Below are 60,948 nucleotides of genomic sequence, written 5' to 3'. Positions count from 1 at the left end.
GGAAGCTACACTCGATTCGAGAAAATTAGAACCCGTGAATAATTTCAAATTTTTGAGCTCTGGCCCGATTCGCGAAAATTTGAGCTTGCGAAAATTAAGTCGTTTACAGTATATATATATATATTGTGGGGATTCCTCTGGTCTCCCTTCCTCGACGGCTGTGATAACGGCCGCGGGTCGGAGCGCTCGGCCTTCTTCGCCGTGAGCTCCGACCTGTTCGTGAGGCGGAGGGCCGCCTGGCTTGGGGGGCTCTCCTGTCACTCTGCGAACAACACCTCCTAGATGCGAATCACTGCCGACAGGCGAGGAGGTTTCACCTCTTGTTTTCCCGCTTTCGGGAAAGGGACTGGTCCGGCTGACCGCGAAAGAGATAGGATGTGTCGGCGACTTCTCCGACGCTTCCCCGGTCTTGGCTCTCCGGAACCCCGCGTCTGACCAGGTAAGGACCTTTTCTTACCTTGCCGGCGCGGGGGGCATTTTGGATGGGGACGCTTCTCACGCGCTCAAAGTCTTTCTGAAAATGACTGATTTAGTGGTTTTCGATGACGTTGGCAAGTTTCTAATTGAAACCATGTGTCTATTTTTATTAACTAAAAAGTTAATTAACAAATTTTAATTAATTAGCCGACTGATCGTTACGATTAGCCCCCTATAATATGTCCGCCTGGCCGTATAACTCCCCTCCACAAGCGGCATACGTGTAGCTTTCACGGCTTTTTTTAAACAAATCTGTTAAGCTTAAAAAAACACCCTGTTTGTATATATACATATACCGTATTTACTCGCACAATGAACTCACTCGCGTAATGAACGCACCCCCCAAGTCAGCTCCCAAAATTTCGACATTTTTTTTCACTCGCGTAATAAACGCACCCCCAACTCGGATGTCAAAATTTTGACCCCCTCCCCCCACGCGCGCGAAGTGAACGCCCTTTTTTTATCCTGGTGCAGCGAGGTCGCGAATGCATGGGCAGCGTGGGCGAACAAAACGCCTTGCAAAAGGCGTTAAAAAATTCTGAATGATCCAACGGAAGCAAGAAAAAAAAAAACACGGAGAGGAGCTTTTTTTTTTTTTTTTTTTTTTTTGCACAGCGCAGTCTGGATTTTGGTTTCGCGCGCCGCCGCGCGCAAGGAGGTAAGAAAAAGAAGCGAACCAAACAGCTTGCGAAAGGCGGCAAAAAAAACAAACAAACACGGAATTAAGAAAAAAACAAAAAGTAGCTTTTTTTTTTCTTTCTTTTTTTTTTTTTCACAGCGCAGTTTGGTTACGGGGGGTGCCGCGCGCAAGGAAGTAAGAAAAAGGAGCGGAGAAGCCCTCTAAGCAAACGAAACAACTTGCGAAAAGCGGCAAAAAACAAACAAACATAGAACTAAAAAAAAAAAAAAAAGCTTTTTTTTTTTGCACAGCGCAGTTTGGTTACGGGGTGGGGGGGGGGGGGGGGGGGTCGTGCGTCACGCGCCGCGCGCAAGGAGATAAGAAAGATAAGCGGAGAGCCCTCGCCTAAGCAAACAAAACAGCTTGCGAAAGGCGGCAAAAAAAAAAAAAAAAAAGCCCAAGGAACTAAGAAAAAAATAAAAGGAGTTTTTTTTGTGCAGCTTAGTTGGTTACGGAGTCGGGCGCCGCGCGCAAGGAGGTAAGAAGTTACTTAGATTTTTCAGGATAAAAGGTCCGTTCATTATGCGAGTAAATACGGACGCAAATTTTTACTTCGCGTTATGAACGCCTCCCCCCCCCCCCCCTAACTTAGCATCGATTTTTAGGGGAAAAAAAGTGCGTTCATTCTGCGAGTAAATACGGTATATATATATATATATTTTTTTTTTGTGAGTGCATTAGCATTTTAAAACACTCCCCGAAACATATTTCTGGCTACGCCCCTAATAGGTTGTACAGAAGTGATTTTAGATTATACCTATCTGCAAGTTCTTGAGGCCCACACCTGTTTGTTTTGTTATCTTCAGAACTTGTAGGTATATTGTTCAAGTCAATATTAAAGCAACCCAGTTTCATGATACATGTGCATTTACTCTTCTCTCAATACAGAACAACAATGTTTTGCAATTAATGAACAGAATAGAAAAACATGAAACAAACAGCATCAATTGATAATAGAAGAAAGCTCAAGCTCTGTCATGTACCACAAGTGTAAAGTATGAATACATTTGCAAATATCTTCCTATTTCAATGTACAAAAAGTGACAATTGCAATGTATTCAGGAGTTACAAGAAAGATATGGAAAACATGGTATGGTATGTGAAAAGAGGTTAAGAAGGTCTTCATATGACATTACCTGGCCCAGTTTTATGTGTTAAAATTTGTCTTGAGAAAGCAGCGAGAGTAACGGCACGAAAAGCAAAACGTCCTATAGTCTGTTGTAAGTTAAAAATAGCAGGATATAATTCGCCATTAACTCCTTCACTCTTTTCACTTGAGCAGAGCGAACGCTGAAGAGGAGAGAACAGTGAATCGTGGCGAGCAGCCAGCTTCATGGAAGGGGCTTATCCTGCTATTTTAAACCTGCAACGGCCTATAGCTAGGGCAATAGGTGAAAGCTTTGCATGAACACATCTCCAGACCACAGCGTGTGCAATAGTGCATCTACTATGCACTATTGCACATGCATAGTCATACACTATTTTGTCTACATAGTCAAAATAGTAGCTGTCAAAAGTTGTGGTGGCTGAATATCTTTATCCAAAAACTTACAGCAGCTCTTCCTTTTTCCTTGCTGTTGCCACCTTCTCAGACACACTTAATTTTCTGCCTGACAGCCGTCAAGGGCATCCAGAACCCAGAACATATTGCCATAGGGGCTTCTTGCTTCCAAAGTTGAAGCAACCAGCCCTCGATGCTCTTAAACATCACAAACTTTTTGAGGAACGGTTGCTTGAGGCTCCCTTGAATTGTAAAATCTGACTTTGAACCGAATGAAAATAAGCACACACGCAAAGAGGCGAGCATGAGGACCCTCAAGTAACATCAACAGGCTCCTGACGGACAGAGCTTTGCCTGTGGCCTCACAGGATGTTTACACCAACTCGGGCGAACTTGAGTGATAGATGTCTGCCGCCCCCATCAGCCATCTGGGGTTGTAAAAGGCGGACCGGGAAAGAAACGGAATCTGAAACGTCGGCGGGAGGACGAGAAGGAAAATGATCACAGGACAGGGTCTCAGAAAGAGATAGAAAAAAAACGCAACGAAGGACGCCATGCAAAATGACTCTTTTCTGTTTAACGAAGCTTGAGTTGTAGGTTTAAAGTAATAAACATTTCATATTGAGTTAAACCTTGCGGTTGTCATTTAACAACAACTTTCTGGTGCCGAAGCCCGGGAATAAACGCCAACGAAGACCCCAAACGAAGAAATGACAACTCAAGCTGCAATTGACCGACTGAGATGGAGAAGAGCAGTGGTCCGAACATCAACAACAAAACTCCCAAAACCTCGCCACCGAAGACACGTTTCTGGGTGAGCTCCAAGAAAAGTTTGAATTTCTGGTGTCCAAACAATCAACGTTAAAGGAACTGGACCGTGAGATGGAAGCAGTCGTGGACTGCGAATCGATAGAAGAGGAGATGACAGCCACAGAAGCTTACCATGAAAGAATCAGCGTAACGAAGATGCGATTGCAAAACAAGCTGACAGAACGTGAACAAGCTGCTGCCCGGTTATCTTTGATGCAGAACATGGCCTTTAAGACTGTCACAAATCAAGGACCGATGACTATGACGGTGAAGCTCCCGAACTTGAGATAATGAGATTCCAAGGGGACATACGAGCATTGCAAGGATTTAGGAGCCAATTTGACTGCACCATTCACCAAAACGGAACTGTCTTGGAGATCGACAAGTTCAAGTAACTCAAAAGCTACCCGACCAGCAAAGCTGCTGCAGCAATTGAGGGACTTGCCGTAACTGCCGAACTACAGACTTGCAATCGACCTCATGACAGAAAGATTTGGTAAACAGGAGCTGATCATCACAAGCCATCTGTCACGACTGCTGGCGATCAAACCAGTCCATGACTCCAGGAATGTAAATGCACCCAGAGCGTTATGCATTGAAGTGGAGACGGGCGTCTGAAGTCTTGACGCCCTGGGGGTTCAATCTAATACCTATGGATTGATGCTCCTTACCATTCCTCGAAAGGTCGTGCCGGCCAATATGAGCTTGGAGCACAACCAGGGGTCCGCCTCAGGAACAGCGACAAAGCACAACAGGCTGAGAGACTTTCTGGACTTCCTGAAAATCAAGATAGAAAGCCAAGAAATAAGTTTATATGGGTCAGGACGTTCCATGCCATGAACCGAGGATCAAAGAAGCTTTCGTGCAAGCAAAGATCGGCAGAGTAGTTATCCTCCTTCTGCATCTGTACCAACAGCGGCAGCAGGCCTGGAAGAAAAGAACTGCATGTTCTGCAGATCAGGTGCTCATCTGACTGTGGACTCCCACGTGAAAATCAGTCCGCTTCCAGCTGGATTATGGAACTGGAAATGAGGCAGTCCAGCTGGATTTCAGCTGGACCCAGCTGGAATCCAGCTGGACTGCCTCATTTCCAGTTCATAATCCAGCCGGAAATGGACTGATTTTAGCCTGGGCTGCACATCCTCAATGAACAAAGACGAATGCAAGCATGCACTGAAGGCTGAAAACCGATGTTATCGTTGCACCAAGAAAAACCATTGAGCAAAGGATTGCAGAAGTGCAAAGTGGCTGAAGTCTGCGCAGTGTGCAGGGAGACACGCAAGTGCCATGTGCAACCCAAACTCCAAACCTCAGCATAAGACTACGGTGAAAGAAATGGCGACTACCGGTAAAACATCAACTTTGAAAGGAACAACGCTCCAGTTAACGATCAAGATCACAAACAAGGATAGGAACAGTGGAAAGCGTGTACTTCTGCAGACAGCTCAAGCCTGGGTAGAAGGTGAAAGGAAGCGCTGCCAGAATAGGCTTCTCATCGACGACGGAAGCCAGCGGACTTTTATTCGCCAAACTGTTTCCAAGAGGCTTCATCTGAAGAAACTGGGTGAGGAGGACTTGACCATTTTCACGTTTAAACGCAGCAACGAAAACGAAATGCAAGCGAGTGAAACTATGACTCTGCAACCAATACGACAGAAGATCTGTTAGAATAGAAGCCCTCCAGGTTCCTCGCATCTGCTCAGATGTCATGAACAACCCCTCCAAGGAACTGCCGGGTCTGCCTGATGGAATGAACCTCACAGATGTGTAGCTCTGGGGCAATCCATGCGAGGAAATCGGCCTTCTCATCGGAGCCGATCACTTCTGGGACATTGTGAACAGTGGCATCAAGTGCTTAGATGGGAAGCTCATGGCAGTTGACACCATCCTCGGGTGGACACTTCAGGGTCCCGTTACCTCTACTTCTGCAACAATCTACAGTAAAACCTCGTTATAACAAAATGGGATATAACAAACTAATGGATATAACAAAGCAATCATAATTCCCCTTGCTTGCTAATAGTGGGGAGAAATGGACATTGGCTATAACAAACTAATGGTTATAACGAAATAATTACGACCGCTCCTTCAACTTTGTTATAACGAGGTTTTACTGTACTGGTCAACAACTGGAATGATGAGGGTGACTGTGTCCAAAACAAACGACGCAGAAATTTCGCCTCAGCTCCGATCATCCTGGGAACTTGAGCACATGGGAACACCTGACAATGTGATCAAGTCTTCAGAGATGGAGCTGCTCAGCGAATTCAAGAAAGCCGTAAAATTTGAGAACGAACGGTACCAAGTTTTACTGCCATGGGACGAGAAGGTTGACACAAAGAAGTCGTGCCAGAAAGGCTTCGGTCCCTAACGGCACGCCTCAACAAGAACGACACACTCATGCAAGAGTATGACAAGGCGATTTGGGAATACCTAAGAAATGGGTTCGCTGAAAGCGTAAAAGAGAATGGAATGACCAAGAACCCGGTGTACTACATGCCACATCAAGCGGTGATACGACAGGACAGTCAAACAACAAAACTCAGAGTGGTGTTTGATATGTCATAGAACCGTGAAGGATGTTCATCGTTAAACGACACCTTGTGTAGTGGACCAAACTTGAACCCCAACCTGACTGACTTGCTGATCAAGTTCCGCACCCACAACGTCGCCATCGTAGTGGACATTAAGGAAAGCTTTTTTGCAAGTTGCATTGCCCAAAAAAGATTGAGACATGCTCCGTTTTCTCTGGTATGAGATAACGCCACAGCCATGGCCAGCCACTTCTACCAGTTTTAACGTGGAGAATGACTTGGGTCCCCTTCGGAGCAACATCCAGACCATTTCTGTTAGCCGCAACGCTGAGACACCATTTTGAATAAGTCTTGAAAAATGATTACCCCACCGCCTCAAATATTTTGAGTGAGCACAAGTACGTCGACAATCTTGTGACAGGTGCCTGCAACCTAGAGGAGGCAAAGGTTCTCGCCACTGAAGCAACGTAAATACTAAGTAAAACAGGAATGCGACTTCGAAAGTGGAGGACCAACGAGCCAGGGCTGCTGAAAGATTTAGAAGAAGAGAACCACACTCACAAGGATGTGTTTGAGCTCGGTGAAACAACAAAGGTACTAGGCATTGGATGGGAGCCCAAGAATGACGAATTCAGGTTTGACATGAACTCTCTAATGAGCTTCCTGGGAACAAGGAAGGACAGCAAACAATTTGTGCTGCAAGAGTCTTCAAGGATATTTGACCCTTTGGGTTTTCTGGCACCCGCAGTAACAAGCGTGAAGATCCTGTTCCAGAGGTTGTGAGAATGAGGCTCAACTGGGATGATAAAATGCCCGTGGATATCTCCGAGGAGTGGGACAAGTGATGTAAAGAACTCCCCTGTTTAAAGAGTATCTAGATTCCGAGACGAATGGTTATCGACTCCAACAACGAACGACTGAAGGTGTTACACATCTTCTGCGACGCAAGTCCAAAAGCTACCGCGTAGTGGCGTATATCACCACAGAAAAGGGTGTGGAAAAGTGACCATAAACTTAGTCATGGCCAAATCTAGGGTAGCTCCTCTCAAGCACCTCTTGCTCACGCGCCTTGAGCTGATATGGCAGCCCTGATCGGTGTGCGACTGTTGCAGTACTTGACCAAGGTGTTACGGCTGGAGAACGCTTCTACACTCCTCTTAATTGACTCTACCGTGGCCATGTATTGGATAAGGGGATCGGCAAACCGGTGGAAGCCCTTCGTAGCGAACCGGGTGACTGAAATACAGCAGCTGATGAATTCGAAGAATTGGGGAAACTGCCCCGAAACTAAAATCCCGCAGACGAATGGACCCAGGTGGTTGAACGGACACAAGTCATGCTGGCCGACTATGAAGAATCAAAGTACACCAATATCAGAGTGTTACCTGGAGGAGAAGAAAGTGTCAGCAATGCCAGTAGTCTCAACAGCACCCCTGCAATCATGAATATAGAGGACTACAACTCTTACACCAGGGTTGTCTGGGCGATCACGAGGATTCACACTTTGCATATAATTGTAGAAACAAAAAAAAATGGAATGAACCGCTTACTGCCAAAGAGACTATCAACACTGAGACGTATTGGTTCACCACCGTCCAAAAAACAGCCTTTGGTGACGACATCAAGACCTTGACCAGCCGAATGCCCCTTGCAAGGGAGTCGTCCATTACGTCGTATTACGTTGTTCAACCCGCATATCGACGAGAAGGGCCTCGTACGAGTTGGCGGACATTTACAGTCCAGTAGTAATCAAGAATGTACCAAACATCCCACCGTGCTTCTAGGTGACCATCTGCTTATCTCCCCGCTCGTACGAAACGAACATGTTCGCCTGCTGCACGCTGGAGTTCGGGAAGCTCTGGCTCAACTAAGGGAATCATGCTGGATCATCAGAGGGCAGCAGATCGTAAAGAAAATCCTCAAGCGATGCGTCACTCGCAGGAAACAGAGTTGTGACCCCGCCTCTGAGCCCGCAGCACCACTTCCAGCTGATCGAGTGACCAGAAGCGATCTCTTCGACGTCATGGGAGTGGACTTCGCGGTCCCCTTGATTACCGATATCAGGGGGAGTCTCGCAAGTACTACATCGCTCTCTTCACCTGTGCGGCGACCCGTGGGGTTCATCTCGAACTCGTAAGCAGCCTGTCGGCCACCGCCTTCCTGTTGACCTTTAAACGCCTCATGGCCTGACGAGGGATTTGCACAACGGTGTACTCAAACAATGTACTCACGTTCAAGCGAGCATCAAAGGATCTCCAAAGTATGTTCCGTGCAGTGCAAGACGAGGAAGTGCAGTGCTACTTTACTAGCCATCAAATCCGGTGGAAATATATCGTAGAGAGGGCGGCTTGGTGGGGTGGATTTTGGGAACTCTTGGTCAGAACTATGAAAGTGTCACTACAAAAAGTGTTGGGAAGGAGCAGTTTAAACTTCAAAGAACTTGCAACAGTTCTCTGTGAGGTAGAGGCCGTGATTAATTCGCGCCCCCTTACATTTTTGTACCACAACACTCATGAGCCGGAAACGCTGCCGCCGGCTCATTTTCTCGTTGGGCGTAGACCTCCCACCCCACCGCCTACCGGTGGAAAAGTCAAACAGGGTGGCAGAGCTGTCGCGCCACTGGAAGTAGTGTAGCAAAACCGTGGATAACTTTTAGCAAAGGTGGCGCCGGGAATACTTATTAGAATTGAGATCGGCCTACCTCAGCACACCGGCATCGTCACGGAGCCTCCAAAAGGACAAACCTTGACGGTTGTCCTTAAGCAACACCTTGTTTGTACTGTTAAGAATGGAACCTTCGGCGACCTTCTTCCGAGTTTCAATGCTGCGGAAACGAGTCAAGACGTGTCCGGGACCGTCGCCTGCTTGTCGGGGTCTGCGGAAACAAGTCTCAACGCGTCCGTGACGTCAACGGGACGTGTGTGCGTGCGTGGGGGTTGGTGCGCTCAGGAAAGGGAGAGAGGCATGGCCTAACTGCGGACAACTTTGGCTACGTCGCACTGGGCGGCGGACGTTGCTGCATCGCACTTGACGGCGGGTTGCTGCATTGCACTGGCTGCCCTGGCGGGCAGTGAGGGAGAAAACGGACCCTATATAAGGCAGAGCGTGGGGCTGCACCGTTGTTCTCTCTGAATTGACGACTGTATCGCAACCATGTAATTAAATCGTTCGTTACGTTACCAATTTTCCCACCACCACTGAACCCCTGGGTTCTTCACTTCGGGGAATGGACGTCGGCGCGAGACAGGAGGCCTCTGGACGTGCGGCCTAAGCCCCGCCTCTAACAGTACTCGTTTTGAAAAGTCAGCCATGTCTCAGGGTAATATGCCTGTGTTGACTCAATGCCTTCTAGGCACAATGTGGCACAATGTGCACTTTGTATGCTTTGCAAATGAGTACACTATGTACCCACAAGGTAATACAGTGGAATCTTGGTAAACGGAAGCCTCTTAAATGAAACAACACCCTTGAAAACTGTTTGGTTTAGTATTTACGCAAGGCAAAAAGGTTCCCGTTAATCAGAAACAAAATTTTCATACTTCTGAATAAACAAAACTAAAAACAAAAACTTTTTTTTTTTGTTTTTTTTTTTTACATTTTCAAAAAACATTGCCGTGTGCATCACTGTTTGTCTCCCTCTGGCAACGTTGGCCCATCGGTTTGAGATGTTTCGGCATTTTGGGGGCTAGGCTAGGCTTAGCAACAGCATCTTCAATGGCAGAACAAAAGCGGGCACACTGTTCCCTCACATTGGAAAAGAAACTTGAAATCATTAAAAATTTCGATAGTGGTTGCTCCACAAAACACTGTGTTCGCAATGAAGTATGGCATTCTAAAAAGTAGCCCAACAAGGATTCTTCATAACAAAGAAAAGCTGTGGAGTGCTTTCGCCAGTTTGCAGTTTGGACCACAAAGGAAGAGACTGCAACTGCCTGACCATGAAGAGCTTGAAAAATGCTTGGTACTGTGGATAAGAAGGGCCCGCAGCCAAAACCTGCCCCTCAACGGACTAATCATTTGTGCAAAAGCCAAAAAGTTTGTCTTGCAACTCAAGATCAAGTACTTTTCTTGCAGCGAAGGATGGTTAAGCAGATTTAAGAAACATAAAGGTCTCGTCTTTCATGCAGTGTCAGGGGAAAGTGCGACTGCCGATGCCACTGCTTGTTTCAACCAGATATCGACAATGTAGATAAAACCCTCTTTTTTAAACTTTTACCAACGAAGACTCCTGTGAGGCGTTTGACACCGGCAGAGCGGGAGTTCAAACGGACCGTCTTACAACTCCACCGGGAAGTAGGGGAGGCAATGGTTCTCCCAATGGTTTGGGTACCCCCGAACACTGCGTTCGGAAAGACCCCAACGGAGAGTGATTTGTTGCTGCTTCAAGTGCCACGCCGGCCATCGGCAAAGGCAACAGACGTGGCCGACTCTTCTTCAGGCGGGACACCCCAGACCGGAAGCCATGGACAACTACGCCGAAGCTACAACCCGCCCTTTGCCGGCGTGGGTTTGTGTTGTGTGTGTTTGACACTAGCTCGTTGAGCGTCCTTGGACGAGAAATGTGAGCTCTACGGCAATAGAACGCCTGGGGGTGCTGCAGCGCCTTAGGCTGCGTGCGCCCTCCATGACATGTGAAACGTGCAGCTGCGAACTTTATGGCCAGGAGAGAGTGTGGTGAGACGGACCTGCAGCGTGATGGACGAATGAGGGGACAGCACTGAAGGAAAGGAGGGCAGCGAGGATTCCTAAGGAATTTTTTTAACCGACGGTGAAAAAAGGGAGACAGGGAGAGACAGACTTCGGAGCTGGACTCGTTTTTTGGTTGCACTGGTAATACCTAAGACTGCTGATTAAACCAACGTACTAAACAACACGTTGTTATGTCGCTGACGGAGAGTGGAGTCGGGAGCTACCATCAGGCCATCTGTGATTTGAGCACCTGGCTGGAGGAACCTATCTACTCTCTCCTTCAAACGTGAGCAGTGCACCGGCAGAAAACTTAGCAAGAAAAGACTGAGCATTCTTGTTGGTGCTAACATGACTGGGAGCGACAAGCCTTTAGTGATTGGCAAGTCAAAGTGTCCTCGTTTTTTCAAGAACGTTGCAATTAACCCTGCCCGTTTTGTATGAATCCAACACCAAAGCATGGATGATGCAAACGATCTTCAGCAAGTGGATTCGTGACGAGGGCGCTAGATTTTGCAGGGAGAAAACGAAGATTATTTTCCTCACTGACAAGTGCCCTGGACATGGAGTTGTGCCGGGGCTGAAATTCATACAGTTGGAATTCCTGCCTGCCAACACCACAGCACTGCTGCAGTTCATGGATCAGGGAGTAATTCAAGCTTTCAAGTTGCACTTCTGCAAGAACCTCCTGCAAAGGATTCTTCTTTGTATGGATCGAGAGAGGGACTACAAAGTGGACATTTTTTGTGCTGTGTACTCTCTTCACCAAGCTTGGAGGCAGGTTAAGGCCAGCACAATTGCCAACTGCTTCAGACATGCAGGATTTGCCACAACAATAAGTGACCTAGACATGAACAATTTGCCTCAGGTGGAACATAAAGATCCCATTAAGGAGCAGTACCTATTAGAAAAGTTTACAACGAGAGGAGTCTCATTTGACTTCAATGAATATGTACAGATTGACAGCGATGTTACGACTTGTTCCGAGAACACTGTGGGAAGAAAGTATTGTGGCCGAATTTTGTTATAAGGAGAGCGAAAAGGAAGCACAAAGACCTGACGACAAGGCAGCAGAACAATTAGTAACACTTCAACAGGCCGACTTGGCACTGAATACACTTAAGATATTCTTTCCACGAGAGCAGGGCTAAGAACTCTTTCTGCGTAACCTTTCGGCCATGGAAGACATAATTTAAAAGAAGCGGTTGCGAGAGCTAAAACAAACGAAGATCAACTCTTTTTCCCAGCCCAATGAGAAGTTATGTTGTTAATTAAAGGGACTGTCTGGTCGAGACTGGAAGTACTTAAGTTTATGCGCTCGTTACGCCGAGGGAGCCTTAATATAAACCAGTGGTTCGCAAATGGAGGTCGGCGAAGGCATTCTAGGGGTCTGCGAAGCCCTACCTCATCAGTCTAGCCCAGCAATAAAAGTGTCTTTTTTCAAATTGAGAAGACATTCCAATTTTTGGGCAAGTCTTCGGGTGTTTGTCAATGAGAGAAGTCTACTCCACACTAGCCCTTAGTTATATTCACTTAATAAATCATCATCATAATTAACCTATACCTTTCCTTTCCCTCACCACGAGCAGGGTACCCCATTATCTATGCTGATCCACAAGGGGTCCGCAAATTATGAAAGGTTGAGAACCACTGATATAGACAAATATAATTTTTATTTTGATATACGATGGCCCAATATTAATTAAACCTTTCATGAGCGTGCATAAGAAACTGCACCCCGAATTTTGCCAGTGTCAATGGCTGACATCCGTAACTGCTGCGTGACGTTGCATAACGCAAAGTATCGTCGGATGGTTGGGATAACAGGTGTTGGTCGAGGGACGTCTTGTATTTTGTTTAGAATTATATAGCCTCCTAGGTTGTACCCTGGTGAAATACATTTCTTGTAATGCAGTTCCCATGCGTGTGCAAAAAAATTGCGCCTCTTAGCAGGATATTGCTTGAAAACAGTCGTTTAGCTTCGAGCAAACGCATGCCGTTCCACACATACACAACTGCGAAGGCAACCGATCGGACAAGGAGCACTTGCAAAGAGATGGATGCAGATTTTGCCTCTGAAGCAGCACCTGGGTCCACGAAGCCGCATCAGGGTCCACATATCGGTGGATCCACTGGATTAGTGATGCAGCTGCAGGTCATTCCCTCAGAGACAATGCCCACAGATCAAAGGTAAACTGCAGATCGTTCAAAATGCATGTAACATTCCTAGATCGTCACTTGACCCAGAAGAGCCTGGTGAATGGTAGCCAAGCTCCATTTTTCATATGCGGATCAAACGCATGTGTGCTAAATACTATAACTTTTGGCATCATTTCAAGATGGCTTAGCTGATGGTTTTGCTGCATAATCAAACAGATTGATCTGATTTAGGCGAGGAGTGGGTGGACGTGCATAGTCAAACAGATTGATCCGATCTGGGCGAGGAGTGGGTGGACATAGTTGAATACTGTTGGCATTGCATCACCCCTCAGCTTACGAGCCTTCTGTCCGCTTTGAGCTCAGCTCGTAGCTCTCTTCTGCAAAATGATTGCTGCATAAGCGGGATCTCAATCTTGATAGGAGCCCAGTGCTACCTACACACGGTGACAATCCACTTCGCTCATCGCTGCACGTTTCGCGGAGAAGTATGGAACATCACGTCTTGGCTCGCAGGTGCTGCTCGGTGGTTGTCGCACCCAATCGAGCAACAAAAATCTCACCCATCCACGAAACCAGTCGAGTACAAGAACAAAAATTAAGCATGCTGCGACATTCACTCGCAGGCAAACAACAAGACCGAAATGCTCGCTTTGCGTTACATGACGTCGGAGCTTTAATGCTACCAACAAAAGCACCGTTTACGCCAGGATGCGATTGGAGCAGTTTAAAATTCAATTACTCATGCAGAGAGGCATATAAAATTCAGATATTGCACGGATGATGCGTTTCGAGGCCATAACAATGATATTCAATTGTTTTCTCAAACACAAAATTTGACCGAACAATCCCTTTAAAGCAGAAATTTGTGCTTCGTTCTTATTTCTCAATTTCTTGTGAACTGCTTTTTGCACATTAACTAAGTAGCATTCCAAGTTGACCCAAGACAGCCTTTAAAGGGAAGATGGGGCACTTCTAGATTTGAGAAAAAACGCTTGAATTGCATTCATTTGGCTTTTAGAATAACAGATATCAAAATTATATTTCAATGCGACGCGCCGGAGATCCATAAGAGCAATTTGAAAATAGGGCTGAAGCCCCGCCTCCCTAGCCTTGGCAAGCCAAAAGATCCGTCCATGACGTCACATACAGCGACTCTCTTTCGCGTTTTTCTCCCGTTTAACAATACTTACGCGGCAAATGGTTTTGGTATTCGGGTTCACGAGGTAAAAATACACTAGAATTCACTTCTAACTCATTTTTTTCAAGAAGCTCCGTAGCTTCCCTTTAACATTCCTAGTACATCATACAGCACATATTTCAGTAAACGGAACTCCCAATAAATGGAACAGATTTCCCTGATCCCTTTAAGTTTCATTTAAAGATTCTACTGTAAATGACACAGTCTTCTCTTGATAGCACATAGTAACTGTGGCGCGACTTGCTGGCTAGTTCTAGTCCTGCTGCACCATCGCGTATTTGGGCAAGCTTTGTTCCTATTTGCTTTAGAACCTTGTAATGAGCTTGACGCATGTTCGTTTTTCTCTTTTATAGCTTCCTCCATGGTGGTAAAGGACGCGCATTCACTCTCCTGTGACACTCCCACGGATACAAGCTTCAAAAGGGATCTAAAGACTGAGAAGTCGATAGATATGGCTGTAGCTGACGATTGTGGGGTGATCTTCTTCCCCACCAAAGGGCTGGATCATGCCAAAGAATCACTGCTGAAGAATAAACTTGGTTACCAACACTTGCATAGCGTACCACCGCAGTTTCTAATCACCTCCACTGGGTCTTGGTTCAGTTTCCCTGTGATGACGTCCATGGTCACTTGCGATGCAGACATGCGTGTGCGCCTGGTCCTGTGGTATTGCTCGGTGACATTCACCGACTCGAGAAACTCTGCGGTTGTCTGCAAGGAGTAAGAAGGTGGCACATATACGAGCTGTTTTACCTAGGTTATGGTAAAACCAAAGGCAAACTAGTGCATTCCACGTGCGTCAAACCAATGCAGTATAGTTCACAGTCCTAGTGAGCAAGTCAAGATATACAGTAGAATCTCAATGATACGAATCTTGAGGAATCGTGGAAAATATTCGTACCATCCGAAATTCGTATAAACAAATCAAAATAAGTACATGAAAGCAAAGGGGGGGACGGGGGCCACTTGCAATTTATTGGTCATACTCCCGGCCCAGACCTGTCACCCTAACAGTGCTGAAAACAATACAGAGGATGCCAAAAAACACTACAATTGCACGAAAAAATATGAAAACAGTTTTATACTTCAAAACTTGGTTTATGCAAGAAAAATGCCTCAACTAAAGCACAAATACATCATACATTGCACCAAATGTCTTATTCTTTAGAAGTAGAAGGTTGGGTCAACACTGAGGAAGTTGCAGCTTTTGCTTTTCTTAGGATGTCCTTGTCGAACACTTTTTCGTAAAACTTCCCGGTCTGGCTGCATCTCACAACTAACAACTGTTCAAGAGTCTTTTTTGACATGGAGGAGTGGAACTGCGTGTGTGCCTTCTTCACTTTGCTGAAGACTCTCAAACTCTGCATTGCTATGCGAGACTGCCGGGATTCCCAACATCACTTTTGAAAGCTTAGCATACTTAAAAGTGCCATTTATGTCTTGAAGATCAGAGACTGCACTCCACTGTTCATCAATCCGCTTCTGCATAGTTACTTCAGCAGAAAGATCTTTCACTAGTAGGCGGCTCAACTGAGCCTAAACATCATCCAGGGCAAACTCCATACTTTGCTCTTCTCCAACACTACGAGCACCCTGGAGCGACAAAAACTAGAAAACTACTTTGGAACCAGCATATAGATGACATAGCAAATAAGGCCAGGGAAAAATTGCATACACATCGATGCACCTTAAAATTGGTGGATAGCGAAACAAAAAAGACTGCTTACCAATCACTAGTACGTCCTGTACTGGAATATGCTCACACAGGTTGGTACCCGCACACAGCAGATGGGATTAATAAACTTGAATGCATGCAAAATCTGGCTGGGAGATTCATATCTAATGATTTAAGATATACTGTGTCTGCACCATGTTTACTGGAACAAGCCAATATCCAGCCATTGGAGGTTAGAGTGAAAATAAACAGATATAGAAATCTATATTTTTTTATTAATGAAATCTTTAATGTCAATAGTGATACTAGATACATCAAATTTTCAACAAGAGGTTTGGCTAGACTAAATCATACTAAAACTTCTAAACAATATAAAATTAAGCATGATGTCTTCAAATATTCCTTTTTCCCTCGGGTAATAAACGAATGGAATTTTTTGTCTCATGAAATGGTAACCCTCCCATCACTTGATATTTTTGTTGAGGCAGTCGCTTCTGCCATGGGAAAGTGATCGTAAGCATAACACACCAAGGCAATATGTAACCACCCCTGCTATGGCTTACAGATGTGAGCCGCAGTATTCTTTAAATAAATAAACTGTCAAGAGGACTGGGAAGCGGTCGACGAAGAACTTGACATCAGCAAACCTGGCTTATTTAATGGTGGAACGTCTGGCCACCTATGCACTTTCCAAAATCTCCGACTTCAGACCAAATTTGACGATGACATAATCACTTGCCTTTACAAAGAGCCTTCTAATTCGTGCAAAAACCTCTTGCCTGGCTTCCTTCTTGAAGTTTTGCAAGCTCCACGCTGCCTGGCTGCTGACTACGATGTCTTCATCATGTTTTTAAGGCGAAAGCCTTACATGTCTCATTATTCAGTCGACCTTCGAAGTCTTTAAGTGAAAACATGTCGGCAACATGAAAAGTATAAAAACACGTCGGCGACACGAATGGTACCAAAATCCACAGTTCGTCACTAGACCACAAGATGGCATTACTTGTGCCAGAACCGGCGAAGGCGCGCGCGTGCGGCGCAAGCCCAGCGGGAGAAGACACTTTTGCTTGGGCAGCGGTGAAGAGCGGGCGTGCGACATGCTGCGAGATTAAACACGCCAAAAGTGTGGTCAGAAAGAGCGCTGTCTTCGGAGGTTTGCTACCACCGGGATCGGCGCTTGTGCTTTCGCCTTCAAGTTGTCTTTGGGATAACATAAGAGACCCTGTGAATTTTATTGGTCGCCAGAAGACTTGTTGTCAATGTCTGTCAGCACATCCGTTTCTTTGATCACTGACCGCTTGACAAAGTGCAACATCAGGTCCCTAAGCAGGTTGTGAAGGATCCCCTGGAGCAGATGTATTTGGGGGGCCCAGACTGCAGAAGCACGTTTACATTTTCAAACTCTGAAATGACGGACAGCAAGAAGTCGCAATATATCCTGTTGACATCTGACGAAAGGAGCTTGAACACTCTTTTTCCCTGTTCAAGACCTTGCCATCTTGTTGCTTCTGCATTCCCGGAGAGGGAGCTGTATTCGTCGCAGAAACACCAGTGTCAATTTTCGGTCTCTTGCTTTGATGAGCACTCTCTCCTTTCTTTGCAGCTTTCTTAGAGCCAGCCTTGAGTTCACTTGGCTTACTTGGTAGCTTCAAGGCCAGGATGGGCGACCTTACCTCACTATGGGAGAAGCTAAGCAGTGGTTGCCACTGCTCCCCAAGCCGTTTCAGGCTTTTGCCAAGAGACAGCCACCTAGTACGGTGTGAAGATGATGGTGGTAAATGGAGAGGACACGGAACTCCGAAAACAGTGTATGTGAAACAAGCGCAACATGACTCAGAAAAAGAACACTATACACTCCGTGCGACGCGACTGGCGCGCCGCCGCACGGCCGGTACCGAAGGTAGGCAGTGAGAACCCCAGAGAAAACGAAACCGAAACCACGCCGGCGTACGTTGGTACGCATTGAAGTCGGAGTAGTGCGGTTGCGCTGGGTTCACAGCATGAAGTGCTGCCTAGCTGTGCTGCGTCATTAAGTGCTTCGATAGTTATGCGTCGTATCTCGTGGAGACAAAGTTTCACAGTTTTTCACCTCGCCGATGTTTTGTGGGACAGCGACAACGATGGAGCCGTGCCGTACGACGCGAGAAATTTGGTCTCCCGATCATGTCGGCCACTGTGTCGGCTCGGCACGGCTGACATATTCTACACTGCCGCTTTGCGCTCTGCGTTTGTTTTCGTACCAGTAACGCCTACATGTGTCAGCGCCAATGGGACGAACTGAAATGCCATCCCACACTCGCGGGTATACAGTGCCAATTTCGTTGGAGGAATGCCCTCCAAAGAAGTTTCGTCCCCATCGTACGTGTCGATGATATTTCCGGACAAGTATGGCATGCAATCTGTATTTCATGAAGATAGAAGATTCGAACAGTAAAAAAAGTGACAAATATAAATCTAAAGGAAACAACAATGAAACTCGGAATCACTGGAGAATCGACGTTTGAGTATGGAAGTTTATGTGGTGTGCTTTCTTTCTTGATCAGCCTCCTTTTGGATGTGGAAATGCTGACACCCCGAGTTCTGTAGACAACAAATTTTTTTCTCGGCTTTAGAGCCACCTATCGCGAAGTGGTTCAAACTGGAAGTACCGTCCACTGGTCCTTTCCTACCCGTAAAGTGTGCACCTCCCACGATGAGTGGTATTATCTGACAGCCTTTGACGGTCAAAGGCAGCTCCCATTTAGTTACGCCGCCCAAACTAAATTTCCACCTGGTTTCGCTATGCCAACTCTTTTTGTTATAAAAAGTGTTGTGCCAAGTGACGGTCATGTCAAAGTACCTGTGCGCCGAAAATCAGCACCTCGCACAACAGGTTATTACACAACAGCTGACCGCAAAAGCCCTTGGCGGCCAAACAGTGTGTTGGCCGACAACTTTGTTTTCTCGGCTTTGGAACCACCTTTCTTAAAGTTGTTTCAAATGTAAGTACAGTCCACTAGTACCTCCTACCTCTAAAGTATCTACCTCTCCTGACCAGTGGTATTCTCTTGACAGCCTTTTCATGGTCAAAACCGGTTCCCATTGAGTTACGCCGCCCAAACCAAATTTTCACCCGGTTTCCGTGAGCAACCTTTTTTTTTTTTTTGTATAATAAGTGCTGTGTCATGTTAGCGTCAAGTCCAAGCACCTGTGTGCCCAAATCTGCACTTTCCACAGCTCGCTATAACACAACATTTTGGGTCCAATATTGGATATCCTGTACAGCTTTATTTCTTTATTCGTTAGAAACATAACTTTCACACCTGCTGTCTTAAAGAGACTTGGCACTCTTCGTGCACGAACTTAGTGAACATCTCACTCGCCTCCAAATATCATCGTTCCAGCAGTCCTAGGTTTACAGCGACGAGCGAAATAAATTTCCCACTCAGAGCAATTATGGAGCCGGCCGTCTTGTTTTTCGGAAAAGTGCTCCAACTCCTTTTTCGGCTGCAACTAGAGAAATTGCCCCTAATAACGACTCAAACTCGGTATATAAGTGGAGAACAGCTAAATACCCTTCTGCCCCAGCACTCATGCAACGTCACCCTCAACTTATCGGCTCAAAAAGCAGAAGTTTCGTCCGTGCGCGCTTCCGCCGCCACAGCTCAGCATGCGAAAAGGCGCCGCAGGCTGCTGAACGCGCCTCGCAGTCGAACGCCAGCTCCTCCGCTAGCGGCGCTGCGCGCGTTTTTCAAAGCGCCCCCTATAGTTCCCGCACGAAGTGTATACAGATATTTACAACTTTTCGGGCGCACCCATCATGTCCATGCTTTTAGTGGTGTCCCGCTTGTACCGACGGTGATCTTGACCTGCGTGGGCGTCGTCCCCACAGGTTTTTACATCTGTCAGGAATCGCGCCTCAGCAGGCCGATCCGCTGGTGTCATTGCATCCTGCCCATCTCCCGCCTTCACTCCCGCACCTTCTTTCTTTCTTCCTTTCCACTTCGCGGTCGCTTCCCAAAATCCACATCATCACAATTACCCCCCACTCAAAACAACTGTTACGATTTCAAAACCTGTCACACAAAAACACATTATAATCTTAAAACAAAATCATACCAATTGTCCACATATTACCTTACTAATGAATGATCCAACGTTATCTGATAGATTGAATCCTGCTCTCTACGTGCCACAATTTCTTCCCCTATTTATAAACTAAGCTATTCTAATCCAACGTTTCAAATTAAATTCTTCCAGTTACAGTAGAACCACGATTACCCGGTTCATACATTCATGAGTGAGGGCAGGGGAAATGTCCCATTGAGTTGCACTGTATTTTTTCTGGTCCGTAGGTTCCAGGAAAGTATGCTCAACATTCTACCAAATATTGATCGGATTGTACGTCTCTTGGCAATCAACATTGCACTCGCATATTTCGAGCTCCAAACATCCGGTCTCGACGAATGAACACTGAGCAGCCGTCCTCGGGGGCATACGACATGGCACGTGCGTGCGGAGCAGTCTGCTTGTTGATAACACCGCTGGTGCGTCTATTGTTTTCCACAACTTCCGAGCTATCCAGGTGCACAAGAGCGTTTTGGTTGGAACTACAGAACACACAGCGTGGTTTTACTGTTTTGACTCATTATTCAATTAGTCAAATAATCTCTCCCAAATAATAACAAAGGATTCCAATTACATAGCTTTCGCATCTTGAGTGCAGCTCCGGCGGCTTGGGCCAGAACCTCGGTACTTTTCACCGGCGTTCTCGGCTGTTGGCAGTTAGCGTCTGCACCGCTTCGTTGTCGTACTGACCGCTCGTAACAACAGCGCGTCCACCTGATGCTCTCATTCATTTTCCTCTTCAAGTGCTACTGCCGGCAAAAGTGGCTCGAATGCTGTCGTAACGATCAACAAAACCTGCAGCGTAAAAATCTAAACCCAAAAACGGCTGTATACCAATCGAGCTTCGCCCGTGCGAGCGCATGTTCACTTCAGTTGTCAACGCCAGAGCAGAACGCTCGCTTATGGCTTTTCAAGCGTTTGCAAAGTAAACACATGATTATAGGTCCTTCTTGGGTAACTCCAGCAAGAACTTTAAGGCATTGTTCGGAGGCTTGAGAGCACCGATTGCAAGAGTGTGCAAGAGTACCTCTAGACTAGGGCATACAATAGAGTAGCAGCAGTAGTAGTAAATGAATGAATGTGGCATTTCTTTGTTTCTTTCTTGGCATTGGTTCAGCTCCGGTTGCTTCATCAAGTTTCGCCAACGCTTTGGCAGCTTTGGATTCGCGTTCCGCCCCAAGCCCGCGTCATCCCATTTCGCCATCGTTCCTGTGCCGTGTAGGCTCATTTCAACCTTAATGGCGTCACGAAAGCGAAAGCCGTTATCCCTCCAGGAAAAGTTTAACATTCTTGCTGCCGTCGACTGGGACCCGAAACAAAAACGGATCGACATCGCCAAAGAGCTCAGACTGCCTGCCTCGGCGGTGAACACGTGGATCAACACTAGGTTTTTTCCCTCCATGTTGTTTCACACCTCCTCCGCTTTGGTAATGGCATCTACCCTGTACTTTCCTGGCTGGGCCTCTCCTCGTACCCTTTGGTCCTCTTTCACATTGCCTGGCACTCCCACGTTATTTTCCCGTTGCATTTTACTTGTGCATTAACCAGCACTAGCTCAAGGGCATCACAGAAACCTTCTAACAACTTTCCGGTTGTATCTGTGAATCCGTCAAACTCTTCTAAGCGGGCATTCATTTCTCTTATGATAATTATTTCCCGATTAAAGGGCCACTAATAAGAAAAAAAGAAATACTTTTTTTTAAACAGTCTGGTTGGGACACGCGTGTCAAAAAATAAAGTTTACGTGAAAGAAAAATTTGTTTAGAGCAATTATGGCACGAGATATATCTTAAAATTCAGCGCACAAAGTTCATGACGTCACGGAATGGTCGTACACTCTTTCCACTTCAACAAGATGGTCATAGACTCTCTCCACCTCAACGTGATGGCCAAGCCGATCCACCTCTCCTCCATGCATCCAAAATATTGAGAGAAAACAAGTGGAAAGGTGACTACAGACTAAATCGCGTCGTCAATATTGCTGTAAAAAATTTTTTTTCTTTTCGCGTAGAATTCATTTTTTGACACGCGTGTCCCAACCAGACTGTTAAAAAAAAAACATTTTTTTTCTTTTCAGTGGTTCTTCAAGGCCAATTTCTCTGATGTCCCTCGATTTACATGTAACCTGTTCTGTATTTCCCACCCCTTTTAAGTCATTTCCTGTTTTCAGGTAAGCAAACCCCAGAAGAGTGTTCAGACTTCTACCCTACCTTTCAGCCATAAAAGTTCTCAGCAGCTTTCCTTCCCTCTTTCCCAGTCTTGTCCATTAACTAACATGCCTTTGTGTTCACCTCCCATCCAGGAGTAGCCTGGTACGTTGCCAACACCGAATTGTAAACTGGCGAGATGCCAGCTTGAGCAAAAACAATTTACTAAATATTATTTATTTTTATTTCTATACGAGATTATGAAAATTATTCAATTATTGTTATCAATACAATAACCATAAGAAAGCACTGGAAACCGGCCACTCTACGATAAAATCGTAAAACTTGGCAGGTCTGTTGGCCAAAAAAGTCAGTAATGGTCTTCCGAGTCTTCTTTTTTCCGATGTCACCCAGAAGACACTTTCGGAACGCATAAAAACATGCGAATGTGTCGTCGCTGACGTTGATAGAGCTCACTATGCTGCTGCAGCGCGTCGAGGGCATGCAGTGTTTCAGCTGTCGGCAACGGCTGCTCGTCGTTAGTTACTTCACCGTCATCATCTCCGCTATCTGACTCTCCTTGCAGTGCACAGAGTTCAACAGACGTGCGTGTGCAAACAAAGACAGTTCTGCGGATGCTTCCTCGTTGATGACCACATGATCAACACTGATTCCGAATGTCATTTCTTATGTTCACTCGTGTGGTTGAGAGTTACTAAACCCCGATTATCGCATGACAACAAAAAAAAAAAGCAGCAACCCAGGAGTTGGTAAATGCGAGTTACTCCAACAAGTCAATATCAAATCACATGACAACACAGAGACTGCAGCAACACTGGACGTGGGTATGTTTTCAAAATTTTAATGCAGCCACGGCTATCGTGATTGCTTGGCCCGTATGTAGAAAGAATGGCGAAAAAAAATGATACAAAAACTCCTGCTACGGTTGGAGCCGAGTGATGCTGCCCTAAACAATGCATAAACATTGTGGATCATCATTCGTATGACCCACTGCGGCTCTGGAAAGCATTCAGACTTTCCAAAATGTAACACAATAAACTTAAAAGGCCCCTGAAAAGAAAAAAATAGGTCTGATTGGGAAGTGCATGCCAAAAAATTAATTTTACGCGAAAGAAAAATAACATTATTTTTGCAATATTGACGGCGCATTATTTATTTTAAATTCTGCGTGCAAAGTCCACGACGTCACAATATGGTCTTACACTCTTTCCACCTCAAGGAGATGGTCATACACTCTCTCCACTTCAATGTGATGGCTAAGCCAATCCACTTCTTTGTCACGTGCCTGAAATTTTGAGAGAGAAAACAAGTGGAAAGGAGGTGACTATCAACTATATCCCGTCTCGCGCCGTCAATATTGCTCTAAAAATTTTTTTTTTCGTGCAGTTCATTTTTTTTTATTTTCAGGGTCTCTTGGGGTAATTTACCCAGGGAATTCAAAAAATTTGTATCATCCCAGAATTTGGATAAACCACAATTACTGCACTATTTATGAATAAGGCCTTTGCATCTACTTTCCCACAGAACACATATACAGCCAATCATTGTGTTGCGCATAAATAACAGCGAATAACCAGATTGAGAACACAATTCTCCATATCAAAGTTCTCAGCAATCTTCACAAATGGTATCTTCGCACAAAGACATTAACTCTGTCCTGTGAAGAGCTGGAATCATGCTGTTGATCGCAGTGATTGGCAATCTGCTTGCTCCGCGAAAAAGCAAACTTTCGGGTTTTCTTCACAAATAATGTGGCTGTTACTCGAGCAAATATGGCATATCATAGAGATTCTACTACCGTAAAATACCGGGCAAGCGCCCACTCAAAATTTTGAGATAATCATGAAAAAATGGGGGATGGGTGCTTGTCCGGTCATCAATTCTGCATGTCAATGTACTGTGCATATTTTCTCAGATTTTACAAATTTGGGAATGGGCGCTTAATGTGGTATGGGTGGATACACGGTATTCTACGGTATAGGTTGTGTTATGTCAAAAATGGCTAATTAATGCAGATTATTCAGCAAACCTTTTAAATATTATTTATGTGCACAAACCACCCAATGCGAAAATTGTAGAATGTTTTGAGAAAAACACCACTGTGTCATTTCTATCAAGATAGCCTCCATGTGTCTAATTTTTTTTAAACGTTTGAAGAATGTGCACGAGATTTAACAAATATTCCATGTGACTGAACATTGCGGTTCGCTAGAGGGTGGTCATGTGGTATTTGTTTTTTAAATCTCACTCGATTTCTTTAGAGATAAAAAAATTAGAAACACAAAGGCTACATTGATGTCAACAACACAATGGTTTATTTCTCGACAAGCTCTGGAACTTTTGTACTGGAGGTTCGGTGCACAAATGAGTACCGTATTTACTCAAGTAATAGCCGTACCAAATATGAAGAAAACCTGAGGGTTGGATTTCTCGAGGAGCACGCAGATTACCAATCACTGCGATCGACAGCATGATTCCAGCTGTTTACGGGAGAAAGATAACGTCTTCATGCGAAGATACCATCTGTGAAGATTGCATTTATATGGAGAATTGTGTTCTCTATCCGGTTACTCGCTATGTCATTTTTGCGTAACGCAATGATTGGCTGTATATGTGTTCTGTGGGAAAGGAGATGCAAGGACCTTGTTCATAAATAGTATGGCTATTACTCTAGTAAATACGGGATCTAAAAAAATAACTAAATAACCTGCGCTAACAAGCAAGTTTGGCACATTGCAAAATTCATCTCAACTTGCTCAATAAGACTGCTGTAAACAATATTGTGTTGGATCGACATGCGCAGCAAGCACCACCTTTTTTAAGTCTTGTTACAAATTAGCTGAAACATCTCATATTAAATAACAAATATACTGCTTGTATTCCACACCAGTTAATTCTAGCTGAACATAGCTACATTCTAAATGCCACATCTATAGCAAGTAAAACGCTTTTAAGAAACCGGCTTACAGTCATCTCTGAGCCTTCTTTTACACTGCGTGCATAGGATGTTCAGCACTTATGGCGTTGAAGAGGTCGTTCACAAGGACAGCGAAGCGTTTCGTTCCAGCACAGTCCTCGAGGCCAGGATGTTTGAGACGGGAGTGCATGCTCAGGCCTGGAGCAGTGGTCTGACTGAAGGGTTGAGCACAAAATAAGAATGAGATTAAACTTCAATGAATCTTGTACATGACTGTTTGCTTAATACTACATGAACTTTTTTTTTTCTTGAGTGAGTGAGTGCAGGTTTAATTTTTATGGCTAATACCCCTGTCCGAGGGGCACATCAAAGGAATTCAGAATATACTCATTTAAAGAGAATCGACAAATCAGCTTGCGATCTCGAGCCTATCGACATGCGCTGATTTGCCGACCCTTTCAGGAGTTTGTTCTGAAGGCCTTGTGCCCGTTTGACACGGGTATGACTCCTGCCCTGGAACAACCAACTGAAGGTGTGACAGAATTAGAGCTAACTGCATGTTCTGCTCAAGCATAACTTTCAGACATACTTAAGGTACACAAACATTCTAGGAGAGTAAGAGCCTTCAAATCACAGCTACAGATACAACCGGATGGAAGCTTTCCCTCAACGTTTTGTGCCTGCCCCCCTACTTTCCACTGCAGTGCCAAAAATGCACACCCAAAAGGCTGTATTGCGCCGCAAGTTTATTTTGCTTCCTCAACACTGAAACTAATACCTCAGGCTCCACCGCACTGCCAGATCCTTACAGTTGGCTCGGGAGGATTTTCAACGTTTAGGTTGTCGTTTAGGATACTGCAGTGTTATTTGATTTTTGTATAAAGTACTAACAATAATACTAACAATAATCGCTGGTTGTGGTATATTTGGGCAGGTTATATGGCTTCTTTAAGTGAGCTTCTCATCGCGCACTGTAAAGAAGCGACACCCACGATGTAAAAATTGTGATTTTGCGTCTCTTGCTTTGCCATAGTGTAGCTGTGTGCTAAGGGGAAGCGCACCTCTCCAGAGGGACATGGTGCGCAAGCACGTATCAAGTAATTAAAATGAAAAGAGTCTGAGCAATACTCATTGGAAAACTTGCGTTCCACTTAAATTTTCAAAATGAAAACGCTGCAAGCTTATATGATTTGAACAAATATCTGCTGTGCTGTTAGGCATTATGCAAGGGGTTAGGTACATGGATTGTGTACGCATAATGAACATATTCAAAATTCATGCACACACATAAAAATAAAAACAATGCAGAATACATTTCTATACTTCAATCCAACCCTTATCTCATATAAAAAAACATAATCAGAAACCGAGATTAGCTGTTCTGAAAGTGAATGCCACACCCTAAAAATTTTAACTGACTGCAGTATGCAGACAAGTTGAGAGTATCACTGGTCGTGACCGTCTTTCAAACTGAAGATTCAGGAAATTGGTATCACAACAGGATTATTAAATAATGTTGATGAGGTGTACCTGGGTGGCACCATAGCTCTGTCGCTTTTCGCTTTTCCATAGCTCCATCGCTTTTCCTAAACGTTTAGCTGGTATTCAAGTAAGCTTTCATTTTGTTTTGTCAAATCCCACGTTTAGTTCCCACCTTTATGTAAGCTATGAACTGTTTGAAGGTGTAGTCAATAAAGCATAAATAGAAACTAAACTAGCTTTAACAGTGGACGAACAAAGGTATTTCGAATAACCTCTACGGGTTCGGCCAGACTTAAAAATAATTCATTTTTACATTATTCAAGCATCACAGCTTGGTTTGCCTTTGATTCCACATCTAAACAAACCAATCACAGATGTTCATGCCCCGTACTTCAGCAATTAGCACACATTTTAAAAGCAACTGCTGCGACGGAGCTTGTTCAACCAAAAGGGTAACTCTTGTCATAATATTCCGGTTGGCATGTCGGGCGTCTTTAAGCCCATTAAACAGCGATGGTTGCAGACCGAGTGAGAAAGCCAGGGAGGAGCATCAGTTGCCCAGCCTCCGGTTCAAGCTTTCTACATTCGGTGTCTTGTATGACTGGAGCATGCACGTGCGGCCAAAACACGCCAGAAAGCGGTGCGTGCGTGTAGGAGGCCGGGTGTTTGAAAAAGACGTCCTGCCGTTCTCTCCCTCTCAGTGACTGTAGCAGTGAAGTGCTTGAATGCTAAGCAAAGACACTGTCCTTCAGCTACACAAGCTGCCAATAAATCTTAACATGTTATTCACATAACAAAAATGAATGAAAATTAAATACATATTTGTGCTCCGAAAGTTACTTTTACTAACCCAAAATGAAGTTTCAGCTGCTCCACGGAGTGCCCTAAAATGGCTCCGACCAATCGCGCCACCATACCTTGCATTAGAGCTGCTATCCAACACAATTACCTGAACTGCCAGCCCGATGTTCATTTTCCTCGAGTTGTTGGGGTCCATGTGCTCCTTGGAAAGCTTGGGCACGGCTTGTACTCGGTGCCTGCCGTCGGCCTCGTAATGGAGCTTGTAGTGCTTGAAGTCCATTTCGTACCTGCACATTCTAAAATATGGCAAATCATCTTTCAGTAATGCAGCTGTATAAAGCGAGGAGGTTATAAAACCTTGCTTACCATGCTGCACTCGTGACGGTGAAGATGATTTCGAATGTACTATATATAGTGGGGAATGTCACACAAAAGGTACAAGGCGGGACAACGGTCACATGTATGAGGGACTTTGCGAAATGGGCCGTCGTTTTTTTTATATCCCACACTTCGATCACATTGCTTTGTTCATTGTGGCACCGCCACTGATAATGGTAACGACTGCAGCATTCTAATTTTCAAGTTTCAGCATGGCCGGCAAAACAACAAGTTGCACAAGAACAGCTCCAGGTGTAGCATTCCGCGTTGCAAAGCACGCTGTGGGCTGAACCCTGTCGTGAAACAAACACGGCTACTGGTGCACTGTCTGTAGCACTAGCCTGTTTGCTTGATCCGTCCCCGCCTGCAGCACTGCCTCGTCCGCTCAATCTGTCTGCGTAGTCCACGAAACTGTCCAGTTTGTAAGTGCAACAGTTTAAGGAAACTGCCTTTTAAACCTTTACTTCGTCCAGGATTAAGGTTCTATAATGCAAAATTCCTTTCTCATCAGCAAGTTAAGCCCCTATGCTTGTAAGGGCTACTCGGTTGAACCCAAATTCACGTGGAGCTCTCTTGATGAATGACTAGAGTCGTTCGGCAGATGGAAGCAGGAGGAGGTTCATCTGTGTTATCTGCTTATGCATGTCGACTCGTGATCTCCAGGGGCAGGCATGTCACGATCCACTATGTGTCGCATCACATTCATCTTGCAGATTTCTTGATTGTGTCCAGCGCAGTTCGGAAAGCCAGCTGCTGAGTGCGGAAGCTGTTTCATGGCATCATAAATTTTTTTCTTGAGGCATTGACAATAGCTGACACTTGAGGTTTTGAACCTCCTCTTTCAGTCTCTCACAAACTTCGGTTACCCTAAGCACTTTTCTTCTCAGAGATCGGACATCTGAGCGAGACTGAATCTCTGCTTGTGTGTTTGGCTGGGCAGACTTTCTTTTTTCTCGTTGGCGAAGCAGCTTTTGGAGCTTGGTGCATTCTTCACACTGCTGACTTTCCGAGAGAACCATGCAGTTCTTTCGATACCAGACATCGCCTTGTCTCACTGCTGTCACTGAGGTTTCGATGCTTGGGCATTGTGAAGCGTGACAACCTTTGCAAACCTCGAGGCTGTTCACATACCTCAGGAATGACCTGACTTCGTTCATATTCCTCAATGTTAGTGCAGTCTGTTCACTTCTGGTTTCAAAACTACTGTAGGTAGCTTCAGGAACAAGTCTTCCCTTTGAACTCACAGTTACTGTTAAGTCCTCTCTGAGCACCACGGCCCTTTCAACACTGACAGATTCGTCACTGTCCCTTGCTAACTTGGCAAAAATGATGCGTTCCTCCACAGATGTGTCAACCAACCAGTTGTCAAGCCATTTGCTTGCTTCAATTTGGCTCAGCAACAAGTGAAAGGTAGCAGAGTTGTCACCCCCACCTTCTTCGGCCTCTGATTTTTGATATTCGCTTGCTTCCATTTCACTCGGCAGCAAGTGAAAGGTAGCAGAGTTGTCACACTCCCCTTCTTCAGTCTTTATTGTTATTGTTTGGAATCCTGGTGCCTGTAGAGAGGGAGGCTCTGCTTGGGAACAGGAAGATGTCTCAGAAGTCTCATCGTCCCTTTCTGCAAATGCTGTTCCTCCCTTTGCAGCACTTTGCTCCGTCCGTATGGAAAAAGGCCCGCCGAAACCCGGGCAGGGTGTTGCATTCTTCTTCAGGAGCCACTTGCCACCACTATCTTCCTTGGTCTCCGATGTTTGGAATTCTGATGCCTGCAGAGAGGAAGGCTCCACTTGGGAACAGGAAGATGTCCCTGAGGTCTCATCTGCCCTTTTTGCGAATGCTTTTCCTCCCTTTGCAGCACTCTGCGCTGCCCGCTTCGAAAAAGGACCGCTGACAGCAAGGCAGGGTATTGCATTCTTTTTTAAAAGCCACTTGCCTCTTGGTATGAGCACTGTCTGACCTCCAATCTGATGCTCATAGTGTGTGCTAATCTGACTGCTATCAAAGTGCAAATCGCATACCGTGCTTTTCTCCGTCAGGCGGAAATCAGCTCGGCGTAGTGCATTTTCCCAGGCTTGGAGATCTTCTCGTGGTGGCTTGAAGAAATGCCGGCCCCCCTTTGGCTGTGAGGCGTACCCGCTGCTGCATCCGGGCGCGCAACAAACCGGCATACTGATCTTCAAACTTCCACAAGAGTAGGCAAGCGCAAAACTTAAATTTGAAAAACCAGCGAGCGAAAGACCGTGGTGGTATCGCGTTTGGCCGGCGACGCGGTGCTGAGGTGCAGTTTTCCAAAGTCACCTATGCGGCGGGCTTCCACACCCTTAGCAAGATGCACTTCAAGAGGCTCGGCGGCCAACTTAACGAGGCAAAGAAGACGATTCTGGGACTGCCCAGGCACATGAAACTGGAGGGGCTATGTGAGAGCGTCTTTTTACCAGAGTTCGAGGAGGTCCTGCGTCCCTAGAGAGGGGCCCACCACGCCACGCTACAGCACACGGCGGAGGGAAGGGCGACCGCAAAATCTTCGTGCGTCTCGGTCCTGGAATGGAACACCGTCCCGAAAGAACGACCCCCGTGGGAAACGATCAACCTGACCCCGAACGGGAAACCCCTACAGCGGGATATGAACACCTGCAGAAACAAGACGCGCGAACACCAGGGTAGGGCTTTACAGCGAGGAAGTGGAGGGGCTGCTGAGAGACGAACGGAACGTGGCGGCGTACACTGGAGCAGCGGCGGACTCGTACGCCGGCACCTGGGACCTGGGTCTGCGCGACCGTGGTCTACGGAAGTCCGCGATGATCCCCGACGACGAAACTGAACGTGCACTGCCCAAGCGGCCCAAGTAGGGAGGCTCAAGTGAGGGTGGGTGCAACTGCTAGATCGGCGATCACGGGACATGGACGCCATTTAATTGCTAAATTTTGCTGGGAGTCTATGGGGCAAAGGGTCGTTTTCTTTCCTAACTCGGTTCATAAAAGCCCATTAAGGTGCTTGAATAATTTACGCAAGGTATAAATGATTACTTTTCCATAGCCACCAGTTTTGTTGCGATAGGTTAAGTATTTTTTTAACGCGAAAAATGGTAAATTTCGCCATCTTGGACGTTGCTGCTTGTCTGGCAACTTTGCTTTCTCCGCTCGACGTTTGCAATTCTCGGAGCGAGAAGGAAGCGAGAGAGGCTGCGCCAAGGCGCTCGTTGCTTGCAATGGGAGGCGAGAGGAGGAAAGGCGCATGGAGCAACAGAGTTGCAACAGAGCGGGCGCCTGCTCTCGTGCAGGCATGGAGAATAGAAGGGTAGGAGAGGGCATGACGTCGGCCGCGTAGCCTCCACAAGCCATGCTCCCTTGATGCCTCGCCTCTTTCTCATTTTCCTCCTTACTCTCCTCACGTACCATGCCAACGTGACCACATCACGTGACCGTAGCTAGCCTTCGTCTTGCTATGGGGTACTAGAATACACCACGGTCTAGCCTTCGATATGATAAAACCTACCGGACGGAGCGCGCGCAAGCCTGCAAGGAGTCCTTCTACAATCAACCATCCATCTCACACGTGACATGTCACGCGCACCAATCGCCAGAGAGATCTTCGGTCACGCTGGGCACAAAATCGTTTAAACTTTTTATGACTAGGCTTCACCAATATTGCAGCGTGCCCCCTCCTAGTACTTCTAACCTCCTTGCGTGCAGGCAACATTGGGGCATATCCTTTCTCGAATCCTCTCCCTCAGGCGCCGCCATTAAGAGGGCGCGGTACCTCTATTTATTCGTCCGTTTCAGCCACCAGATGGCGCGCGGCTCGAAACGTGGTTGGATATCAAGGGTGCTGGATATCAAGGGTGCCTATGACAATGTGAACCAAAGAAACCTGTGGGACATAATGGAGAGCTTAAACCTAGATGAAGGACTAACAGCACTATTAAGGAACATTTACAAAGATAACAAGGTGATTATAACATGGGAAGGAATGGCGACAGGGAAAATAGAGATAAGACGAGGCCTTAGGCAGGGGTGCCCGTTATCGCCTTTGCTGTTTATGTTGTATCTGAGAGGATTGGAGGATAGACTAGAGAAGAGTGGGCTTGGGTTCAACCTTTCTTACAGTAAGCTAGGCCAAAAAATTCAGCAATCCTTACCGGGATTGATGTATGCGGATGATATTGTACTAATGGCTAACAACAGGACAGAGTTGCAGGAATTAATGAGCATCTGTGGTAGGGAAGGAGAGGAATTAGGTTTAGAATTCAGTAGCGAAAAATCGGCAGTCATGATTTTTAACGAGGATGAAGTTGAGAGGCTGAAGATACAGAATTTTACAGTTGAGAGAGCTAGTAAATACAAGTATCTAGGAGTATGGATATGTGATGGTGCAGAATATCTCAGAGACCATGAAAAGTATATAATAGGTAAGGGCAACAGAAATGCAGCTGTAATGAAAAATAGAGCACTTTGGAATTACAACAGGTATGAGGTGGTGAGAGAGATTTGGAAAGGGGTCATGGTGCCTGGCTTGACTTTTGGAAACGCAGTGCTATGCATGAAATCCGAAGTGCATGCGAAACTAGAAATAAAACAGCGCGGAGTAGGTAGACTGGCTTTGGGGGCGCATTGCAAAACGCCAAACCAGGGAGTACAAGGAGACATGGGATGGGCATCATTTGAGAGCAGGGAAGCGGTGAGCAAGGTAGAATTTGAGGATAGGTTGAGGCTAATGGATGGGGAGCAATGGGCACGAAAGGTTTTCAGCTATTTATACATGAGGAGTGTAGACACAAAGTGGAGACAGCGCACTAGGAAATTAAGAGGAAGGTTTTTGGGCTATAGCGAAGATACGGAAGAGCAAGTCTCAGTTAAGAAGAAAGTTAAGGCCACAGAAAGAGATCGGTGGCTAGAGGGAATGCAGACAAAGACTGCTCTGGAAAGCTATAGATTAAACAAAAGAGTTATTGCCAAAGAAAGCATTTATGACAATTCTAGGGGAAGCTCATTGCTGTTTGAGGCAAGAACGGGTGTTCTGCGAACCAGAACATACAGAGTGAAGTACCAGGAAATTGATACAGTGTGCACTGCTTGTGGAGAGGAGGACGAGACGGCTGAGCACTTGATACTCTACTGTAAAGGGCTTCACCCTATGCCTACCGAAGACAACATAGATTTAATAAAGTCATTGGGTTTTAGAGACAGCGAAGGGAGAGTGGATTTCAAGACTGTAGAGATTACCAAGCAAAGATTAAGTGAATGGTGGCAGAAATCGAGAGAAAACTAGGTATTTTCTTAATCACTGATGGCAAGGGGGTTTCATAGCCTCACTTTCTTTGCACTGCGGAGTGAATATAGATTTCACATTTAAATATTCTAAGCTTAAATGGTAACACAAAATGGCTAGGTGGCGTAAGCTACCGCCCGATCCAAAGGGCTCAGCCGTATTCATCCATCCATCCATCCATCCGGTTGAACGCGCAACTTCTAGATGGCGCCAGTATCGAGGTGTGAAAAGGCCCGCGTTATCCGCTGCGTGAAATAGATCCCGAAATGTGCCGTGTTCTCCCGGCGGAGGAAGTTTCTCCCTCCCTCGCGCGCGCTTGGTATGTACGCGCGGTGGCCGAGTCCGGCCTCTGCGCTGTGTGATGCAGTGGGTGGCGCTCGTTTCTGTTCGGAGGTAGGAATAAAAATGCCGGTCCTCTTTTTTACGACACTCGTTTCTATAGCTTGTATTTTTTTTTTTCTTTTTTTCTATCTCAAGTGATCTACAGTACCGCCTGTTCGAAATCGTCCTTTGCTGTGAGCGATTGAGAGTCAGGTTAGCATTTTATTTGGGTCAGCACTACACGTTCAATGGAGACCTCGGGCGGCGATGTAAATATGCATTGCTCCCCAAAGTGTGTCCAAGGTGCGCAATGACAATTGGAAAGGGTATTGAAGGCGCGCGACCGTCGGTTGGTAAAATACGTGCGTTAGATTCACTTATTCAGTCTAATCATTTCTGCCAACGTCTTTTATCTGTTTCGACAAATGACATGGTCGAGTCTATTGATAACCTTAGCTAGATTGGACGTACGGAGTGTCCGGGCTTTAAATAAATTTGCTTCGTTTATGTGAATGAATAACTGTTTTCTCTTTTCCGTGCTCGGTGCTATGCAAAAATCGCTGAGACGTTATGGTAACTCAGTGTGGCGGCGTTTTGCACGCTGACTCGCTATTGCATTCGCTGTGCACAATATGTGTTCAGATGGAATGTGCCAAATCGTATTTCCGATCGATATGATAGATTTACTTTGCTACAGTGTTAATTATATTTTCCTGATTTAAACTGGTTCGTCCCTGATCTGAGCCTAAGTTCAAATTCGAAGGGCAGACAGACTTAGCGTCGTAACAGCCGTAATGCGCAGAAAGAAATTAGTACCATGAAAGAAAAACAAAAGGATACGAGGTGGCTCGGTGTTATAGAAGTAATGAGTGTGCAAAGGATGCCATCGTACGTGTTTTTTTTTTTTTTTTTTTTTTTTTAACTTTCCGCATTGCTGGGAAACGCTCAAGGTACCAGCAAAGACAGCGAGCTGGCGTGAAATTTCCATCGAGCGGAAAACGAGTGTCATTTTTATTTCATCATGCGCTTTCATTTTGATATGGCTCAATATGGGCGCGAAATAGTAACAGGTAAGGCAACAAAATTTAGATGTTAGGTCTGGAGCACCGCCATACGCGTCGAACTGTACGTGAGAGTTATCCATTTCAGCGAAACCTTGATTTCGCAAAACTATTGTGGCTCGAGTCCTGGCTTCCAGTACTTGGAAGCCACGAGCGAGAAATAAATGACAGTTGATTTTGAAGGACAATCGCGACGTGGAAACCCATAAAAGAGAGTCCCGATAAGACGAGAGCTTCCCCTTCTCTTCAAGTGCGTGGGTTACGCTCTCAATCCTGCACCTGTGGTAACACTGCAGGCTCCTAAAATCGCTTTGAAAACGTTCCTGATCGCAACAACATTTTTTTTTTTTTTTTTGTCGAGGCGCTATTTTTTTATTTTTTTTATTTTTGTCTACCTTGATACCCCATCAGCGCAAAAACTACCATAAACTAAAAAAAAAAAAAAAAAAATAGTGGGCATACAACGACAACGCACCCACTGGGACCCGAGTCAAGGCAAGAACAACTAACTACTAAAAGGGAAAAAAATCATGTTCGCATACACAGACAGAACGCCTCCATCGAAAGAAATGAATCATGCGCTTGTTCTGCCAGTCTCGTTGTGCGTCTGTCAAAAGCCACAAAGGAGGAAGATTATCAGCGCTTCACCACTCCCCCCCCCCCCCTCCCCCTCCCCCTAAAGAGAAGAAAAGAAAGCTTTCTTGGGCGCACGCGGTCGCCCAAGCGATGACCTTGGAAGGGTATGCGATTGTAGCACGTTTGTCCCCCGGTTGTGCCCCTGTCTCAAATGCCACGGTCCGTTTCTCCCAAGTGCCCGTCTTACCTTCCCGAGTATCAACTCCGCAGTGATTCTGAATCATTCCGATGCTTTCCAACGTTGCAAAACTGTTAGACGAATATTTGCACAGAAGTATACACTGTTCGCAGAACTATCTACGGCGCTAAAATTCAAAAGCGCCGTGTTGGATTCGGGAACTCGTGTAGGTTTAGCTCATTGTTGGAACATTCTTATTCGCTCGATGAACTCCACAAAACGTGTAAATATTATAATGAACTTTCCAGAAAACGATAGTTGTTGTCGGGGTTCCAGGCGACCGGACAGGTCGCAATTATTGACTGATTAAAAATTTTATTTCATAATCACAATCGTATCATCAAGGGCACCATTTCCTCATCACTTCTTCTACGAAAAGAGTTGCTGTATTCGTAGCACACACAGACGGAAACGATTGAGACTGTGCCCAAATAATATCTTCTTTTGGCAGGTACTGCGCAGCGATTACACACAATGCCTCTAACATAAACATGCTGCTCCACATGTCTATTCACAAGATGCAATACATCGTTCTCCCAACTTTGTTGAAATGGGCATGAAAGCGCGTAACCGTCACTTTTTTGAAGTTCTACTTAGAGGTGAAGTGTTTACCGTAAAAAGTCGTTAATTATTTATTTTTTTCCGTTCCACTACAAAGCTCGATTCACTTAAATTTTTGTTTTTATATCGTCTCTACAGCACTTTTACGTCGGTACTTTCGTGTTAGAGGACATCACATAATGTGCAAAAAAAAACAACAAAAAAACGGTAGGATCGATGCTGCATAGCCTTTTTTTTTTTGTGGACATCAAGAAAAAAAAAAAAAAGATAGTAGTTGTCTTCACTTCGCACTGCATGTTTTAGCACGGAAGTTCCTATAATATATTTGGTTATGATGTTTTTATTTTCTTAAAAATTGTATACAGTAATTTAAATTACCGAATTACAAAAACGTCGAAATTGTATAATTGCTTTTCGTTGGGACGCCATGACGACAGCGACACTCGTGTTCCCTCGTGGTTTTCGCCAGCATTTCTACGATGAATTGCCAGGATCGCGAGATGCAGCAGCGTGACACTCCGTCTTCTGTGACGTCATTTGTTGCACTTCGGGACCAGTTTTGATGTATGGCCAGCATAGGACGCTAAACACACCAGTAGGAGACGCGCTGCAGGCGCCATAGTACTGCTCCTAAAAGTAGCTGTCACGTGCTTTGCTCCGCGACTGTGATTCCCTCACAGCAGCTCTGACTGAGGGTTGCCAAATTACGGTGAAACGGAGTATAGACAAAACAGACCGGAAACGAGCTGCCAGCATACGATAGTCAAACTCCAACAAAAAGGATTAGTTTCTTCCCAAGCTGGACGACATTTACCAGGCATCTTTAGAGCTGCGAAGCTCAAAATCACGCGTGCTCATAAGATTTTTTTTTCTCGCGTGTTTGTGATTTTTATGATGTCCTGCAAGCAAGAAAAAAATATATATATGGTGAAGTCACTCCGAGGGGGTACCGATAACTGCGAGCCACGAACATGAAGGATTCGCTAACATCCATCAAGAGTGTGAACGGTAAATCGTCACGCAAACATATTCTCATAAGCTGCAAATATTTATTTGGCTTAGCAAGTAGAATACTAGTATACTAACGACATGTGATTATTGTAAACACGATACCATTTCTCGGTTCTTCAAAACCATTTCCCTAGTCTGAACGGTCGCGCTACGGGCCGCGGCTAGCCGTGCCCTCGATAGACTACGGAGCTGCGTTGTGTCGTCTGCTACTGTACCGCCAACAGGGGAGCGATAGCTCTGTGTGCTCCACAGATGCGTGTTGCGGTGTGACTCTGTACGTCTGTCCTATACACCTTTTCCGCGTAGTCGTCGCCATCTTGCGTGTTGCAGCGACCGCCACGCCGTCTGGCGTACGGTTGTTGTGCGCCCATTTTGGTATGCGGAGAGCAGCGTTGTTGCTAGCTCCCGCGTTGTCCCCATTGACCCCGTGCATCGTATCTTCATTGTTTTCCCTTTAGTGAGTTCTTCATTTGTTTGTTATTGAAAGTGTGAATTATTCTTGTGTTCTGGCGTGTTCATTCGCCTTCATGGCGCCCGTTGTTGCGCCAACAGCGCCGAGAGGTTCGTCGCCAGCGTCGCCGGTAATCAAAATCGGAGGCATGTTCACTTGTCCTGAGGACGTTTACCAGTGTTTACTCTTCGCGTGTTGTTGTTTGTGAAGAATGACAGCCTTCTGGGGCGAATGACTAACGGAGGGTTTCTATGCGCGAGCGAGGGCGACCCTGGGCATAGAAGTATCATCGTTTAATCGTAGAAATACTCACAATGGGAGTTGGCAACGCGGGCCGAACGGTTTATTGTTATGGTGCACCGTCGAGGTACGATCGCTAGTTACCGGGACATTTCTACTTCGTATGACGCCCAGATGCGTCGGACCTATTCAGGAGATGGGGGTGAAAGGGGAGGGAGGGGGGGAGGACGACGACGATTTTGCGCCCTCTTTTCGTATTGTTTCCATTAACGTATTTTAACGGGCGTCGCTACCGAGCAACACACAAAATTATAGTGCACATCCTCGTAGGAATGAACGGAATGAAAAACAAAACTTGAGTAGCCAATAACAATCATTACACCCAGGGTCTTACACTTGCACCACAAGCTGCAAAATTTGTTCTACATTTGACTTGTCGAGGCCTATTACTGCACTTGTAGATGACCGTTTCTACACTGCCTATTTGCTTTTTTTATGCGCTAGTAGAGAGTTTTAGTAGAACGTATTCCGATACCTCCGATAGCCCCGATAACCATACTATGCCTGCGCAAGGGAGGCGGTGGCAGAGCATCAGGCATCGTTATCGGAGTCATGGGAACGATCTACTAAAACTCTCTAATATTGCATCGCTTCCCCGCTGATATCAGCGGGGAAGCGATGCAAAGTGTATACGTTACAGCCGCATCCGCTTTGCGACTTCTTGTGTTCGGTGCACAATTTGTCGCGCGCTATCTTCCGTTTTCGGAAATTGCTGCTGCAGCCAACGACCGCGCAGTGGCAGCCCGATGACCAAATATGCGCGGACGTGATACATCGACGTATTAACCCACCTTAATACAACTCACTTCGCTGTCAAGGGCTTCAGAACCCATTTAACGCGCACCACTTCAGCACCTTGTCAGCCGGCTAGGCCTGCTCCCGCATACCGGAAGTGTTAGAACCGGAAGAACTATTCCCGCTGTGCGCCGAATCGAGGCTACGCACGTTACGCGCTGGGTCGAGGTTAGACGGAAAAGGTGTATAGGAAGACAAAAAGATAAGCTCTGTGACCCCCTCCTAAGCTAACAAAAACAAACAGAAGTATACTCGTTTGGACTGAAAGGTTTACAAAATAGTGACCAGACATTGGAAAAGCATATGTCACAGAACTTGGTTTATGAAATGGCATCATTGTTTCGAGCAAGAAATCACCTGCTCACCACTGGGACGATGAAATCGTCACTATTTATTGCGTCAGGTATATTTGCGCTCATGAAGAAAAATCTGAACACATCCTTCTCCCAAAGTCCTATGTCGAATAATAAACACTTTTTCAAACATCTATGCACAAATAACTCATTTTTTTCTACACTTGTATAGACCATTCCATTTAGCGCTCTCTGGGCGGCACCATATTGTTCGCCCGCAGCGCCCTTTCCACACATCCGGGAAGTTCAGCGGGTTCGGCGGTTCGGCGGGGTAAAACGAGAGAGAGGGCACGCCGCCGACTCCGCTAGCAGACGACAAACCGGGAGGTTGCCGTTCTCCATCTTTGGGCTGTATCGGCGGGCTCTACCGAACACCGAACTCTCGCTCGTGGCTGCCGTTGTGAAGTGGTTCGCGTTCTTAGAATAGTTGTGGCTACTCCAAAATCAGCCTATAGTCTCGGTTCTATTTTGCTAAATGATAAACTAGCATATCTTTTTTCCGTTACTTAAATAGCAGTTGAGTCGGCCGGCAGTACTACCCTCAACTACTGCGTGTATTGCGGCAGGAGAGCACGTTTTTATTTATTATTTCAGACTTCCACTCATGGTCGCTAAAGGCCTACACCAGTAAGAACTTTTGTATAGTAAAAAAGCTACAGCAACCGGATTTTCTTTTCTCCAAAGAGACCGGCCAATCTGACAGTTTTCCCTATTTTTTTTTTTATTTGCACGCAGGTAATAGTGCAATTGGACCCTGTGAGTCTCTTTATCTAGCATAGTATTACACGATAACTGGCATACCAAAGTCTGCGCATCTGCGCTTGAAAGTTCCAAAATGACGCGATTTTAAACAGAGTTTGCACGCCAGCCGGACGCTAGCTACAGCCCACTCGGCGGAGCGGACGGCTTGCGGGGGAGAGGGGGAGTGCATTTTTTTTCTCTTTTACCCTCTCTGCTATGACCCTAATGGAACGGTCTATATACACGTTAATTAAACGAAGTCAAACCGAATTTTTGATTAGATCTTGATGTCTACACCAACATATTTTTAGGGCTCTATTGAACGATAACTTCAACAATAGTTAGTGGAACACGATGGCTCGATCTCACCAAAAACCTCAACGTGCGAAGCTTCCACAGACGGTCGCTTGCGAGTATTCTCAATGTGAGACTTCAGAAGCTTTCGCTTGCCATAGGGAGCTTGCTTTCGACTACAGCACTGCACGGGCCCGGAAAGCGCGGAGCGCGCTGCTGTGAGGAGAGGTTGACTTACAAGATAACGTGTTACGTGGTCACGTAAGATGGCGTCATTTCGTGCAGCGTGATCACGTAAGATGACGTCATTTCGTATAACGAGATCATGTAAGATGACGTGTTTTTGTTACGTGATCACGTAAGATGACGTCAGTTCGTATGAACTGACGTCATCTTACGACAACGCCAACAACATTAGTGCTGTCCGGAACCATTGACCTTAGAAACGCGCCTCTTCGCTTGAAGAGCTGATATGCATGATTGTTATTTGTTTCTTTTGCCTACTACAGACCATTCAAAAACTCGCCTTCTGGGTGCCACCAACTTCGTCTACTGGGCTGTGAAGCGCGTTCGAGCGTGCGCAATACCTCTCTAGGCCGAAAGATTGTACACTGAGTATGCGTTCACAGCTCAATGACTTAGGCATTTTTCGTCAGGATAGATGCTTTCACGAGAAGAGCGTAATGGATATGTGAATAGAATTGGAAATTTGAAATGTTCTTGTCCAATCGCATTTTTCTTTGGTTATCAACGCTTTTTAGCGTCATCACAAGACGTTCAACCCATAATACACTGGTGATTAAAAAATAAGCACCGAAAAACATCCACCGATTTTCGCTCAAAAATAAACACCGGAAAAAACATACCGTAATCATTACCCATGTCACCTTTTTGGGTGATATGTGAATTTCCAGAAGAACAGCGAGTTATCACCCTCCCCTAGGAATACCCTGACTACAGAGCAGGCGACCCGTTTTTCCCCGCGTTAGATTGCGGTGACCACGAACCGTACGGAGGTCACAGGACATCCGTGAAAAATGAAAACGAGGCAAACAACGATCTACTCTGTGCACGCTTCATCCCCGATTTCCACGACCCCAAGGCCGAAGGACGTTTGTGTGAAGGATAACAATAAAATAAAACTTTGTGTAAAAAAAAAAAAAACCCGTTTTTAAAAGAAAAAAAAATAGAAACAAGCACAACGCGTTGACGGACCGCGAGGTTGTGGAACACCTCGCAGTCCGCTTGCCACAGGACGGTTGTCTTCGACCCATAGCTCCAACCCAGACAACACCAAACGTCCCTCGGACGTCCTAAAAACGTGCGAACGTCCCACGTCCCATTGCTGACGTCCAGCGGACGTCCCACGGATGTCCGGGGCGGCATAATCCGGAACACGTCCCAGCGCGACTGTAACCAGGACACGCGTTTTTTTTTTTTTTTTTTTTTTTTTTTTTAACGATTACAGCAGCGGCTTTACGCACTGTCACCGCACAAGATCGTGGCTCGTATTGCAATCGTCGCTTTTGGTTCAGCCGTTAAAAAAATCAGTTTCGAGTTATTTTGGGTTTTGATCATCCGCGCTTACCGTACAGTCGGCGACATCAATTGGTACTCGATTTCGAGTACAAATTGCACCGCTCTTTCTCCGCAATAAATGTGCCGGCGTGCAACCACGGCGAACGGAGGGAGCCAAAAACAGAAAAAGCGACCTATCGTATTTCTTGAGTCTTGTCGTCAACAGAATCACTCCCGTTGCTTCGCAGACACACCAAGAGCAAGAGCGATAGTAAAAAGCCCTAAAGGTAGCTGTTTTAAATTCTCAGGTGCACAAGAACAAAAATTATGTTAAAAAATTAACCGCTTTAAATACATTCGGAAGCGAAACTATAGCGAAACCGAAACGGACCTAAAACTCGGTTAGTTTCTATTTTTAGTTTCACATTAAGCATTTTTATACCATATATTTATATATTTTTACAAATTATTTTTTTAATAAAACATAGATTATTATATTAGTGAAATTAAGTAATTCACTCAGAGCTTTCAATCGCCACCGCTGTGCAATCATCATCATCATTAATAGCGTGCGCGCGGGAAAGCCGGGAAAGCTGCAGCAGCCCTACAGCCGACTACAGTAAGGAGTGCTGCCGTGCTGCCGTGCTACTGCGGTAACCTGAGAACTCACTTGCCACCATGGCTGGAGGAAGTAAGTATGATTTAACGTTTGTTTGGAGCTAAGGGTGACAGTCGGGATTTTTACCAAACCGGTCCCCTGATCCGTCACCGCGGCATTGAGCCTCGCGCTCCCCCTTTGAAGCAGCGCGCGGCCAGAGGGCTACCGCGCTCGCAATAGCCAACAGTAACGCTTTGCTAATACTCCATATTAAGTGACATGACTTTAGGCCGAATAATGAAAGTGTTACAACATTTCCATCGTTCGCAGAGCTTGGCTGTTGCAAGACAAGGCGAGCCACTCGAAGATCGTAGACATGGACAATATGGCTGCTCTACCCAGAACAACAGCTTATCGGCGCGTTCGTCGCGCGGCGGAAAGCGATCTCAAACTTATACTGTCAGTTAGTAGAGAAAATGCAATGTGCTCAGCTGAAGCTTTGGATGAGGCTTCTGTAGAAAGGCCCGCTGGGTCGCCGGAACTAGTTGCAGGAGCGCCGCAAAAACACGCGGGATCGCCGGAACTAATTGCAGAACCATCACGTCTCTCGTATCAGCAAGATGTTCTGACAACGTGCTGTTTTTCTGAGACTGTGCCTGATACTCCGGAACCGGTCTTCAGTGCAAGCGCCATTCACTCGAGACGAAGCGTCCCTGTAGATTCGGAAGGCTTGCCTTACAGACGTGAACACCACTTAGAAAGAGACATTCGAAGGAATGTCGAGTTGGATGAATTGTCTGAATCAGAGGAATCTGACGTTTCACCTTTCAAGGAAAAGCTGCGGCGATGGAGCGTAGAGGGGGCTGTTCCTCATGATACCGTTACAAAGCTCCTGAAGATACTGCACTCGCATTCTTGTTTCTCAGACCTCCCAACATGTGCCAGGGCACTTTTGTCTACACCAAGAGTCACTGATAATGTGAGGCCCATGGATACCGGCCATTACTGCCATTTAGGCTTGAGTGAGGGGCTCCGGGCAGCGCTGCAACCTGTGCGCAATATACCGGATCCAATAATCCTTCATGTGAATGTAGATGGATTACCATTGACGAGAAGCACGCGGGATCAGTTCTGGCCCATTCTCTGCCAAGCTGCTAACTGTGCAGGCAGTGACCCATTTCCAGTTGGTGTCTATCATGGCCAGTGTAAGGCTCTTCAGTCAAATGTCTTCCTTAGTCCGTTTGTGTCTGACCTAAAAGTTGTTCTCTCTGAAGGTGTTGCTATTGGCAACAGGGTCTTCCGAGTACAAGTTGGAGCAATAATCTGCGACGCGCCTGCCAAATCATACATTCTTGGCACCAAAGGGCACAGCGGCTACTTCAGTTGCTCAAAGTGCACGACTGAAGGAGAATTTGTGCGGGGACGAATGTGCTTCCCTGATCTTGATGCTCCATTACGAACAAATGCTAGCTTTAGGCGTGCAGAGCAAGAGGACCACCACATCATGGAAACTATCTTAAAAGAACTTCCCATAGATATTGTTGACCAGGTGCCACTTGACTATATGCACCTCATCTGTCTGGGTGTTGTGCGCAAGCTTGTACTCCTTTGGCTGAAAGGTGATAAAACCTACCGCATTGGAAGTGCATCAAGAGATTCTGCGTCGGGAGCTAACATTGAAATGAGGCACTATGTACCATCAGATATGTCTCGGAAGCCACGCAGCTTGTCCGACATTGATAAGTGGAAAGCGTCAGAATTTCGCTTGCTTGTACTTTACACGGGGCCAGCGGTGCTGAGGTCAAGGATCCCCAAGCCTCTGATGGACAACTTCATGACACTTCACTGTGCAGTCACCATACTTTGCAGCCCATTACTTTGTAGAGAGCACTTAGGGTATGCAGAAAGGCTCTTAAGGCATTTTGTTGAGACCTACATAACACTATATGGTAGACATGCAGTCTCTCACAATGTTCATGGCTTGATTCATGTGGCAAGCGACGTAAGAGTTCATGGACCTCTTCACAACTATAGTGCTTTCCCATTCGAAAATTACATGCGTAAACTCAAAAGCTATGTACGCAAACCAGAAAGGCCCTTGCAGCAAGTCTACAATCGAATCGTAGAAGAACGATTTTTGGTTGCATGTTCTGCTGTCAACACTGAAGAGTCAGCAGCGTCGACTCCACCCGTCTCCTCTGTATTCCTTGGAGGAGAAAGTTTCAAGCTGACAGCAAGGCATGAAGGTCGACCATTGCCGCTCGGATGCATTGGACCTCAGTACAAGACCGTGACGTTTCCTGCTGGCCTCACCATCAAAACAAACAAAAAAGACTGCACTTGCATGTTAAAAGACAAGAGTATCATCAAGGTTGAAAACATTGCACGCACTGCAGTGAACTATCAACCAGTGTTGGTTGGAAGGAGGTACCAGAGTCTAGAAGACCTTTACAGCTATCCCTGCAGTTCATCATTGCTGAACATCTACCTTGCATCTGAACTGTCTGACATTCACTTCTGGCCACTTTCAGAAATTGCATTGAAATGCGTGAGACTCCCATTGGCAAACAAATTTGCCGTTATTCCAATGGTGCACCTACAGTGAAATTTTTTTATGGCTGCTTGTTTATTAATAATCTAGTTTGTGATATTGTTTGTAGATGAACTGGACAAGCTAGTTTGGTTTTAGTATGCAGCATTAAAGAGGGAAAAATAACTCGGTGGACATGCAAATGCTTGCCTTTCCTGCTTCGCTCAGGTGACAAGTTTGCTATTGTAGCATTTCCTGAAGAAGATCACAGCTTGGCCATTATTCACAAGACATGGCTCGTTGAAAACACTGAAACAACATTTTGGCCTAAGGAAAAAAATCCTAACAAGCGTCGTCGAATGACAATCGAAGGCGTCAAACCACAAGACAGTTGGATGCAGGTCAAATGCCTGATCAAGGACTGGGCTGGTAAGTGCTTTTTTGCTCTAAATTCTTTCCAGTTCTCAATGCGTAAATTTCTTTCAGACACATATGAGAAGGCGCTGGAGAAACTTCAGGCTCTGGAGTATACGTCAGACTTCACTAGTGAAGAAGAGCTAGGTCGTGGCAAGCGAAAACGCCGTCCGACCTTTCCTTTTGATTATGATGACAGCACCGACACTACAGGTTCCGACGATGAATATGAACCACCAAAACCACCCACGCCATCCCAGCCACGGAAGAAAACAGGTATGGCATCGTGCATTGTTGGCCATGCTCTAGGACAGTTGAAAAAAATAATTCTTTGAAAACATCTAGTGTAACTTCAAACGGCTTACTACCAACTATTCCTCCTTTTCCAGGTGCCAACTTCTCTAAGTCACCTCTGCATCACTCTGGTGTGTATACCTTATGTCTCTTCAGTGCATGTTCAGGTACATGGATTGAGTAAGTGTGACTAATTCCTCTGCAGCCCTGTACGAAACTGTCACGTCCCAAGCCACATCCCAAGCACATGCCCAGTCTTCACGCATGCAGCCACAGTACATAGGTAACTGCTTGTGCACAAGGTGAGTGTTCTGTAGATAATTTAATTTTGATTCCAGGTCTCGACAATGTCCCGCTTGTACACGCATCCCACACGAACAGGATGATGTCCCGCTCGAGCATCCAGCCTGCAGGTAGATCTTGCAGCTAAAGTTATGTTTTATGGATTCGACTCCTTTCTTTCTCACATGTTCTTGAATTTCCTGTTAACATTCAGCATTTTGTAGAGAATCTGTTTTCAATTTCAGGTGATGACTTGGGTCCACCTGTGCACACACCATATGCGAACATTTTGCCCCATTCAAGTATCCAGCCCACAGGTAGATCTTACAGCGGAAGTTGCATTTGATGGATTTGACACATTCTTTTCTCGCATGTTCTCAGATTTTCTTTAACATTCGGCATTTTGTAAAAAAACGCTTTTTGGTTTCAGCCCACAGCGTCCCCCCAGTGCACACCCTATACAGGAGCAGGACACCTCACTCAAGCATCCGGCCTACAGGTATATCTTGCAGTTTAAGTGGCATTCGATAGATTTGACTCATTTCTTTCTCACATTTTTTTAATATTTTTATAGCATTCCGCATTTTGTACAAAATTGCTTTTCAATTTCAGGTGCCAATGATGTCCCTCTAGCGGCGGCAACACTGTGGCAGCAACACCACGGTGAGTTTTATTTTGTGAATGCTAAAGTTTTCATATCCTTCGAAATAACATCAAAGCTGAGAACTGTTATGTACTGACTGACAGACTGGCGCTTATCAGCTCGTGGCCACTCGAGGAGCGTGGGCACTGAGCGCTCGAGGCTCGGGGTGCGCGGGCAGACGAACGCCGGGCTCCGAATTGATTAAACCGATTTGGCCAGTGGTCTCCTGTGAACCGACTCGATGTAACAAGAACAACATTTTATAAAATTTCAGATGCACCTGTAACCCCTATGAACATGTCTCACCCTGGCACTGGACGGGTAAACACGGATGCACAAGTGCCTGGTATGTAATATCTATTTAGATCTTCAATCACAAACAAATTTTGCTATAGTGGTTTTTGGGCTTCTACTTCTTATGCTGTGTGCATGACAAAGACGATTCGGAAAAGGTATTGTGTCTAGAAACTTTTTTTTCTAATGAGTGTGAGTTGTCATGAGGGGCATGGCTTTCCTAAAACATACAATATATGTCAGGAAGCATTATTTATCTTAGTGTTTTTATTTAAAGAGGCACTAAGGTGGTTTCTGAATAAGATTGTTCTTGATGTTATTTTATAGGTGCCAGCTAACAAATATATCCAGTGCCAGATTACGAAACTGCCTATGTATCTCGAGGCAACAGAAATACATGCATACTATACACACTAGAGCAATGAAAACACTTGAATGTGTGGAGATTTTGACTGTTTGTACTATTATATCTTGTTTTGAAAAGAAGTCCGATCCACACATTCAGAAATCACGCCACTCAATGGCTGCACGAAAAGCCATCGCTAGCATTTGTTGGCTGCCTCACAGTAATATTCACCTCGGAGAAGGGGGCGTGTAACAATCTTTAATCACGTTTTTAGTAAGAAAATGGGTCACGCCTGATTGTGTAATTTCAGGTTTTCAGAACGCTTGGAGCACTTAGATTGAGTTATTGCCACTAAAAAGCTCAGAAACTGCTTTCGTACTCCTTTAACTTTGCTATATCACGGAGAGTTACTATTTCATGTTATGTCAACAGTTCTGCAATGAGGATGCTACTGTGGCTGCAAGATGGAGCTCTGTTCTGTTCATTTCAGTGTTTATGGAAAGGATCCTGTTGGCACTGAATTCCATCAAGGTGACACAGCAGACCCACTCTGAGTACTTTAGCTTGCTGCTCAGAACAACCGAAGATGCCCCACTTGATCCAGAGGGCCTGCCGGACTTGCCTTTTTCTACAGAACAGGACTTTGTGCGCTTCGACAAAGAGCTGGAGGTCGACAAGAGAGCAAGACTTCGTATGGTAAATGATGGTTATTCTAAACTAAGCTCTGTATTTTGCATCTATGCATGATTGAACTTTTTTTGTTGTTATGAGCAACTGTATTTTTGGAACTCCATCTTGTAGATATTCAGGTGATAAAGGTTTGTTTACCAGGTGCCAGAGTTCAATTACAAGCATAGCTCATAATAGAACCTCATTAGATGCATGAACACAATTTCGTGTTAGTAATCACATTTCATGACTGAATTCCTGAAAAGATACTTCAGTGTTGCCAATAAAATCTCATTTCTTAAGTTTAGATATAACTGACTTTAATTTGCATCATGTGTATATGTCGGTCACTCTTACAGTACCGAGAAAGCGAGTCAAAATTGGGCGGAAATGATCTCATAGTGCCCATACTTCTAAGCATGTAGTTTTGTTTCTAAGATTCTATCACGATTCTTTCATTCCTAGGACATCACCAGAGTGGAACCACCTTCCGGCGTCATTAATATTATTACCCTCGTTAGATATGTTTAAAAGTGCTGTTACTAATTATTTTTGCGAAAGTGACCCGTGACCTATTCCATGTCTTCTATTACTGTTTGTTGTTGTTTTTTCACTCACTCCCCTCTGTAACGCCCCCAGGGCCTTGAGGGTATGTAAATAAATAAATAAATAAATTTATGTGCATCCGTAGGGAAGATGTTCCTGCTATGCCATCAAAATCGATATCTCGACATAGCTATTAGAACTACGGCACATTTTGAAAATTTTTCAGTGTTTTAACAATGTGAATGCTTTATGTGCCAGTGGTGATAAAACGCTTAAGAACCACTATGCTTATGAAACCACACTAAGATTGTGATATGCTTAAAATTCTAAATGAGTTAGTAGTTTAATGTTAGCCCATATTTCTGATCTGATTGCTGTTTTGATTCTTTTTTACCAGAGACAACACATGTTAGTTCAAGGAGGTGATACACCTAAAGAACGGACCACCCGAATTTTGAGAAGTATACTATCTTCAAGTGTCGCAGCCGAGTACAGCTGGTGTGGCGCCAAGGGAAAACGCAAGTTTTCTGATCTCAACATCTGCAAGCTCCTGTGTAGTAAGTTAGATATCTGAACCTGCACAAGTGCAATTCTTAGTATGTACTGAAGTCTAATATAAAATAATAGTGCAAAACCTTTTTGGCAAGTTAGGTGTATAACTTGATATAAGAGTGTAACAAATTAAATAATTAGAGCATATTTTCCAGTGTGTAAGTCACTGTTTTTTTCCCCACTGTTACATTGATGTTCTTATAAAGCAGAGCAGTTTATAACAGGCAACTGCACTTGTCCCGCCACCAACCACCGAAGAAAAAAAGACATGTTCTTATTTCTTTAAAATGGTACACAGTAACGGTCCTAGATCCACGAGACGTAGCCTTCAGGTACCGCGGATCGGCTTTTCCACATAATCAATGCCCGGGAATGTGATGGCTACCTGTAGAAGGGTTCTGTATCCTTTCATAGATGCACGTTTCACTGACAACTTTTTATTGAACCACATTTCATTGACACTACTTACACAAAGCACATGCCGCTGCGTCATCTAGCTGTTCTGGCTACTTTGAGCACCAGTTTTTATTTAGAAGTAGTGCTTGCAACTAGTTTCTGTTCATGAGAGTAGTACTAGTTACTAGCATCTTGAGCTAGTCACTTACTATTTCGCTAGGTGGATTGCATTGGACTTTTGGCTTTATTTTGCTGATTCCGGCAAGCTAGGCTTTCTAACAGACCGCGTTGCACACTGTCATCCCTTGCTTCACTCCGCTTGGGAGTTTAACATTTCCTCCGGCTCCCGCCTTTGGTAAGCCTGTTTGGAATCGCCAAAGGCTCAGCAAGCTAGGGTAGTAATGGGGATGGCGGAAACAGAATGTCGGCAAAGAGGCTCCGCTTTATTACATGCCAACAACATCCAGGCCACCAAAGAGTACATGCAAGGCTATGTCGCGAAGAAGAGGCTGTTGAGGGATCTGTCAATGAAATAGCATTCGATGAACTGATTGCTACTGCTGTAGAGTGACACAGGCACATCAAAACAATTTTGCTTCAAGGGTTGTGTTTCTCATTTGGTTCGTTTGCAAGAATAATGAAATTGGTTCCTGCTTATGCATACTTCGCCTGAAGTTGTTGATATGGCAGTTAGCTTGACTGCATAATGCAGGTCACATTTTTTCTGCCAGTCTAAAATATCTTGCTGAACTTGACAACAACTTTTTTATATGCAGGCACCCTCACCTACCGTCAAAACTTGGAAGAAGCCAAGGCAACTAAGAAGGACGTAGAAAAAGCAGGCATGTCGTGGCTCCGTCATGCTGCTGAGCGGGCAGCGGCAGAAAAAAAGTCCATGGGAAGGAAGGACGGCACACCATTTACACTAGGCTAAGAAATCATCACTTCAACAGGGCAGCCCTTTGAAAGGAACTACGCAAGTCTGTTTCTTAAGGGGGGACACGGGCTCCAATTCCCGATTTTTTTTTTTAAAAGTGCATTTTTCAAATTTGTTATAACTAATTTCAGAAACTAATAATGCACCCTTCCATAAAATTTCATGCCTGTACGTCGAGTATTTAAGCCGATATAAAAGATTTTCGACAGGTCGGCGACGCGCCTCCTATCCCCGAGTCGTTCCGTCGCGCGATCGGTTGACAATATTCGCCATTTTCAAATGCCGACCGCTCCGCGCCCATTTGGCCTACCGCGATGTTGATACCCTCGTTGGAAGCGTCGTTTCTTCGGGCTTTTATGACGATAGTAAACTTCGTTCGAGAGTAAGCATGAACAAAGCCAGAGCCCTCTAGTTGTCGGCTATAATTGGCTTGAAAACGAAACTCAAGCCTGGATTGGCCCGTGACACCCCACGTGATCCGCTCGCCCGAATTATTGTTTCGTCTCGTTGCTTCGGCCGAACGTTCGCTTCTTTTGCTTGCTCGTTATATATTTCTCACAGTTTTATCGTTTTATCTACGGTCTCGTCGCCGCGATGCCGGCCGTTAAACGGCATTCCCTCCAAGCCTTTGGAGCTCGCCGCCGTTCTGTGAAACCAAGAGGCTCGTCAGGTGGACGCGTACGATGCGCTAACCCTAACGGAACCACGTCGGACGCGTCGGCTGCTTCGCTCCCGAGCGCGTCACCATCTCCCGGTTCGTCGCTTCAGGACCTGACCTCTGAACAACCAGCCGACGTTTCTTCGTCTCTTCCTGAAGATTATGAGGTTGTGGAGGAGCTCACGGCGATAGAGCGCAAGATCTCGCTACTGCAAGAGAGCGATCCCGCTGCGGATCCCACGGACGCTCCCGCTGCTCCCGACGGTGCCCCAACCGAAGGTTATCGTCTGGTTGCTTTATCTGCCATCGAGACACTGGTGTCCGCTCTTCTGTGCCCGGTGTGCTGTGGATCAGACCTTCAGCTAAGCGAGAGTGGCAAGGGAGTTCAGGCGCAATTCGTCGTCGTCTGCCCAGACTGCGGGGACGTTGCTCGGACGCCGCACTCGTCGACCATCGGACACTCGCGGCAGAATGAATTGGCAGCACGGATTTCTCTTGCGTCTCGTGAATGTGGAATCGGATACACGAAGCTTACGAACTTTTTTGCCGGTATCAATGCTCCTTCGCCCATGCATCTCCGATCTTACCAAGATCTGGGAGAAAAGGTCCACGACGCCTCAGTGAGAGCAGCCAGCAACGTAATGAGCAAGGCAGCAGAAGCTGTACGAGAAACACGCGAGTCAGATAGCGGTGATTTGATGGACGTTTGTGTGACATACGATGGCACTTGGCATAAGCGTGGGCACACTTCACACTTTGGTGTTGGAGTTGCCATCGAGCTTGAGACTGGACTAGTTTTGGACTATTCTGTCCAGAGCAATTATTGCCATGGATGTAGCCTTGGACCTGCGCAGGGATCTGACAGCCATGAAGACTGGGCCGAGAATCACAGGGCAGTATGCCAGAAGAACTTTGCTGGGTCTGCAAATGCGATGGAGCTGCAAGCAGCAGACGAGATCTTCCGTCGGTCCGTCCAACTCCACAACCTGCAGTATGTGACAGTGCTGTGCGACGGGGACAGTAAAGCCTTCAACCATGTTGCGGGACTTGATCTTTACGACAAGGGCATGAGGAAAGAAGACTGTGTGAACCACGTCGCCAAAAGAATGTATGCTGGCATGGAGGCCCTAAAGAAAACAAAAAAAGGTCTCGGTGGAAGGGGCAAACTAACGAACCTTGTCATGAAGAAATTGACCAGCTACTATGCATCTGCACTGAAGACCAGTGCCCCAGACGTTCCAGCCATGCAGAAGGCAGTGTTTGCCAGCCTCCTCCACAGCTACTCCACCGATGAAGAGCCCCGGCATCAGGCCTGCCCTCATGGAGAACATTCCTGGTGTCACTTCAATCGCCAGAAAGCGCTGGAGGCAGCAGGAGAGCCGACGAAGCCACAGCCACACCGCCCTGCCTTCTCCAGAGACATCGCAAAGGAGTTGGTGCCCCTCTACAATAGACTCTCAAGGCAGGACCTACTCGAGAGGTGTGCTAGGATGGGAACGCAGAACAACAACGAGTCGTTCAATGCTCTGGTGTGGAGGCGGTGTCCCAAGACGGATTTCGCCTCTCGAAGAACTGTGAAAACTGCCGTGGCTCTTGCCGTCCTGGAATTCAACCTGGGCCCCAAGGGCTTTGAGAGGGCCCTTCATGAAATGGGAATCGAGCCCGGAAGCCACCAGGTTCAGCACGCTGACAAGGCCCTCCAAGTCAAGGTCTCCAAGGCGAAGCAGAAGGCCCTCAACTCTTCGAAAGTGGCCCATAAGCAAAGGAAGCTGGCAGCAATCGCCAAGGCACAGAGGGACCAGGCAGCTGAAGGGGAGACCTACTCTGCCGGCGCCTTTTAGTGGACACAGACTGGGCCAAACTAATAAAGTAAAGGTGCTCAATGTTTGAATGCGTTTTTCTCAGTTTCACTTTTTTGCTGCAAACTTTGTAGCAAGGAATCTATCGTTTGATGGTAAACATATCCAGGTTCCTCGTTCAAAGTGTTTCTTAACTGAAATTTACTGGGGAATTGGGCTATCTACTTCATTTTGTTTTAAGTTGAAGTCATCACTGAGAAAAAAAGACATTTTGGCAAAATGGCATTCAAAGAAAGTGCATATGATTTTTGGAGACAGAATTTCTCTCCGAAATATTTACATTTTAATCATACAAATTAGATAGCCCAAAGCCACATACCCTCTACTTCATATCCAAGCAATAAAAACAGTGGTTTAACATTTCATTTTCATACGATAGATTTCCTAAGGAAAGGTGCCACAGCCTCATACACAAATATGTAACTTTTTACATAATTCTCCTATAGAAGTCAAAGTTTGCACAGTGCCCCTGCATCTGCTCATAAATGCACTCTCCAAATTTCATTAAAATCGGACGAGGAGTTCAAAAGTTAATAATTACGCCAGTGTCTCCCCTTAAGGGAACATGCTACTCGGAGGCACACTTTTTTTAATTTTTGCCCGAGGACAATGAAACTTTAGATATTTATAGAGTTTTGCCTGTTCTTTTCAGAACTGTAATCAGTTTTAATGTGGCTCATATAGTTTTTGTTTAGTGCCACACCCAACGACAGAAAAGAGTATTTTTTGTGCACACGCTCCAACATAGTAATTTTTCACAAGGAGCATTGGGCATTAGCTCATTTTGCTCTTTATGAAGTGTAGATTGCAAATAACTAGTCAGAAGCTGTGCACTACTTTCCAATCTTGAAAGAAAAAAAAATATCTTGGTAAAACTTCTATTCTAAAACCCCTTTACAGGTTATTTTCATGTTTTTATAAATATAACAGAGATATTGCAGTTTCAAATACATACCTGCACTCTACATATACCCAAGATCATAGGTGCAAAGTTTCATTGAAATGCGAAGATTCTAAGTGCCAAAAATGGAGCGCACAAACTGTGACGATTGCCCAAAATTGCAAAATGAGAAAAGTGCATTTGAAAGTTCAAAATATGTGTACTCATCAATATAAGTGAGATATTTCAATTTCAAATACATACTAGCATTCTGCATACTGTAATGATCATAGGGACAAAATTTCGTTATGATGTGAATACTCTAAGTGCCAAAAAAGAAGCGCACAAACTATGAAGATTGCCCGAAATTGCAAAAAGAAAACACATCTGAAAGTTCAAAAGATGTATTCCCGTCAAAGAGCAACAGTAATTACACAAAACTTGGCTGGAGCGGGGTGCCTAGGGAGAATGCAGAGTGTCTAAAAGTCTCCTGCACTGTACGTTGTTCCCTCATGGTCCTTGCGGCTAGAGTCCTCGAGACCGGCCTTCGTGACCATGCTGCGGCGATGGGCTCGTGCCTCCGCTGTCTGCCGGGCAGACATTCTCCGGATCCGTAGATCGTCACGGGAGTCGCCAAGTGTGAGAAGTCCTTCAGATGGAAGCACTCCGAGCTCCTCCAAGACATGTTCGAAGCTTGCATGCCCCCTATTGAACCACAGGACTGCTATCGCTGTGGCCGTTTCCACGACCGCCCGGGAGGCAAACCTTGTCTTTGGGCAGAGCAGCCAGATCTTGCTGTTCAGGGACTCAGCAGCATTCTGGGTTTTCCCTCGGATGCAGCGGGCCAGCAGCTTCTCGTCAGTCAACCGTCTGTAGATGGGGAGCACTGCCTTCCCCTGGGCCTTGGTCAGGGTTGGGGTGTGGTCTGGCGCAGGCTCTCCCAGGGCTTCGGCTCGTTTGTGTTTACACCAAGACGTCGTTCCCTCTGGGCAGAACTTGTGGCTGTGAGCAGTGTTCGTAGAGCAAGAGTGGAAGTAGGATGCCCATATGGCACAATACATGCCGCGGATGTCGGCTCTGTTGCTTATCACTGCTATCTGGTAGTATGTTTGAAGCTTCTGGATGGTGCCGTCCTTGAGCTTCTCCCCACGTGGTAGCGGAGTCTTGAGTTTGCGAAGGCCAGTGCCAAGACGCTTCGCCACATGGTTAGTGCAGTCTTCCTTCTCAATTGCTGCTCCATCATACACGTCGGCCTGGGACACTGCTGTGAACGCCTTGCTATCTCCATCGCTCAAAAACTTTGTAAAGCGCAGTGACGTCTTGTAGGATGGGGTTCTCTGCCATATGCGGACTGCTGCCTCCGTCTCCATGGCATGGGAGGAGCACTCAACATTCCTCTGACAGTCAACACTATGAAATGCCTGCCAGGCCTCTTCTTCTTCACCCAAGTCTTGGTGCCGACTACATGTAAGGCAGTAGTTTGACAAAACTTCAAAATCCAAACACAGACCAGTGTCCACAGACACGGCTGTGCCCACACCGTTGTGGCTCTTGTGGCCCCTCTTCTGCCAAGTACCATCAAACATTACGGCGACATCCGCTCCACCCACCTCCTCTTTGGTCAGGAGCCTGGCCTTCTCAAGGTTCTGACTGGCGGCTGTCATGGCAGCGTCATGAACCTTCTTGCCGATCGAATTGAAGGTCTTATGGTGCATAGGCTTCGGCAGGCCGAGAATAGCACAGAAGCGTGAGAGCTGCTCGTGTCCGGCTCCTATCGCACGCGTGGCCACTACAGCCTTCACATTGACTGCAAAACCGTCGCGCGAGCTCCCACTGTCGTGGCGTCCGTTCGCGCTTTCGGCTCCACTGGGGGTGACACGTTTTGACACTGGGGGTGACACTGGGGGTGACACGTTTTGACACTGGGGGTGACACGTTTCGTCAACATTTAAACGTTGACGAAAGAACTGACTCTGGGCACTCGCTGTTCTCACAATGCAGTTCGAGGAACGACGCAAGTCCCTTACGCTTCTCCGCCGACTCCCGAACGGAGAGTTTGCCTTCGTGACAAGCGGGGCAAGTCACACCGCTCACTAGTGTCGTCAGTGCACCAATGTCACACACCACTGCACTCGCAGAGCCATCGCCGCTTCGTCTCTCTTCGTGTTCGAAGAACCCGATTTTTTTTTCCGAAGCACTGACAAACGTGAACGCAGCGTCAACTGGGTCGATCTCTTCGGAGCCGCCGGAACAGTCATCGTTGCTGGGGTTAGGCCTATCGGGCAGCGGTAAACTTTGCGCCGTTGGCGTTCTCCGGTTGAGTTTGCGCCGCCTTCCTTGGAACTTGTACTTGCTCCGGAACTTTCGAACAGTAAAATCGCGCTTTTTAGAGTTGTCCATCGCAAATAAAGTCGGAAAAACGTAGAAACACTGTAGTTCTTGTTTGCGACGTAGCGACGCGAGAGCAACACCCAGGCTTCGCTCCTGTCCCGCAAGCCGCTCAGCCAATGGCGGTCGCGCGATGGGACCACGTGATTTAAAGGTCCAGTCAGGGTGTATGATAGACAGGTGGGGAAACGGCCCATAGAAGCCTACCGCAGCGCCGTGACCGGATTGTGTACTCGTCTGCTTGCGGGTACCCCCGGTTTGCGACAGATGGCGCTGCGGCGAAAAGAAAAAAGTCGGAATCGGATTTGCATGGAACTTTATGGGAGAGTGCCCAAAATAAACCGAGATCACGACAGTCCTCCATTGAAAATTCACGAGGAACCATCTCCGTCAGTTTAGCCGGTCGCCACCGGTCACCCACCCGGAGTGAGAGTTCGCGGTGCTCCACATAGATGGCGCCACAGAAAAAGAGAAAACCGAGAGGGACACAATCCGGTCGCTCATTTGACTCTCGTTTCGCCACCTGTCTATCTTACACCCTGGGTCCAGTAGAGACGCGCGAAAGACGCGGCAAAATGCGCAGTTTGTTATTATTGGCCGAGGAAATACGAAACTGACGGATGTTTCGCCAGCGAGAGGAAGGTTGTCGCTACCTGCCCAAACATTAGCAATGGCGGACGGCGCCGCTATCGCGAGTTGGAGCCGCTCAAAGATGGGCGAGATTCGAAAAATTTAGCGATTTCTCGGCCTGCCGCGAATTGTTCAGACGCGGTTTTCATAAACTTTTCGTACAAATATTGTTCTGATTTTTTTATACGTAAATATAGGATGTATGAAGATAATAAAACAAGCACAAACGAAAAATCGGTAATTTTCGGGAAAAAGTCGGTTTTTCGACCCGCATGTCCCCTTAACGTTTTGCACTACAATTTGCAACAGCGGTGCCCGCAGGGAGTGTGGTGGTGTATCTGGAGAGCTACATTTTCAAAGAAACAACTTAATTGAGTAAAAGTTTAAAAGTCTGAATGCTTTTCTCTACATATGGTGTTTGTTTGCTTATGGCACACATCTGATTGTTGCAACAGCTGATAAATTGCAGCAGCAGTTCAATATAAAAAACTCGCATAGCATTTTTGGTTTGGAAAGACCATCTGCTTTGACCGAGGGGGCCGTATGTCGGCTGTTTCGCCAGCCAGACTTGTGACGTTGGGCGAATGCTGCAGATAAGGAGAAGACATTTCTATTTTTTAACTTTCTTGTCAGGTAAAGCCATTCATTGAAATTTGGATGGAAAATTTCCTCACCCGCGGACACCAGTGTCGTAAATTGTAGCACAGTACATTAGGACAACAATTTATACAGTTCCTTTGAAGTGCCCTGTATGTAAGATGTGCACCAATTTTTTTTTGTGGCAGTTCGCTATCGATTCAATATTCTAACAGCCATTCTGGCATTTCAGTTTCGTGATACTTTATACAAGATGTATTTGTCACGCTTGTTTACACTACTCTTTTCTATGTAGTTCATGCATTTTTTCCTGTATTAAGCAAGTTCAGAGTCTCTGATGTCACTTGCTTTTAGTATAAATTTAGCTATTCAGTGCTCGACTGCTATCGTAGTCTTTGTGCATTATTTAATGTAGATGTCTGGTCTTGCTGACCTTGGTCACATGGCAATATTTTTTCTAGATTTTGCCAAAGTAATTCTTTTGTACGACTTGCATACAATCATTATACACTGTTGGCACCTAAGCTGAAAGGGGGTTAGTCATTTTTACTGGCATTACTGTACTGCAACTTGCATTTTTAGTACTTGGCATGTACTGCTTTTATGCCTTGCCATAACTGTATTTCAGTTTTAGATGTGTTATTTTTTTATAATTAACAACTCTAGTGCAATACTGTGATAACATATTCTATGTTTCTGCAATTCAAAGGAAATGTTTGAGTGATATGCAGAAGTAAGCATTCTAGTGAAATACTGTGATAATATGAGGGGGCATCAAAACGTTTCTGAACTGGCATCACTGAACAAAAACAAAACAAGTACAGCAGTGTGACACCAGCTGACACTTCCTGACAAGCTTGCAGTCTGTGCCGAAATTTACTATGCAGGGCGAGAGTGATCTCTAGCTGTGCTTGTTTGTTCAGAAGGGATTTTGCAACTTTCTCACTGTGAAACACAAATAAAAAACTCGAGCCACGTCCATACATAATTTTCTGTGAAAATTGAGAAGAACACTTCAGAAACTCAGAAACTCCGTCAGCAAGCATTCGGTAACTGATCTAGGTTACAGAAATCTGTAAGTGGCATGTACATTTTAAGTGAGGCTGAGAATCGCTTGGAAACAATGAATCAAGAGGATGCCCTCCAACAAACCTAACATTTGAAAATGCAGAAAAAATCCTCGTTAATTCAGTAACACTGTCTGAGAACGATTTCGGACATTGCTGAACAACTCAACATTATTTATGGTTCAGCGATATCCGAAATGCGCTTCCGACGGTCTTCGTGAAATAACACATAGATTTTTTTCGGCATTCTGAAATGTTATGTTTCTCGGAGGGCATTCTCTTCATCGTCTCCAAGGAATTCTTGGCCTTGCCTAAAATGTCCATGCCACTCACTTATACATGTTTCTACTAAATCATGGTCACCAAATGCTTGGTGAGGAGTGTGTGGTATTTTGACATGTTCTTCCCAATTCTCACAGGAAATTAGATGTAAGCGTGAAGTTTGAGCTTTTTATTTGCCTTATGCGGTCAGAAAGTTGTGAAATACCTTTTAAACAAACAAGCACAGCTCGTAATTCATTTTGGCACCACACAATGACTGGCAAGCCTGCTAGGAAGGGTCAGGTGTGTTGCACTGTGGTGCTGCATTTTCTTTTTGTTCAGTGGTGGCTGTTCAGATACTTATTGATGCCACCTCATATGTTATGTCTCTGTCTTTGCTTTTTACATTGAAATAATAAAGCTTTATTTGTTTCGAGGCTTGTGTGGTCTTATCCCACTGTAGTGTAAATTAGTACACCAGTATGAAAATATACAATGTCCTATATATCTCCTAATAAAGTCCAGGAAACATCCTTTCCTGGACATCCTGAGGACGTCCTTTGGTGTTTCACTTCGGATGTCTTCTGGACATTATTCGGACATCCGCAGGACGTCCCTAATGTCCCAGTCGGGACATCCTTTGGATGTCCAGCGGATGTCTGTGTGTTGTCTGGGAAGGTGAATTTGCCATTTGCGAAAATACAGAGACCTACCCAGCGAGAACCAGGAAAGCAAGACACGCACACTGACGCCTCGGCGTGCAGAATGAAACAGGATACGGGCGCAGAATACGGCCGCGGAAGAACACCTCGCACAGTGCCGATCCGGCCGATCTCCGAACGGACGATTTCGCATTTCGTGGACAGCGAGCGCCACCGCATGGGAGAGAGAGGTACCTTAAAAACGACGAAAACAAGCACCGACACCTTGGTTCTTTATATTTCCTGTAGTTATGGAACAAATCGACTTACATGAATAATTTGAATATTATTCGATTCCGTAATAAATTTAGAAGTCACTAAGCGCAATACTTCTTATGTTTGAATTTAGATAATTTTGTAAATTCGCTCCGAACGCAAGAGTGCCGAATTAGCCGATTTTGACCATTTTCATGATTTTTTAAAGAATATAATTAAATTTATGATGAAACATTTGTTGCGCTTAGTGTCTCGATAATGACTCAATGTCTTTAAAGCCGAAATTTTCAAGAAGATCCGTGCAGCCGTTATTATGTGAGAATTTTTTTAATTTGGTGAAAAACCTCATGTATTTTCTATGGGGCTCTGAGGTGCGCCCCCTCTTAAATTGCAAACGCTCTCCAGGTTTTGAGTTGCGCCCACCCTCACTACAGCCTCCCTAGGCCCAAGCGGAACCAACAGAGACACCTCGGAGCTGGCGGTGTTGAACACCATCCACCCAGGACTTCGTGACGGAACAGGAGACTGGTGATCTACACCGCTGTGACCACTGTGATGATTGTGATCTAAACCTCTACACCTCTACACAGACTCGCAACCGCAAGCCGCGATCTGAGAAATGGAACACTGCTCCACGCAAGGGCTCCACGCGCAGCGCAGCAGCAGCAGCAGCGCGCAGTCATCAATGGCAGTGTTGCCGCACTGCCACTTCGGTTTTTCCCTCGCCAAGTGGTGAAAATTCTCTTTTTTTTTTTTTTTCCCCAAAACACCATTTTAGTGACAAAAGTCGTTTTTAAGATACGCATGACGCCAAGTATATTTAAATGCACCAACACCTCCCCTATGTTTTTTTTTTGTAGAAGTTTGCATTGCATAAATTACGAAATGTAGTTGGCATTCGGTAAACTGCGCAAACTGGTCTCCCTTCACCTTCTTTTGAATGAACCAGGGGATGATTATAATGCATGCAATTAAATGCAAAGATGCAAGCGAGCTGGACAAGAATGGTGAAAATAATCCCTGGAGAAGGGGAACGAGAGGGACAAAGGAGAAACACAAATCTCCAGACACAGCTAGGTGACTGGTGCGCGACCGAAAAAAACCCGCCTGGTCCGAGTATCGAACCCGGGACCTCTCCATTACAGGTGGAGCGCTCTATCAACTGAGCTAACCAGGGGTTAGACGTAGATAGATAGATAGAAAAATCGTTTTTATTAGAAAGAAAGTCACGTGGCTGGAGCCGATAGCCTTCCAGGAAAGGGAAATTAAGGGGTAACTAGGTCAGAGGAACTTTCTGATTCCTGTCGTCGCAATGAAGTCTAGTAGGCTCTTGTCTAGACCTCTATTGCGATCGCTCTCTTCAAAGTTAAAGACTGGTTGGCACCAGTCCCTAAAGTCCTTCATTTTGTTTTGCTTGATGTGCCTTGCTCTTGCCCTCTCCCATGTTGGGCAGTCCCAAATGAGGTGTTCTAGTCCTGCTGGTCCAGTAAACCCATAGGATGTGCATTCACTAGATTTAATAATGCCTTTCCTGTGGAGAGTTTCAGGCGTGTTTGCAGCTTCCGAGATGATTCTTCTCAGACATACTCTTTGCCATCTGCTGAATCTCTTATTTGGAAGGGCGGGGGGTATGCGGAGGGCAAGTTCGTCTGCTTCTTGCGCAGGGGCGTAGCAGTGACGTCAGAACGCCGAGCCCTGATTGGCTGATCGCGACCCCCTATCTGAGCGTCGTCTGCTCCTTTGCAACGTCGTCTGCTTGCAACGTCGTCTGCGTCTGTCTTACCTTTCCTCCGACTGTCGGAAGTGCAGAGGCCAGATTCACGAAACGACCTTACGCCAAAAATGTGCGTAAGACAAAACTTAAGAACAAATTCGTACTCACGAAACGAAATTTTCGTAAGCTTTGCGCAGGTTACGACGAAATCCTACGACAGCTCCGAAGCAGTCTCACGCACCTCTTACGATCAAATCAGCAAGGCCGACAGCGTCGCAGTCGCGACAACCCTCGGACGTTTATTTTTCTACGTACGCTTCTCACGCGTCCCGACTTCAAGCGGCAAGAAAAAAGTAAAAAGTGCTTGAAACAGACCACGACGAACAAGAACGCTGGATCGACAAACACTCGGGAA

General features: G+C 45.8%; 3 protein-coding genes and 2 pseudogenes across 6 annotated transcripts; 1 reads left to right on the top strand and 4 right to left on the bottom strand.

The window, feature by feature from the left end:
• Positions 1–2,012: 2,012 nt before the first annotated feature.
• On the bottom strand, positions 2,013–14,690 carry LOC120843784 (annotated as a pseudogene).
• A 642-nt stretch (positions 14,691–15,332) lies between these two features.
• On the bottom strand, positions 15,333–27,475 carry LOC120846580 (annotated as a pseudogene).
• LOC115330318 lies at positions 22,821–30,499 on the bottom strand. Of its 4 annotated transcripts, none has more exons than XM_040215221.3 (4): positions 27,562–30,443; positions 27,344–27,491; positions 24,963–25,127; positions 22,821–23,045 (listed from the first exon to the last, which is right to left on the bottom strand). In XM_040215221.3, exon 1 carries the CDS (start codon positions 29,739–29,741, stop codon positions 28,353–28,355), a length of 1,389 nt encoding a protein of 462 aa, XP_040071155.1. In that variant the 5' UTR covers positions 29,742–30,443; the 3' UTR covers positions 22,821–23,045; positions 24,963–25,127; positions 27,344–27,491; positions 27,562–28,352. The 4 variants fall into 4 exon arrangements, with proteins under 4 accessions (XP_040071155.1, XP_040071157.1, XP_040358644.1 ...); XM_040215223.2 differs by having other exon boundaries at positions 22,821–25,127; positions 27,562–29,339; positions 29,592–30,443; XM_042292409.1 differs by lacking the exon at positions 22,821–23,045 and adding an exon at positions 23,052–23,280.
• Positions 30,500–45,793: 15,294 nt separating this feature from the next.
• On the top strand, positions 45,794–49,559 carry LOC120836105. Its single transcript, XM_040215225.3, has 5 exons — positions 45,794–45,842; positions 46,097–46,168; positions 46,953–47,158; positions 48,075–48,234; positions 49,402–49,559. The coding sequence occupies exons 2-5, from the start codon at positions 46,114–46,116 to the stop codon at positions 49,557–49,559; spliced, it is 579 nt and encodes a 192-aa protein (XP_040071159.2). The 5' UTR covers positions 45,794–45,842; positions 46,097–46,113.
• A 3,788-nt stretch (positions 49,560–53,347) lies between these two features.
• LOC120843786 lies at positions 53,348–54,341 on the bottom strand. Its single transcript, XM_040215226.2, has one exon. The coding sequence runs from the start codon at positions 54,327–54,329 to the stop codon at positions 53,439–53,441; it is 891 nt and encodes a 296-aa protein (XP_040071160.1). The 5' UTR covers positions 54,330–54,341; the 3' UTR covers positions 53,348–53,438.
• Positions 54,342–60,948: the final 6,607 nt, after the last annotated feature.

Source organism: Ixodes scapularis, unplaced genomic scaffold, assembly GCF_016920785.2.
Source record: "Ixodes scapularis isolate PalLabHiFi unplaced genomic scaffold, ASM1692078v2 PGA_scaffold3__209_contigs__length_174095766, whole genome shotgun sequence".
Lineage (NCBI taxonomy): Eukaryota > Metazoa > Arthropoda > Arachnida > Ixodida > Ixodidae > Ixodes > Ixodes scapularis.
The sequence above is the reverse complement of the archived record's forward strand: the minus strand, read 5'-3'. Positions and strand labels throughout refer to the sequence as shown.

Bases quoted from the DNA above. Each gene is read 5' to 3' on its own strand.
- LOC120843786 (XM_040215226.2), bottom strand. From the start codon at position 54,329: ATGGAGACGGAGGCAGCAGTCCGCATATGGCAGAGAACCCCATCCTAC.
- LOC115330318 (XM_040502710.1), bottom strand. From the start codon at position 29,741: ATGCCGGTTTGTTGCGCGCCCGGATGCAGCAGCGGGTACGCCTCACAG.
- LOC120836105 (XM_040215225.3), top strand. From the start codon at position 46,114: ATGAACATGTCTCACCCTGGCACTGGACGGGTAAACACGGATGCACAA. The intron at 46,169-46,952 runs GTATGTAATATC...TGTTCATTTCAG, and splicing joins CACGGATGCACAAGTGCCTG to TGTTTATGGAAAGGATCCTG. The intron at 48,235-49,401 runs GTAAGTTAGATA...TTTTATATGCAG, and splicing joins CATCTGCAAGCTCCTGTGTA to GCACCCTCACCTACCGTCAA.